Source organism: Propithecus coquereli, unplaced genomic scaffold (genome assembly GCF_000956105.1).
Source record: "Propithecus coquereli isolate 6110/MARCELLA unplaced genomic scaffold, Pcoq_1.0 Scaffold111, whole genome shotgun sequence".
Taxonomy (NCBI): domain Eukaryota; kingdom Metazoa; phylum Chordata; class Mammalia; order Primates; family Indriidae; genus Propithecus; species Propithecus coquereli.
The window spans coordinates 1056351-1125349 of record NW_012135081.1 but is presented as its reverse complement, the minus strand read 5'-3'; the positions used below and the strand labels follow the sequence as shown (position 1 = coordinate 1125349).

The following is a 68999-nucleotide window of genomic DNA, read 5'->3' as shown; positions in this document are numbered from 1 at the left end:
GCCAAATGCTGCTCATGGAATGACCTTTCTCTGGTATCATTTAAAACTGATTTCCATTAGAGAATGACCAAAACCCCTCCTCTCTGGTAAGACTGACTTGTCTCAGGGTGGGAAGTAGGAAGGCAGGTTAAAGAAAGGGTTGGACAGAGGATTTAGGATAATGGCTCCTTCTAAGAACTCAGAAGTTCCCCTTCCCCCATTATGAATTGAGATATACAGCATGGAGCCTTCATAAAAACGGGATAGGTTGAGGATGGAACTAGCAGTGGAGTATGCTTAGCTTTAATTTGGATTGATTAGATCTTAATAGTGTTAAGTGGCACAACCTTATAAATGTGATAGTACAGCTTGTATTTGTCTCTAATGGGCCATTGGCTAGATTTTGGGTTTGATTGCTGTCTAAACCAGTTTGTTCATCTAAAGTTGAATTCATTCTGATGCTTGACTTCCCCACCAACCTTGTCCAGTGGAGCCCTACTTTTAAAGGTCAGTATGTCTATTTGGCATCCCAACCAACAATTAAGAGTAGGCTATAAGGGAAGATTGTCAATATTTCATGTGGTAAGAAAAGCCACAGTCACTTTGTCTTTGCACTTTGGATGCTCAAATTTTCCCATGGAACATAGCCACATCTAGATAAATGTGAACTTTTCCTTCTATTAGAATTATTCTCAACTCTTACCCTTGTCTGTAAAACACATGTTTGGAATGATATTTGGAAAAAAGTAAATAGATGTTTCAAAATGAACACAAAGTTGGTTTTCTTGTCCTGGAAGGTAACCTTCAATGCTTTTTAGAAAATATTTTCCTTCAAAGTGTCTTGAGTCTGTTGTTCATCTCCATTTCCCATACTCTGGACACCCCTCTCAACCTTACCACCACTAGGAGTTTGTCTCTTCGTTTCTCATTCAGGGTCTTTCTTTGTCCAAACTGGAATCCTAGATTTTTCTTTTTCTTTTTCTTTTCTTTTTTTTTTTTTTTGAGACAAAGTCTCACTCTGTCACAGGGGCTAAGAGCTAGAGTGCAGTGGCATCAGCCTAGCTCACAGCAACCTCAAACTCCTGGGTTCAAGCAATCCTACTGCCTCAGCCTCCTGAGTAGCTGAGACTAGAGGGGCAGGCCACCACACCTGGCTAATTTTTTCTATTTTTAGTAGAGATGGGGTCTCTCTTTTGCTCAGGCTGGTCTCAAACTTCTGACCTCAAGCAATCCTCCCACCTTGGCCTCCCAGAGTGCTGGGATTACAACAGGCTTAACCCACCACGCCTGGCCAGGAATCCCTAGATTTATCCTGTGACTGTAATCTCGTTTGAAGAAACAGTCACATGTTGCTTAATGACAGGGATACATTCTGAGAAATACATTGTTAAGTGATTTCAACATGTGAACATCAGAGTGTATTTATATAAACCTAGATGATATAGCCTATTATCCACCTAGGCTGTAGCCTACTGCTCCTAGGCTACAGACCTGTATAGACTGTTACTGTACTGAGGACTGTAGTCAATTGTAACACCATGGTAAGTATTTGTGTATCTAAACATAGAAAAGGTACAGCAAAAATACAATATTATAATCTTACAGGACCACTGTTGTATATGGGATCCTTTGTTGACTGAAACATCATTTTGTGGTGCATAACTGTACTTTAAACAAAGAACAAACTTTTTAAACAAATCTCTAGGGACCACAATGGTACAGATTTAAAAAAAAAAAAGTTACCTCTGGTTGGCTGACTGCCTGGAACATCCTTCACTGCTGGAAGTGACTCTGGAGTGAGCTGGGATGATTAACTGAGGGCACCTGCATTTGGAACTAAAGCTGGTGAACAGAATGTATCTGAGATTGAACGTAAACAGTTGCAGGCTTAATATGTAACCGTGGAGAGAGGAGGCAGCCTACTGGCTTTTTTCCCAGGAGGGGGCAGCTCTCACAGCAGGGCCCATATGCCTCAGCAAATTGACAGAGGATGGGTCCCATACCCCACTTCACACACATGCCTGCTATGCTTTATTTTTCTAAACTCTGTCCTAGATGCTACCTCTTTTCTTATGCCTTTGCAAACCTAGTGTTGGCCTGGTTCCATATTTGCTGTTCTGTAGTATCTCCCCAAGGTGCCTTTTAAGTCACTAGTGTAGAGGAAGCAAATGGATTGTGTAACGTTAGTGAAAGCAAGACTACCCTATGCAGGAACTGATGGTCCATTAGCGAAAAAGGAAATGGTCCTTTGTGTCAAAAGTTGGCAGCCATTTGCTTAGTTTTTGGTCTAGGCCAAGAGACCTTAGCCATGAAAATAATTCCGATATTAGCAAAGGGAAATGTGTACCCACCTTCAACTTTAATCGTACTTCATGTGGTGGCTCACGCCTGTAATCCTAGCACTCTTGGAGGCCAAGGTGGGAAGATCGCTTGAGGTCAGGAGTTCTAGGCCAGCCTGAGCCAGAGTGAGACCCTGTCTCTAAAAGAAAGAAAAATGAGCTGCATGCCTATAGTCCCAGCTACTTGGGAGGCTGAGGCAGGAGGATTGCTTGAGCCCAGGAGTTTGAGGTTGCAGTGAGCTATGATGATGCTACTGCATTTTAGCTGGGGCAACAGAGTGAGACTGTGTCTCAAAAAAAAAAGAAAAAAAAATGTACTTCATGTGAAATAGCTAGACTTTCAATTATATTTCCTTGATGTGAGAACTATGGAAAGGGGTTCAGTGCTTTGGAGTGGCTGTCACCCCCATCTTTTACTCCTAACCCTTCTGACACTGCCTCTGCCTTTAATGCAGTTTACCTTTATTCCATTTGCGTAATAAATTGAATCTTCAGAATCTTTAAATTGTGGTGTTGACTTCCATTCTCCTCGATCTCTGTAAGAGCAACTATTTGGGTTTATTACTGGTGTGTAATTATTTCATCTTCCTTAAAAAGGTAAAAATTTTTTTTTTTGAGACTTGGGTAGAGTACCGTAGTGTCATCATAGCTCACTGCAGGCTCAAACTCCTGGGCTCAAGTGATCCTCTTGCCTCAGCCTCCCAAGTACCTGAGACTACAGGCATGTGCCACCACACCTGGCTAATATTTTCTATTTTTGGTAGAGACTGGGTCTTGCTCATGCTCAGGCTGGTCTCAAACTCCTGACCTCAAGCAATCCTTCTGCCTCGACCTCCCAGAGTGCTAGGAGTACGACAGGCTTGAGCCACCATGTCCGGCCAAGAAGGTGAATTCTTTGCTTGCAGAGATAGAAGGCAAGAATGCATCTGAGTTTCAGTTAGAGAACTTCTAGGGTACACAATTGAGTACCAGGAGAAAGAATAGTCATTTTTGCCTATGAACTGAACCTATAGCATTGAAAGGTGTCTTGTATTCTTAAATTCATGCTTAAATTTTTAGGCAGCACAAAATGACAAGGAAAGCTGAGTGAGTACAGGGAGTAAAGATATCAGGCTTGCTATTTTTGTTTCTTTATGGTAGGGCTTACCTGCCCACCTATCTAGCTTCAGATGGATAGATACATGCATATACATACACAGACTGCGCACATACATACATATACATACACATACTGTATGTGATTTTTTATTGGAAAAGGATTTGGGGACCCCACTGCTGTGCATGGCATGCCAGATGATTCTTTCAATCATGCATTACCTTTTCTTAGGCTCTCAGCGTGAGCAGGGAAAGAGCTGGTGTGGAAGCCCAGATTTGAGAAGTGAAAGTGGCTCAAGAGTTCGGTGTTCAGGTTGGCACAGCTCACACAGTAGGTTCTCAATCAGTGTGCTATGATGATAGTCTTGGTGATGATTCAGGTTTTTTCCACTGGTGTGAAAAGCTTTTAGCATGCAGAGCTGGGACATGTTAGCCATTGTGCTTTTAGTGTAAACAGGGTTTAGAGAACGGCCACTTAACCTAAGAACTTAGTAATTTTTTTTTAAATGTATTCCCTATGCCTGATATATTTTGTAAATAAGTGAAGATGCCAGGCCAAGAGGTCCCTAACTTGTTCAATTTATTAGACACTGGTTCTCAGAGCTGTTATTTGTTGATGGTTTCTATTCACGAAGTCAGGCAGAAGACAGCTTGACGTCACCAGGAATAACCTTGTAGTGTGTGGGAGCTTTGTCCTCAGCAGTCGTGTGGGTTGGGGAAGGAGGCCACTTTTGAGGGACTCATAGTTGGAAGCAGGAATTTTTCCTTTTGTCTACCTTCTCCCTCTGTAACTCTTGCCAGGCTTCATTTAGCTGCATTGTTTTTTATACAGCATTCCTCTCATATCTCACACAGTTGGGAACCATCTGTGTGCTAGGCTCCGACACATGTAATGGATATTTAGACTTCTAATAAAGCACTTGCCAGTTAATGTCTTCTCTGGTCATCACTGAAGATGGAATTAAGAACTGATTCCCCATAAAGCCTCTAGGAAATTTAATATGGTAATTTACCATATACAGCGTGCTTTCATTTATCATCTTACTTGATCTCACCTCACCCATGTGAGGTGGGTAGAAAAGGTGACGCCATCCCAATTGACAAATTCAAAAAGATGATTTGGCTCAAATTCCCACCAACTAATGTGTAGTTTTCCTGGGGTTAGAACTTTGGAATTACAGTTCTTAGTCTGGAGGTCAGCCATGGTGCTTGTTATTTCAGATTTCTTTAGCATTATAGGGCCTGTTAATGTGTTATTAGGTACCTAAATGCTAGTAAATGGCCTTTGCTTGAAGCCACTGTTATTGTATCCCATGCAAGGAAGTATCTTTTTCTTCTGCTAAGTGAGCAACTATAAAATAAGCAAAGCTGTAGAGAGAGATGATTGTTTATATTTCAGGAGTTCTCCCCATTATTGTACAAACTTTTGTAAGTCACATCCAGTCTAGAGCTGTATATTCCACTGAGGGTAGTACATATGTGGATGTAGTTATGCACTTTCAACAGATGACCCAGAAAGAGCAGGGAGGCCCAGACTCTGTGGAAGGCATTTGGGACAGAATTTCCTAGTGGTTGGGTTATTGTCTGGCAGAATGGAAGTTCTGGGCTTGTGATCCAGGGCTGGTTTCTGTGTGGAAGGAGGAAAATGAGTTGTGTGAGCGCTTCAGGTTGCTCCTAGTGGTAGTCTGTTCTCAGGCCACCCACCCATGTGCATTGTGTGTGCTCTGAAGCTCAAAGCCAAGGACAGGCAAGTCTCTGAGCCAAAGCCATCAGCCTGCTTCTAGAAATGTGTCAGCGGATTAACTTATTGGCTTTCCTCCTGAGTGGCATTAGCTCTCACCCTGTCTCATGTTCACCATCTGGCTTTTGAGTAAGAAGTCTTCAAGTGATCTCTCTTCAGCAGCCTGCTCAGTGCCAGGGCTTTCCGAGGGCTGTTCAGCTTTCTCCCTCATCAACCCTGGGGCACATTGCACTCCAGAAAGAGGTAGTCTGTGTGTTGTGTCCACATACAAGCATACCTGGGATCAGAATACTTTATACTTCAGAGGAAAAAAAACAGCTCAAAGGTGAATGCGTCTGAGTGGTTAGTGGCCTAAAGTCTTTTTGTTGTCAAAACTAACAAGCAGATCTGTCCTTAGGTTACTTGTTTTTTTTCCCCCTAGGGCTAGAATCACAAGGAACTTAGGTTAGTTTTTGAAATGGAATTGCTTATATCATAGAGAAAGCTCTTTCTGCCTGTGATAGTTTGTCCAGATTTTATTAGAGGGAGGGATTCAAAGGAGCTGAGATTTTTTTCCCACATTGGAAAGTAAAGCCTGGGGGTGGAGGTGTTTAAATGAACCACCTCCCTTCCTCCTAGGGAGCTAGCTGCTTTCTTCTCCTAGGTTAATATACATTGAATGGGGCTAAATGCCTGATGCTTCTGGACAGAGTCCAGCCCCTCAGCAGAGCAGCCGCACTGTGGAGATACAGCTGCTGGCATTAAAGGGCTAAGCCCTTTCCAGCTGCTTTGCTCTAAAGGGAACGGCCTGCAGTCGGCAGCTTAACGGAGCTGTCTTAGCCAGATTAGGAGGAAATGACTAATCTCTGCATCTTCTCATGACACTGCTCTGGAGGCTCTAGGGAAAATAACCCAGTGGGGTGGGAAGTAGTTGGATAATGGTGTTGGAGTGCTAGCTTATTATCTCCTCAAAATTGTGGTCCCAGCTTGGTGTGGTCTGTGTTTTCTTTTTCCTTCATGAAAAAAGTGGGCTTCTCTCCCCTGGCACTGAGGGAGAGGAGATATTCACTCTGTGGGGTGGCCTGATAGTTAAAATCTGGTGTAGCAATAGATGTGTGGAGTTGACAGCATATGAGAGCAATGGTATACATCCCCCTAAGAGGAAGGAGAGAAGACTTGAGACCCTCTCATATGGATCCTACTTTGGTCTTTCATTCCTCTTTTCATTAAAACTCAAAGGCCGGACACAGTGGCTCACACCTGTAATCCTAGCACTTTGGTAGGCCGAGGCGGGAGGATCTCTTGAGCTCAGGAGTTCGAGACCATCCTGAGCAGGAGTGAGGCCCTGTCTCTACAAAAAATTAGAAAAATTAGCCGGGCATGGTGGCATGCACCTGTAGTCCCACCTACTCAGGAGGCTGCGGCAGGAGGATCACTTGAGCCCTGGAGTTTGATGTTGCAGTGAGCTGTGATGATACCACTGCACTCTAGCCCAGGCAACAGAGTGAGACCCTGTCTCAGAAAACACAAAAAAATTTTAAAAAGTCAATTTAAAGAGCCAAGATTTAAAGGAGAAATGATTATTTCATTGATTATAACGTGCTTTAAAAATATATTATTAATATCTCTGAGAATTGGGACATCTTATAATCAATAGCATCTTACAAATATAGTGCAGTGTTTTTTCTTTCTTAGTGGCTCATAAAGTAGTGGTGCATCTCATAACCAATGTCTGGGTTGGAAGTGTTAACTGTTCGCAGGAGAGGCTGTTGGGTGGACTATGTGTGCAGGCCAGGGAACGTGCTACTTTGCTGTGGTCAAAGAGGTATTAAAACAGAGTTCCCTCGGGTCTGGAAGGAAGCTGAAGTATGGGAAAAGCAGAGAAAACAAGGCTCAGCCTAAGACACCTGGTATGAAGAAGCAGACAAGCAATGTGTAGGATAGGATCAAAATCTGTCCCAGTCATGACTCTCAGGAGCTATTACATGTAACTCCTGAATCAGGGGAGGAGGGAAAAAGCCGTTGTGAATCAGTGATGATATGACCAAAATAACAGTACATCTTGATGGATCGCTTTAACACTGTGATCCCCAACCCCTGGGCCATGTCTGTGGCCTCTAAGGAAATAGGCTGCGTATCACTGCCTGAGCTCCGAACTACACCCTCCTACCCACGACACCCCACCCTCCATCCCCAGTCTGTGGAAAAATTATCTTCCATGAAACCGGCCCCTGGTGCCAAAAAGGTTGGGGACCGTTGAGACACATGAAAGATTAGAGGTGTTAGATATTCTGTTTGGGCAGGGGGTTGGGAATATTTGTTGCAATCCTTTGTCCAATTTGCCCACCCAATCCAGAATATCCCTCCCCTTAAGGTAGAAGGCTGTGATTTGGGGACCAACCAAAAAAAGGAAGCCTATCTCACAGGACAGAGAATGAAGATAAGAAACCTACTGCCCTGAAAGGAAAAGTAGACTAAAAAAATATAGTTTTGTTTAAGAAGGTCTTCCTGTTCAGACAGGTGTTCAAATAACTGTGAAGTAATGTATTTGGTGCGAGGATCAAGGTGGGCACAGTGCTATGAGAGGAACTCAGGAGAGAGGGAGCTGAAGGCTTGGAGAGCCTCAGAGGTCATGACAAAACTGGAACTCAGGATAAGGCAGCTGGGGGGGACCAGAAGTATATTCCTAGGCAGAGGAAGCACCTCCAGCCTGTTGCTCCGAAACTGGACACCCCAACTGCTGGCCTGGCCTTTTCTCTGACCATGGGCTGGTCCTTGTTCCATCTGTCCATGGGGGGGGAGTGCTAGTTATTGGTCCCTGCCTCTGTCTCTGGCCTCCTCCACCTCAAGCTCCGGCTATATAGCTGTTCCTTTATCTGCCTTAATCAGAGCTCTGAAACATTGTTTTTCAGTTCCCCCTTTTCTGCTAATTAACCGCAGCCTATTAATTAGTGCCATTGGACTCCCCACTCCCATAAACCCCATTCACTAACCATGCCTCACCTCCCCAGCTTTTGCTAAATGTGTGAGTGTGCCTTAGTGTAGCCGCCTCTCCCTGAGAAGTGATTACAGATCTTGGCTGTAGTGACCCCCTGCCACAGCTGCCCAGAGTGGCCACTGCTTGGCCGGATGCTTCATCTTGATTAGCCCTTAACTTCTTCCCTCCCTTTCTCCCTCCCCGTCTTCCTCTTTGACATTGCTGGGGCCTGGCACAAAGCTGTATGCTAAAATCCCTCTTAATATCAAGCATCAAGCTCTTTTTTCCTTAGGCCTGTTCCTGCATTCCCTGGTGCTGCTTGGGTCATGGAGACACTGCTGTGGGGCCAGAGGGACTGAGGCAAACCCCTCCCCTGACCTAGTGGAGTCTCCCACCAAAACCCAGATCAGCTTGTTCCTGATCACTTGAGCTCATTATAGATCACAGTAATTTTGGTCTGTGCTACCCCTTTAACCCTCAGCTCTGATATTAGCTCCCTTTTTGTTTACTTAGTTTTCATGTGAAATTCCAAGTCCTCAAAACCCTGCTTCTGTTCACCCCTTTCCCACCCCACCCAGCCTTCTCACCCTCATTCCCTGAATCTCTCCAAACCAAGTCTCCCAGGCATGAACACTTCAGTGCTCCATTTCTCTGTTCTGAGGAGGCACTTATTTCTGTTCCTTGTGTTTTAATTCTTGATGACTCTTTCCTCTGGGAGTCTCCTCTTTCCCCAAACACACACACTCTCCCTTTAGCTCAAGCTAAGCCTGGGGTATGTGAAAGAAATGATCCCTTCTTTAGTAATAGCCCAGGCCTCTTTAGAAACTGCAGGGGAAGCAGCTGGGCTCATGGTAGACATAATACCTTCTACCTTGATGATGATAGTGGTAAAATTAGCTACCAGTGATTGAGATCTGACTATATGTCAGGCCTGCTGCTAAACACATCTCATGTAGCTCTTCCAGCACCCTTTTGACTGTACTCCATTTTCCAGATGAGGAAGGGGAGGCTCAGGATCCCTAAGTAACTTGCTCAAGTTCATACAGATAGTAAGTGCCTGACCTGTATTTAAACCCCTATTCTACGTTTATTTAGGTTTCTTTCTTTCTTTTTTTTAAACTTCAGTCCACAGAATCCATTGGGTCAAAGTGATTTTCTTTGGAAAGTGAAAGTCTCCGGATCATTGTGTTGCTCCTCCTCTTCCCAGGGTCCCAGGAGACCAATGTGTCTCAGAGCCTGGCCCCTTCCTGGGCTTTTCTCCCTTGCACAGTATGGTCCTGTATCAGGTCTGTCCTCTTTGTACCTGGAGGTAGCAGGTTAAAGATGAGCAGTGGGGGTGGGAAACGGGAAGCATCGCCTAGGCTCTGAGCGCAGCATCAGCTGCTCCTGCTAAGACAATCATCAACATAAAAGGCTAATTGTATTAATCACCAAGGCACCAGTCCCGAGTCCCCCTCCCTTTCGGAAGAATTATGAATTGCAATTGCAGATGGCTCCACTGATTGAAGGCAGTGCTCAGCAGGGAGAAGGGTCAGATCAGATTACACACCATTAATTAAAAACTTCCCCTGACAAACGGGACGAAGGGAATACACACCAAGAGCTGGCCTGGTTGGGTCTCTGTCCTCCCCATGCCCCCTGCCTTGCCACAAACCCAGGGGCTGTGATGATGAAGCCTGCTTCCCCCAGCTGGAACCACTGAGATTCAGCTCCCCAGAGGCCAGCCCTTCCCTCATCCAAACAGATGGCCTGCTGTCCTATTAAAGGGCTCCAGAGGAAGAAAAGCTAACCTTTGGTTACTTATTTCCACGTCTAACCTTCAATGCTCTGCAGGTTCTAACCTAATTCCTCACTTCTCAAGCTTATTTCCTCTTGCTCTATCCTGACAGAGAATAGCTTTAAAGAACTATTCATGAAAATGGCCCCCCAGCTTTCTTTTCAGGCAACCACCCTTACCCTTTTGGCCCGTAAGTTCGTGGGACAGACGTCACGGAGCCTGCTTTGGGATAGTGGATGGAGACTCAAATGTCTGGTGATGCACCTTCTTCCCGGCACCAGCTTGGAAGCATAGGCTTCTCAGCTGCTGTCATTTTGGCTTATTTGGAGTTGTAACTCCTGAATTTTCATCCTTGATCTATTACTGCCTCATCTCCCTCCCCAGCTGCACAGGCTCAGTCATTCATTCATCAAACTTTTATTGAGCACCCAGTGTGTGCTTGGCTCTGGGGATGCAGAGATAATTTGTTAAGGAGCTTAAGAGCCTACTGTATTAGTTCCACCAGCCCCTCCCTTCAGCCCTCTAGTTCCTGCTTCCTTCCTTTCTATGGCTGCAGCTTGTGTAAGCCCCCCTGGAGCTCTATTTTGGAAAATTCTAAGCTGGGAGCTGGGGAAACATTAAGGGTCCATGCTTTTGAGCTGGGTGACCTTTAGCAAGTCAACCATATCCTCTACACACACACACAGCTGTCCCTGCTCATAAAGGGCACAGGCAGCCCTGGGTTCAGAGATTGTGAAGATGGATGAGTGGGACCCATCTTGGAGAGATGTGAGTAGTATCTGCACTGATGATATTACAGAACGCTGAGCACAGCTGCTGGGGCCAGGGACTCAGCTACTGCACTGGTCACAGGCTAGGCCCATTACCCTGCCTTTGGAAGACTTTGGCAGCCTTTCCCCCATCCCTGGCCCCTTGGAAGACATCATGGAAAAAGGACCCATCTTTTATATGGATTTGGTTGCTGCATCTCAGGGTACCATGGTGATGAACACCATAGAAATGAGAACTGACTTTTATTGGTCTGTCACTTCATTCCAGGGTCCCTCCCCCTAACCCCCATACCCACAAAGCTCCCAGGTCAGCAGACCCAAGAGAGAAGGAGGCAGGGTCATGGGTAAGTAGATCCAATGAAATGAGAGAAAAGCCTACTCTCTCTTCCCTCCCTCTCGGTCATCTTCCTCTCTGCCCTCTTCCCTCCCATTACCAACAGCAATTGTATTTAAACCCAATAATTACAGTAATGGCAACAATAATCATCCTTTATTGAGGTTGTTTTTCTAGCATTTTCACTTCCAAGAGCGTTTTCCAATTTCTTGTTTTCACAGCGGTCCCTGGGGGAGAATTGTGTCCATTTTGTAGCTGGGAAGCTGAGAGCCAGACAGGACCCCAAGTCATGGGCAGCGTAGATATAGAACAGCCTTTAAATCTTAAACCAAGGACTTCAGTAGACCTTCAGAGGCACTGAACCTCAAATCTTGGTTTCCCGAGTCATTGTTGGGTTCCCACCATCGTTGGGACTTATTTGACTGCATTTTTTGGGATCCTGGTAATGCTGAGAAGGAAGCAGGAGATGGCTTCTTTGGCCCAGGTTAAGAACTGAGATTGGGGTGGGGGCTTCCCCTCTCAGGGTTGTTCCTGTGAATGGATGTAGGGTGGAAGTCAGGGCAGAAAACTGGGGAGAGCTTACCCTGGGAAAGGCCTTTCTGGCTCAAACCTCCCTTCCTATATTCTGCTCCTCTGCCAGCCTGAGGGAAGTTTCCTTTCTGTGTCAGCTCTTCCTAAGGGTGGGGTCTTCTCCTGAGCATTTGGAGAAGTCAGAAATAAAGATCTTTTGGGAGGTCGGTTTCTGTCCTCAGGAAGCCCCCAGTCTGAAAGGGGAGTCATAGCTCCCCAACTATACCTAAGGGTAGGGGAATCCCTCTCAGGAGCTCAGAGGCTGTTCTAGGACCTGATTCTTCCAGGAAGCCTGTCCACTCCTCCCCAAGGGTTTCCTGAGGTCCCTGTAGCCCTCAGTGTCTAAGCAAAATGGCTTTCTGGTCTCCAGTTTCCACTTTCCCAAAGACATAGGGATCTGGAGACTTAGGACTCCCACTAGGGTCTAGTTGGGTGAGGGAAGGGAGGGAAGGGCGATCATGAAGTCCCCTGTCCCCCTCTGCTGTCTCATTAAGAGATGGGGAAGGCCTAGGGGGAGGGGACTAGACAGATTTGCTTCCGGATTCTTTTTATCTAGAAATGTAATGCCAGGGAGAAGGGCTGGCACCCCCTGGCTCACCCTATTAGGACAAGGGGTCAAGCCTCCCCCTTTACACCCCTCCCAGGAAAACCTCAAGTTAGGCCATACAAGGCACATTGCCCACCTACAGGGCTCCTCTCTGAAGCCTGAGGTCTATGCTGTTTCACACACTCTCCATTTCCATGTCCCCTGAACTGGATTGGGATTCTTTCTTCTGGGGCTCCACCCCTACCACACTCTCTCCTTCTGCAGTGCCTGTGAGGATGGCCAGTCGCTGGGCCAGGGTCTTGGTGTCAGGGAACAGGATAAAGTTGTAGATCAGTGAAGCCAGGACAGCTCCTGTCAGGGGTCCCACCCAGAAGACCTGAGGAGAAGAAAGTAGACACCTCCCCATGAGCCATCAGGATCATAGGGTGACTTCGTGGCCTCTGCCTAATTCCCTAGGGCTGACATGGTCTCCCAAGTCTTCCTCAACTGTCTACAAGGTGGTAAACTTGAGAACCATGAGTCCTGCCTCCGGAGCACACAAGGTGAGGGGACCTTGCCTTCCACGGAGCTGGGCCCAGGCTATGCAGCCGTGGCTGGGGCCAGAGGGCCAGACTCCTCTCCCCTCATGCCTCTTTCCTCCTGCCTCCCCCATTTTAGGCATGAGTCCTAGCTATTGCTGTTTCTGTCTCCGCTGGCATGTCTGTTTCTGTTTGTCTTTTTCTTTATCCAAGTTTGAGAATTGATCCAGCTGGAGAAAGTGAATAAGGAAACAGCCAGGACTTAAAGCTTGGGCCAAAGCCGTAGCTTCTGTCCTGGCCCACTTCTTGCCAGTCCACTGGATCCCCTGGGGTGTTGAAGCTGGAAAGGAAGAAAGTACAAGCCGGGACACTCACTCTGGCTTTTTGAGCTTAGGGGACCTCCACTCCAGGGTCAAAATGGTCGGGGGTAGGCATCTCCCCAAGTCTCTGTGGACCCAATGCTGATAAAACCCAATGTCCTCTGTCCCTACTCAAGCCCTCTCCCTTCCCCATGGCTGCCAGCAGAGGGTCTCACCCAGTGGACTGTGAACTTCCCAATGATGACAGCAGGACCGAAGGAGCGGGCTGGGTTCATAGAGCAGCCAGTGAAGTAGATCTGGGGAGCAAGTGCAGGGTCAGGGTGTGAGGAGGCTTATGGCAGGTCTAGAAGGGGAGAGTCCCCTCTGCCCTGGCCCCAGGCTTGGCCTCAGGCAGCACCATATCCTGGCCTTGGCACCACCTTGGCCCCAAGGCATAAGGGGCTCAGTGAGGGATACTTCCTGGCCTTCAGGCCCTGCATGTTCCCCAGGGAGGGACCCAGTGTATCCATGTGCACGGTGTCCCCTTTGCCTCTTACCCCAATGAGGTGGCCCAATGCCACAGAGATCCCAATCATGGTGGCTGGGGAGCTCAATGTCTGACGGTTGTCGGTGGAAGCAAAGACACAGAGTACCAGCTGCAAGGTCAAAACCAGCTCCACTGCCACTGCCTGGCCAATCGAGACGCTGTTCTGGACCTGGGCAGAGGGGGTTATGCTGGAGCAGACGCAGGCTCTGCCCATGGGACGGTGAACCCCCGGGCTTGGTCTCAGCTGTAAGGGGGGGTGACATCTCACCACTGCTCAGCTCCAGGACTTGAGGAGATCTGTGCAGTGGAGCTCACATCAGCCCTGGACACTTGCTCCCTGCAGAAGTGAGTAGCACCCCTCCCACCCCACCAATTGGTTGGTTGGGGCCAGTGGTTCAGGAGGGGGAGGCAGGATCCCAGGACTGGTAGGGAAGGGAAGGCTTGAGAAGCTGGGGATACTTGTTTGAGAGGAGACTGGTGGTAGGAGTAGAAGGAGGAGATTTGGGGAAGTAGGTGGAACGTAGATGGTTAGGGGAATGGGGTGAGGGAGTAGGCGGGCCTCGAGGTGCTGGGGAGGGAGGAACTTGGGGAAACAGAGGAGCAGAAGACAGAGGGTAGAGCTTGGAAAATGAAATGCTTGCAGGATCCCCTTCTACCCACAGCCCCAGGCCTTCCTTGGCCACATCTACCCTTTAAATGCCTGGTCCTTCTCTGTCTCCTTCCCCTTTTTCCTTCAACATCTGTTCTTCACACCACAATCCCATTCTATTCTTCCTAGACTAAGGCCAAAATCTGATTCCTCTGGGACCCAGCGCCCAGCCCAGAGCAGGTGCGGAGCATATGGCTGAATTGTTTCTTCCTCTGTTCTCCACCTCTCCACCCCTACCACCTATGTGGACTCCCTCCTCCTGGCCCTGCCTTGTACCCTTCCCTGCACCTACCACATTAATCCCAATGGTCTCTCGGATGTCTCCTGGTGTGACCCCGTAAAGCAGAGCAGCCCCTACGGTGGCCCCTGCCAGCTGGGCAGCCACATAGGCCACAGCACGGGGCAGAGAGATGTGGGAGCCCACGAGGAAGGCCAGCGTCACAGCAGGGTTGACGTGGGCCCCACTGGCCTTCCAGGTGACCTGCACAACCATAGCTGTGACCAGGTTGAAGGTGATGGCAATCTGCAGCACAGAGGGAAGTGCCGAGGGCCACTGCAGAGCTGAGCCCACGCCAAAGAACACGTACAGCCCCGTGGCCAGGAACTCTGCAAATAGCGCCCTGATGATGGCTGTCCAAAGCTCGCATGACAATATCCTAGCCCAGCCGTGCCCCCCTGGCTCCACAGCATCCATGTCCTGGTGCCTAGTGCCTTGGCTGTCGCCTCCTTTGCTCCAAGGGCCTCTCTTCGGTCGTCGTGTCCCTAGTGTCTGGCTGACTCTGGCTTTCACTCTCTGTGGCGCCCCACCTGCAGTGCCTCTACCACGCTGCCGTCCCAAGGAATGTGCTGGTCAGACTGGCAGGGAGCAGGCAGATGGGGTTATGCACATGCCTGAGCTCACCTGACTGGGGCAGGGGGAGGAGGTGGGGAGGGCCGTCCCCAGGGTGCTGAGCCGGAACATCCTAGGAGGTTTTCCTGGGCTGGAAAGGTCTAACTTTTGCTGTAGGCAGAGGTCTAGCCTGAGGGCCGCAGGTGCAGAGCAGAGTGGTCATGTTATTAATGTCCTGTTGTCAGCTTCAATAGAGCAAGATCACTCAGATCCCCAAGTCCAAGGCCTGTTTCAGGGGGTCCTGTTCTCCTGGACCCGTCTGTCTCTAAGCTCTGCCTCCAGAGGGGCTGAAACTGCTGTGCTCCTTAAACCCAGATATGATATCAAGTGCTCTCCTCTATTCCCACTTAAAACCCCTCTCACAGAATGCAGATGTGAATAGAGTTGACTTTGCCAGGACTTGGGCCTGTGGGGCAGGGAGGGGCAGATGGAGAAGGGGTTTATTCTACAAATAATCAAGCAGCATCAGGTCACACATGGCAGGGGCACCACTGCTGTCCACCAGTGGGAATTTCCACTGGCCCTTCACTCATTCCTTCCTGCCTCTCTGCCCTCCCTTCTCAGCCCCATCCCTCTCCGGGGCCAAACAGATTCCTCTCCTTTCTCATGCAGGGCAGCTTAGCTATTTTTGTGGCTATGTTGGCCCTAAGGTCACCCATGCCCTAGGCTCTCCCCTTTTACCCCCAGCAGCATATCAAGTATTTTTCTCAAGCAAAAGTGTTCCCTCCCTAAGAAGAATCTGCCAAGCTGTTGAAATAATAATCTTCACCTCTTAACCACATCTGGGTGCCCTGACCTCATCCCTGGCCAATCTACTGGCCCACAGACTCCCCTGGTTGTTCTCAGGGTCCTCTAATGCAATCTTTCTCAAAATGACATCCTCATCTCTATCCCCAATGTACTCCTCTTGTTTCTTCCAGCTCAGTTAGTGGCACCTGGGAAGCATCCTTGAGCCTTCTCTCCCTCCTTCCCCCATAATAAAATAAAAATAAAACCATCAAGTCCTGCTGATTTTGAATCCTAAATATCTCCTGACTGTGACCTCTTTTGCCACCCCTGCTGCCCTGCAGCCTTTAACCAGTCTCTGTCTGCTCCCTTGCTCTGCTCCAATCAATTCTCCACAGCCCCAGAGTGCTAAAATGCAAATCCGATCATGCCGCTCCCCTGCCAAAATCCCTTCAAAGCCTCCCCTCCTCTGGAAGCTCTGTGCCTGCCTTCAGGGACTCTGCTCCTCCTACCTCTCTGTCTCCACTGCTTACCACGTCTTTTACCCTCTGGCCCCACCAGAAGAACACCCCTGCTGGTCTCTCTGGAGGATGCTCTCTCTTCTGAGCCCTTGCCACTCCCTTTGCTTGGGCAACTCCTAACCCATCCTAAGGCTCAGGTTTGAGGTCACTCGCTCCATTCCTGGGTGAAGGCCCCTCTGTGTGCTCCCACTACACCTGGGCATTTTTGTATGCTACAGTCACCACTGGATGTTGTCATGGTGTTAGTGTGTTTCCCCCATGAGGCAAGGCGGTGAGCCCCTAGAGGATGGGAACCAAGTTTTGTTCATCCCTACATACAGTGTCTTGCACAGAGATTGCCATAATAAGTGCTCAATAAATATTTGTTGAATGAGTGAATGAATAAAAACTTCTTGACCTCCTAGGGCAGATGACCTCTATGTCTGCTTCATTTCGGTCTTATACCTGTCCCCACCTGGGACTGAGCCCTTTGATATCTTCAAGTGAAATAGACCAACTCTGGACCACAGGCTCTGTCCACCCTCCCTCCCCTGTCTGAGTCCCAGTAAAACCCCTCGCCCATCCCTGTCTGTTCTTCCTGCTGTCTTGGCTTCACCTGACCCTCTCCAGGGGACCCCTGGGCATCTCACCTCTAGCGCACTCTTGCCAGTGCCCCACTGTCCTGGCTCCCTGTCCTCTCGATCCCATCCCCGCTGCATGTCTCCATACTCATTCTCCTCCATGCCTCTCTGCCCCCCATCTGCGCTGAGGAGCACTGCTGGAGAAACTCGCCCAGCCGTGCAGACTGCTGCCGTGACAAGTCCACGGTCTGGCCTCAGCAGGGTGGCAGCTCTGCGCAACAATCCTTCCACAGCTGTCCCCTCATTCTTTAAATCTTCCCCCCTCTTCAAGTACCCTACTCACTCTGGCTTTCTCTCAGCAGAGGACTGCCCTGTGCCTCCCATCCCACTTGCAAAGCCAAGCAACCTACCAGGCAAGACTTCTTCCCTCCCTTGCTCCCCAGCCACAGCCTCACCGGCAGCTGCCCCAGCCCCTGCCAGTGCCCTGTGGCCTTGAAGAAGAGGCAGCCCTTCTCTGCGCAAGCTGTGAGGGGGCTGGAGGGAGATCCTTTGTACTCTTGGTTCCCTTTGAGCAACTGGGGCCCTCTCTTGGCAATTCCCAGTCTCGTCTGTGGCTTTCACTCCTCCCTCTTTCCTGGCTTCTTCCCTTTAAATGTGCCTGGGTAATCTCAGAGCAATGAAAAATTGTAGTTTGAAGCCAAGGTTCCAGTCACCCACTCACTGCACTAGAGCCTCTGGTCCCCCCTGTTCTGGCAAAGGCCACCATGACTTCTCCAGCCCTCCTCTCCCGTGGCCTGCTGTAGCACATGCACTGCTGGCCGTCTCCCTCCTGAAGCCTCTTTTGTCCTGGCCTACGTGGCACAGTCATCTCCTGGCTCTCCTCCCACCTCTCTGAGGGTGTCTCCTTGGCCTCCATTGCTGGCTCCTCTTCTGCTGACCTTTAGACTCAGGCCCTGTCTGCTCCTGACCCACTGCTCTTCTCACTCCTGCAGAGACTGTGCCTGGGTAGCCCCGTTGACGTCTGTGGCCTCCATCTCCTCCACAGACTGTTGACTCACAACGCTGCCTCCAGACCTCTCTCCTGAACTCCAGACCCACACGGCCTCCCCACTGGACCCTCCAGCCTGTGTCTTCTTGTCCCTCTCCCATTGGGTTGCTCCAGGTCAGAGCCCCAGAATCATCCAGATACCTCACCTTCCTGCAGCCCACACCAACAGGTGGCCAGGTTCCTGGTAATTCTTTGTCACATCTGACACCTCTTGCCATTCTCATTTGTCACTGGCCCAGTTCAGCCCTTATTGTCTCTCTGTGGATTACTGCATTAATCTCCTTACTGGACTCTCTGACTCCACTACATCCATGCCCTTCCTCACCACTCTGCTCTCCACTGCCAGAGAGATCGTTCCAAAATGCAAAGCTGATCACATTACTCCTCTGCTCAAAAACCTTCAATGGCTCCCCATTGCCTCAGGATCAAGTCTGAATATCCATGACTACATGGATATTCAGGCTTCCTCCCACTGTCCATGCTACACCCTAGACCCCAGCTAGGCTAAACATTTATACTTCCCCAAAATGAGCTTCGGAGCCCTCTGTATGCTGATTTTGGAATGCCTTTCCTCCTTGTCCCTCTTCCAAGACTTTGCACAAGTTCAGTTCCTCTAGGAAGCCTGCCCTGACTTCCCTCCCCAGCAGAGTCAGGGCAAGCAAGCTTCATAGAGAAGAAGGGTGTGAGCAAAGCCAGGGGCTAGTTGTGGCCTCTGCCTCCTCAATGCCTCCACTGTTCCAGTGTAGACTGCCATCCCTGCCTGGCATAGAGGATTCATTCAATAAATGCTCAAGGGAGGATGGATCGTGGCTGTGGGAGTAGCGTGGGTGCTGTTCCTCCCTGGCACGGTGGGTTCCCTGCCTGGGAACTTTCCAAAGTACCTAAGGGCACCTCTCTCCGTCCCTCCCCTCAGACAGGGCCAGTAGTGGGCTTGGTGAACAGATGCTTACCAGTCCCCGAATCTGACCTTGCTTCGGTTTCTGCACTTGTAAAACCGGCACCAAATGGCAGCAATATTTATCTGTTGAGAGCTTTTGAAAAGACAAGTGAGAGCATTTTGAATATAGCCATGTATATTGTACCTCTAACCAGTTGCTTAACTTCCGTGACCTCAGTATCCCCATTTATAAAATGGGGATGATAATGCCCACCTCCCTGTGTGTTGTTAGGAGCAAATGTGCTGACATCCAGCAGAGTGCCTCCGAGTCAGAAAGTGTTGGTTGTTAGGATTGCAACTCCCTCCCCTCTCCAGAGAGACAGCTGTGGGGACTGGACAGGGCTGGCAGCCCCTGCTCTTGACCCTGGAGCCTGAGAGCAGCTTTGTCCCCAGCTAGCCTAAAGCAGAGCCTCCTCAAGCCCTGCCTGGCCCAGGACAAAGTCCTTCACCCACTGGACCCAGGTGGGTATTGCGCAGGGCCTGCCCCAGCCAGCACCTTCCCAGCCCCAGCCAGTTCTGGGCTCTAATGCCAAGCTTAGAGCTCACTCATGCTCAGAGACCTTTTGCCAAGCCCCACACCTGGCTGCCTAGGCTGCCTGTCAATGCGAGCTCTGACTGAGGTCCTCTCAGGGCTTGGGGAAGATAAGGGGGAGCAAGAGGGAGGGGAAGGAGAGAGGTGCTGGGCAAGAAGAGAAGGGAGAATGAAAAACTGACAAAGGGAAGGGATTCAAGGTGGCTTCCAGTGCCTCATCTCACTGATCCCCCAAAAACGTGGAAAGGTCAGGAGGTCTGATATCCACATCCACGGGTGAAGGCAGAGGAAGCTGAGGCTGAAAGGAGCCCAGAGATCTGATTCCCCCAGCAATGCCTCCTCCGGTCCACCCATCTAAATAGATAGCCCTCTGTGCATTCTCCACCTCTACATCCAGTCCTCCTGCATCTCTCCGTCGCAGCACCATGTCCACCATCCACCTGGGAAAAACTGGCAGCCCCTGGGGAGGTGAAGGGGCGAGGAAGGAGAGGAGCCTCCTACAGGAGATCCAAGGCTCTTCCTGGGGTCCGTCTTCAGGTGGGGCAAAGGGTCGGAGAGGTGACTGGGCACGTGTGTGCTTGGATCTATGTGTACGCATGTGCCTCTCTCAGAGCAAGTGGGGCCAACCTCCAGGTCCAGCTGAGCCGCCCTGTGACAGTGAACGGGGCGGGGGGGAGGGGACATGCGGCTCGGTGTGCAGACACAGCCCCTTGGGTACAACTGAAGGTCTGTGTGACTCTGAGCCTGAGACGTGTGGAGTTTGTGTGTGCGTGCTCGCGGGGCACGAGTCTTTGTGAGCCCGCAGACCGGGCGGCTCCGCGGAGGTCCGGCTCAAGGAGCGCTGGCAGCGCCCCCTGCTGGCCAGACAGGCCCAACCTCTGCAACTCGTCAGCCCAAAGCCCCGGGGCCGGCCGGACGCCACCTGCAGGAAGCGCAAGGCCCGCAACTCGCTCTGACTGGGTGCCCCCTCACCCCGACCGTCTGTCTCCCAAGGGTCCACCGTTCACCCTGGCACACTCCCCCTTGGGGCCCGTCAGAGAAGGGAATGTAAATTGTTGGGCTGGAGGGAGAGGCCAGCCTCCCATTCATAGTCTGTACCTGAGTCTTCTAGAGACTGGCGCCGGGGGCGGGGGGGGTTTGGGGGGCAAGGGCGCTCCTCTCTTCTGCACCCCCACCCGGATAGTTGGATGGGGGTGGACTTGGGGTAGGCTGCTTCCTGGTGGCCTCAGGAGACCCAAGCCTGAGAGACTCCCTGTGTCCTCCATCCCCACCCCCCCATCTGGCTAGAGCCCAGACCCAGGGCTGGTGGATGAGGAGGTCGAGCGGCTGTGGATTCGGTGGACGAGGTCGCCCCCTGCTGGCAGGAGCTGCCACGTGCAGCCCGGCTGGCCCCAGCCTGGGCGGGTTGGAGGAGGTGGGAAGGTGAGCCTAGGGACGATGCTGAAGGCTGCTCCTCCGCTGGGGCCGAGGTTCACACACACACTCAGCCACGCTGTGTTCTCTTTGAGCCCACGAGGCGGGCAGGAGCGGCTGCAGCCCCTGGGACTGACCCTTGCCAGCTAGGGTATACAGCTTGTCCCGCCCCTTCTCGGGCCATCTCCCGCCCTGCTGCCCACCCCCACCCCGCCCCCCAGCCCTTTCAGAGGCAAGACGAAGAACAAGGGCAGAGGATGCGATGCCAGAGAAGCAGGCGCTCTGGTCAGTCACTCCGGCGGGCTGTTCCAGGGAGGCGCACATGTGCACGTGTGCGCTGGTTTCAATTCGCACCACCTTACCGAGTGCGCCGGCAGCTTCCCTCCGCCCATTGTCTCATCTTCTCCTCACAACAACGCATGAGGTAGGTAAAAGTATCCCTGTTTTAGATGAGGTAATTAAAGCTCAGAGAGCTTATGTTGGTCCAAAGTTGCGCAGCAAGATTTGCCGTGGCTTAGTCGGCTCCGGCTGGCCTGCTCAGCTGCCCTCCAGCTGCTCGCTGTGACTCCCGCCTCCCTCCCAGAAAGCCCCCCACCCAGGCCTCTCCGCCCTCTCCCATCCAGTCCCAGCTGCCCTGTGAGCAAAGCAATTTTTATCCTCATTTTACAGATTAAGAGATAGAGGCCCAGATAGTTTATAGAGGTTTCCTAAGGAGTGTCAGTGGGGACACATGGGCAGAGGCAGGAGAGGAGACCTGGGAAAGGGCTGGGCCGCATGTGGCTTCTGTGGGGGGGCCGGGGCGGGGCGGGGTGGGGGGGAGCTGCTCTGGCTGAGCACAGGCTCTCAACACGGCACCTTTTTGAAAAATCAAGCTTCGGAGAAAGGAGCCGAGGGCTGTGCCTCCTCCTGGTGACAGAGCCTGGTTGGTCACCCCTTGGCATCTCGAGGGGCTGCAGTTGGTTCACTCCCCCTCTGCCCTGCCTGGCATACCCTGGCACTGCCCTCCTCAAGTGCCAGCCAGGCCTCCTCAAGTGGCAGGGACTTGACATAGCTGAGACCCCTCCTTCCTGGCCTCCAGGTCCATTTCCGTATTTGGTCCTCTCTCTCCCGTCTCTCCACGCCCCTCCCCCAGCTCTGATTGTCTAGGCCTCGCCTGGCCTCAGCTGCCCTTTCTTTCCACAGAGAACTTGTCCTGAGTCCCCTTGTGCCCACTGTGGAGATCGCTGTGGAAGATGTGGGAAGACAAGGGGAGACGTGACGGGCCAGACTGTCCCAAGGAGAGGCTTGTGGGTAGAGGCAGAGGTGGAACTTGAATATCAGTGGTTTATTGGGAAGCTCCCACTCCAAACCCCAGCAGCCCTGCTTCATGCATCCTTGACTGGAAATAAATAAGGTGGCACTCAGTGAGCCAGTCCATCTTCCTCCTAAGGAGCTCTGGGGGAGGGTCTGCCTCTGCCCACCTAGGGGCTGGGGTCCCTCTGGCTCTTGGGGAGGGGTTGAGGAGGGTGGGGGATACAGACTGCAGACCACCCCTTTCTGGCCTGGCCCTGGGGCAGCCTGTGAGCCTGGTGCTGCATTCATGATCTCCGAGGTCTGATCTCATGGCGCACAGTCTGCCCTGTCCCAGAGAGACTCCTCCCCACCAGACCCCAGCCCCTGGCCCCCACCCCAAGAGTCCCATCATGGGTTTCTGCTCCCATCTCCAGCCGTGCAGCCTGGGGAGCCAGTGCCTCCTCCTCAGCCAAGAGGATCAGCTGTGGGGAAGGAAGCTTTGCTGTCATATTTTTTTCTTTTTTCCCCCTGTGGTTCAGGGGATGAGGGCCTGGCCCCTGCCTGACACTGGTCAGCGGGCTGTCAGCTCCATGGTCTTCTTCCGCTCCTCCCGCTGCTCCTCCCAGTCCTCTTCAGGCTCATACGTGCCCTTGATGATGGCCACACGCTCACTCAGGCTCAGGGAATTAGGGAAGAGCAAGTAGAAGTAGAGGATGGCAGCCAGGGCAGCCCCCAGGATGGGCCCCACCCAAAAGACCTGTGGAGATAGGGCCAGTGGTCAGGGGGCTGAGCGCCAAGCCTGGGAGTCCACACCTCCCCCTACCAGAGGACAGAAGCTTGAACCCTGAGAGGAGACAGGCATACAGACTTCCAGACCTCCAGAGAGAAAGCCTTCCTCCCACTTCCGGACAGATACACACCCCACTCTCCAGTGACAGAGACATGGACCACAGACACTCAGATCCTCAAAGGAGGCAGACAGATTCCCAAAGGGCCAGGCTCCCTCCAACTGCACCCTAACGAGAATCAAATGAACCTTTAAAGGTGACATATGGATCATCAGAGAGACAGATGAACAGGACTCTTCATCCCTCAACATAGAAATAGAAACACAGACCCTGGAGAGTGACCATGAGCTCTCAAAGGAAGTGACAGAAAGATTGTCCAGAGGAACAGACCCATAGGAAGATTCCACCAACCCTCTCAACAGGGGCAGATCAATAAAACATCAGAGAGGATGGACACATAGACGCCCAGAGGGACAGACACAAGATCCTCAGAGCAGATCAACACAATTCTCCTCTGTTACCTCCAGGAAGGTACAGATCCCCCTCCCTAGGGAGACAGACACTCATACCCCCTGTCCCCAGGGGCTCAGACTATACAAACTCACCCTGCCCTTCTGGCCAAATCCCAAGTCCCTTTTTCTCTCCGGCCACCACTCCCCGGCCCACTCCCAAGCTCTGGGCCCACAGCATCGAGAAAGTCCCTTCAGCTCCCAGCTGCCACTGCTGGGTCTCCAGGCCCTCATGGCCAGGGAGCCAGGGGAGGGCCCAGACTCACCCAGTGCGAGGGGCTAAACCGATTCATGACCACTGCAGGGCCGAAAGAGCGAGCTGGGTTCATGGAGCAGCCGGTGAAGTAGATCTGGAGAGACAGAGCGGTGGTGAGGAGGGCAATGTTCTTGTCCACTCCCACAGAACCTGGACTCTCTTAAGGTCACATAACAGTCCAGGGACTCAGCCAGGTCTCAAACTCATGTCTCCTGATTCCTAGGTTGGCAACCTCTCCCTGCAGGATCCCAGCTGCCCAGTTAACCACAGCCAACTCTCTTCTCTGTCCTGAGCTTGGGCTTGATTCCCTGCCCCTATCCCAGCTCCTACTTACTCCTCTCTTTCATCAGCCCAGAGAAGGTTTTGGGGAGGGGGGTCAAGTCTGGGGCCCAGTAGTGCCAGAGTCTAGCAGCCCTAAATCCAGGCCTTAAATTCTGCTGGACTCATTAGTCTGGTGGGGGTCTACTCTGGGGCTCCATTATTTGCCTGGAGTGTCTGCCCCCAACCCAGCCCCAGCTGAGTGTCAGCACTGCTCACCCCCACAAGGTGACCCAATGTGACAGATAGGCCAATGGACAGGGCCGGGGAGCCCACAGGGCTGGTGCGGCGGGAGTCAGTAGAGGCGAAGACGCAGAGCCCCAGCTGGAAGGTCAGAATCAGCTCCACCACCATGGCCTGGCCCTGTGTCGTGTTGTTGTTGAGCTGCAAGGGGAGGGCGGGTTAGGAGCTCTGCATCTTCTGGCTCTATAACCCGGGGCTTGGAGAGAGGGGCTTTAGGTCTCCAAGGACACCTAGAGCACCCCGGCATCTGGAAGCCAAGCCCTGTGCATGTCACCTCAAAGAAACCATTTGTGGAAGCTTGAAGTTCCCGCCTGTGGCCAAGGGCAGATATCCTGGACACAGGCCTGTCAACGGCTCTGCCCAACCCCCAACTCCCACAAGCTGGCACTTACCCCCTCCTGTGGGCAGCTGTCCAGTTTGCCTACTGCACCCCCAACCGGCCTCCTGCCCATGCCTGACCTGATACCGGTGCCAACCTCAAACCCGTCTCTCCAGTGCGGCTGACTCACGGCTTGACAATGGCCGAGAAAATCCTCCTCTGTGTTTGATTAATGAACCCAGTTTGCATGGGAGGGGGGCTACTGAATCTGCGGCTACAGGAGTGGGGAGGCAGCAGTGGGCAGGAGCAGGGGGTGGGGAAAGGAGGAATCAATGTTCAACAGAGCCCAGTATGCACTGGCATGTTAGGGGGTTCATGTCCATGACACCTGCTGTGGTAGGTGTGACCGTCCCCATGTAATGGATGAGAGAAATGAAGGACAGAGAGGCTAGGGTCACCCGAGCCAGGATGACAACCCACTTCTCTCCGAGGGTTCCATGAAACCACACCACCGATGAGCAGGCAGGGGAGATGAGGGACCCAAGAGGAAAGTAGAGCTCAAAGGCAAGACAGGAGCAAAGGCAGAAATTTTGGGCAAGAAAGGAGGGGCAGCAGGCACCTGGAGAGAGGCCACGTTGGGCCAGCATGAGGAGGGGCCAGAGGAGGTGGATATGGGCGAGGGAGAGGGGGCACACATAGGCCTGAAGATTCATGGTCTTGGCCTTAGGAGGCTCTCACCTTCCCGGCAAGGGCATGGGCTGTCCCACTCTGTGGCACCCATTCTCGAGATGGGGCATGGAGGCCTGATCCTGAGCCCACCCAGGGTCCCTGCCCCACGCCCAGCCTGGTGGGCACTCACCGCGTTGACTGCCAGATTGCCCCGGGCATTGAGTGGTGCCAGCCAATAGAGGGTGCCCGCCCCAGCAATGGCACCCACCAGCTGGGCGACCACGTAGAAGACAGCCCTGAGCAGCGAGATCTGGTTGCCCACTAGAAGGGCCAGGGTGATGGCGGGGTTGATGTGGCCGCCGCTCACGGGCCCCAGGGCCTGGGCCATGGTGCCTATGGCCAGGCCAAAGGCCAGCGAGATCTGCAGAATGGAGGGCAGCGCCGAGGGCCACTTGAGGGCTGAGCCGAGGCCAAAGAAGACGAAGATGAGAGTGGCTAAGAACTCCGCGAACACAGCCTTGAGGAAGGCCACAGAGCACACCTCCTTCTTCATGGTGGCCGTCGGGGCCGGGCGGTGGTGGCAGCGGCGGCTGGGGGCGCCCGTCGGGGCAGCGGCGGTGGCGGCGACGGCGGTGGCGGTGGGGGCAGAGGGCTGGCTGCGGGGCGCTGGGCGCTGTCCCGCACCCACTCCGCAGCTGGCGGCCTGGCGCGGGCCCGGCAGGGGCGCGCTATATAGAGGGCGGGCGGCCGCGAGCGGGGCGAGCGCGGGGGGGCAGTGGGCGGCTCCAGCCCTCGGGGCCCGGCGCGGCGCGCGGGCAGGAGAGTTGGCGGCCGCCACCGGCTCGTAGCTGCCCGCGGCCCCGCGCGCCCCCGGCCCGGCGCCCGCCCCCCTGCCCGGCCAGCGGCCGACCCGCCCGGGCCACGTGACCCAGGCGGCGGTGTAGACGGGACCCGCGGCCGGGGACCGGCGCATGGTGCGCTCCGGGCGGCTCCCGCGCTCTTCTTAGTGCTGCGCGTCCCGGGCTCCCTGGAAGACTTGGTTCCGTCCCGGCTCCCCGGTGAGACAGACCTCCGAGTGTCTACCTCCGCCGGGCCTTTACCTCGGTCCGTGGTCTTCCCCTTTTCTTCTCCTCGGGCCCTTGGTCCAGCTCCTCCTTTTCCTCCTGCGACCGGAGCATCCTGACCCGGCCTCACCCCTGGCTGGGCCTGAGTGATGTTATTCCCCGAGGACAGCGCCACTCAGCTCCCTGTCCGCCAGGGGCGGGCCGGCCGGCCGGGCTGGGCCGTGCGGGGCGGTGTGGCCGTCGTGGGCCGCTCCCGGGCCGGGCCGGGCTGGCTTCTAGGCTAGGAGCGGGGGCGTTTGAGGAAAAGCGGGCTCAGTGCCAGCCTACCTCGATGCCTCATCGCGGGGCAATACCTGGACTAGGCAGCAGCCCCCGGGAGGCGCCCTCTCAGGGCAGTCATCCCAGCCCCTCGGGCATAGCCCTCCTGGGGCCGAGTCGAGTCCGCAGAAGGTGAGGCTGGGAGTTCCCTTTGTCAGTAGGACCGGTGGGGGCACGTCTCTTCCTCTCTGCCTCTCTTTCTCAGTCTGTTTCTCAATCTCTCTCGTTTCAGTCTCAGTCTGTCTCTTAAGTTCTGTGCCTCTCCCTCTCAGTCTCTCTCACACTTTCTCATTTTCTGTTTTTCCTTCCTGCCTTTTACTGTCTTAATCTGTCTCTATTCATCTCTCATCTCAGTTTCTGTCTCCTCTCTATTTTCACCTTCCCTCTGCCTCTCTTACTTGCTGTGCCTGTCTTTGTTTCTGTCGGTCTCTATTTCATTTTCCACGTCCCTCTCTCTTACATGTGGTCTTTTTCAGTCCCCTCAAAGTCAAGTCCTTCTACCCCTGGGCTGGGCCACACTTTCTGCCACCCTTCCCCCCAACCTGGTCCTTTCCTGTCCCTCTGAGCAAGCCCCTCTCTGACCTGCGGCCTCTGCACCCCTCCCTCCTCCCATCCCCAGGTTTGGCATGTGGGGAATGAGCCTGGAGGGCTCTCGGGGGCTTGGAGGAAGGGCAGGGACCCACCCCCAGGATTCTGCCCTAAAGACCTCCACCCTGTGGGTGCTTGAGAAGCACTTAGCACAGTGCCTGGCATAGCATCAGTCTCAGTAAAGTCTCCTGATGTTGTGACTATTAATTTTAAAAGCCCCCTGAGGGTATGGTGTGTAGCTAAGCTGGAGGGAAGGCACCCAGCCCAAGAGTGCAGCAAGGAGGCGAGAACAGGTGCCTCCTCTGTCCTATGTCAGGCAGGGGCTGAGGGGAGAAGCCTGCAGGAAAGCAGGACCTGGAGAAGTGAACTGGGCTGGGCTCTGTGGCAGCTAAGAGGCCAAAGAAAACAGGGGCCAAAGAAACCCCGCTATTGTTCCCACTCTGCTCTGGCATTTCCTGCTGTGGCAACTCCTCCCCCAAGTCTCTCCTCTTACAGGCAGGTCTGTCCTTTCTTCCATGGGTCTCAAGGCTCTGCCCCCAGCCCAGCATGCCAGCTGTATACAGGATTTTTTTCTGGGCCTGGGGCTCAGACTGGACAATGACCCTGATGACCCCAGAGGCCCTTGGGGTCCAGACTCCTTCCCTGCTGAACTTGCCTCCAGTCTGTCCCCTTCTACCTTCTTTCTCATCCTCTGTCCCCAGGCACTGTCTTCATGAACCCACAGGTCTCAAACTCCAGCGTCTTGAAGTAGAAGGACACAGAAATGCTCATAGGAGGCTGGGCCACCAAGGGAAGCTCCTACCTGAGGATTTGAGCTTAGTGCTTTGCAGCTTACCACAGACTATGAAGGCCAAGACCTCATTCTTGCCATTTTATAGATTCAGAATATCATCTATAAAATTATAGATTATAATTAGCCCATTGTATGATTTTAATTCTAACCTACCTGTGGGGAGACCCAGACTCAGAGGTTATTTGCCCAAAGTAGCACAGTGACCTGAGATGGGAACCACAGGTTGCCACACAGATTGGTCACCTAGTGTGGAACTGGTAAGGCCAAAGAAGGAGACTTGATCTGTCAAGGTTACTCACAAGGGGCAGCTGATTCTGTTTCCTAGGCCTGTGCCTGAGCCCTTCTGTCTCTCTAACCATCAGGGTTACTCTCTCCCCAGGTTGTCACAAGAAACTACTGGAGGTATTCCGTCCTGGAATTGTCTTTGCCTTGAGCACTCAGGCCCTGCCCTGCCAGCTCCAGGGGAATGCTTCCCTGGGACCTTTCCAGGCTGGCATATGGGTCTCCCCATTTGTGGCAGGGGGAATTAGAATCTCTCAGGGAGAGCCCCATCCTCTCTTTCCCTGATATAGGGACCTCTGGATTCCTGGGAAGAAGCTGGGGGCTGGAGGTAGAGTGGTAGGGAGCTCAATCTATCTTCTGGTACCTTGGACTATAATGACCATTTCCAAGTTGTGGAAGAAACAGCACGTGTTGGCAAATGAGCATTTATTGAGTGCTTACTATATGCAGAGCACTGTGCTAGACAAGACAGATGAGGGAAGGTAAATGGGAGAATGTCATTCAAGAACTGGAAGGAGCCCTGCCCCCACAGGGCTTACAATCTAGCTAGGAGACATTGTATATATATACACAAAATCACAACTTAAAGATACAAAACGACATCGAAGCAACATTTGTAGGTACGAAGTCGTTTGGCGCAAAGTGGGAATGTGGGAATGGCTGCTTCTGAGACCCAGTGGTCAGCCACCTCCTCTTCTCAGCTCAGAGCCTTCTCTGTCCCCAGCTTGGGGACCTAGAGCTCTGTCCACCTGCCTCCATGCTGCCCTGCCTCTGTCTGGTTTGGGGTGTGTCTGACCTTCACCCTCCTCCAGACTAGGTGCTCTTCAGGAGCAGAAACCAGCTCCACGTTCCATGTCATGTCTTCCCTACCCTGCCACTGCACTCTCCAAGGCCCTGTATTCCCCACAAGACAGTGGGCTAGGCTGGACAGGCCCAGTGTGTCTTCTCGTTTCTGCCAGGGGCTCCCAGGAGGAGTCTAGGACTTGACTCAGTGGAAAGATCATGGGATTTTGCATAAGAAGACCTGAGTTCACGTCTTGGCTCCTATATATTAATACAATCTGTGTGACTTTAGACTTGTTTCTTAGCCTCGATTTCTGAATGTGTAAAATGGGAAGAACAGCCTTTGCTCTGCCTATCCCACAGGGTTGGGAGATAATCATAGAGGATGATAAGGGAGAGATTTGGAAATAGTAAAACCCTTCATGGTTGCTAGCCTTTGTCCTTCCCTACCCTGTCTGAAATTTTAGGAGGATCAGCTGGGCTAATGCATGTAAGGCACCCAGCATGGCAGCTGGTACACAAGAGATGCTCCTTCCAACCCATCACTTGGAATCCTGCTTTGACCTCTGACCCCAATTTGGGCAATAGGGGCTGGAAGTGGTGGGGATCTCACATTTAGTTTTTGGGGAGATGCAATCCAGGAAGTGGAATAGACCTAGAGAGAAATTCTTGGCACCTTCTAGAGGGGTTTGTTGCGGTGAGACAGGGTAGGGATGAGGGGCCTGAGACACATCCAGGCTGGGCTCCCAGCTTAGTGCCTTTCTGCCTTTTAACTTCTAGACCAAGGACACTCAGCTACCAGGAGAACAGCCCCAGAGATCACTGTGGTTTCTGGCTCTAGCTCTCCCCCAGCAGTGAGGCCAGGTGGCTGTCACTAGCTGTCGGGGGTTTGAGAGAGTGCTCTCCATAGCACCTATGGCCCACAGAAGCCTTTTTCTCACTCTGAAGGAAGACAGACCCGAGCCTAGATGAGAGAAGGCACAATTACAGAGATATTCCTATGCACAGTCCATTTCTGACGGGGGTAGAAGGGAGGAAGGGGCTAGACACAGTGCTCGGTGCACAGGGGAAGGGGGTACAATGTGGGATAGACACAGACAGAAGCCTTGAAAGCACAGGGGCCACGGAGAACATGGAGAGGGGAGCTCTAGGTGTGACCCTTAGGTTAGTTATGCAGCAGCCTGGAGGGGGAGGGAGAGAATGGACGGGGCTGGGCAGTGGGAGGAAGGAAGGGGGAGAACAGCCAGGGTGCACTCTGGGTAAGGAGAGGTTAAGAGGCTGGGCCAGGATGGGGCCAACCCCAAACCCATCTCCTTCCGCCTGGACCTTGGCGTTCCCAGGACTCTCCTTTGCTTTGACCACCGACTAAAGGAGATAAAGGAGGCAGAGGGTCAGGCCTCTTCTGCATTCTTTCCCCAGGAAGCAGAAATAATGAAATGATCCTAGTAATGCGTGATAATGGTATTAAGAATTACAGTTCACACAGCCTCTTTACATGTATCATCTCACTTAATCCCAGTTAATCTCATTTGAGAACCTTTGCACTGGCCTAGAAATTTAGAAGCCTGGATTCTAGACTCAGGCTTGGCTCTGCCTGGACAAGTCATTTCCCTTCTCTGGTGCTGAGCAGCAGGCTGCTCTGTCCACAGTAACTGTCCAGGGCTGGGAGCCAGAAAGGGGTGAGCATGGGATGAGGGGAGGAAGGCTGGGAAGGAACAGGGGTTCCTGGGTAGGAGGAGCTGCTGCCTGGGGGCAGGGTTGGGGGTGCCGAGAGTCGGAACCTGCAATGGAGGGGCGTTGCCTGGTGCTGGTGGTTGCATGCCTAAGCGCCTTGCCCAGCCAGCCATAGGTGTGTGCTGGGTGAGAGGCTCACTTGCGAAACTGAGTGTCTCCTTTCAAGAAGTGTCTAGTTGCAAATCTCCCCCTCTCCCAAGACAAAGGCTAGGGGCCCACAAAGGGCTTTTGTTTTCTCTGCTGAAGTGGGAGGCTAATCTCTGGGTTAGGGCCCCCCAGGAGATGAGGATCCTCTGCACACACAGCATACACACACACACACATGTATGTGCACACACATATGCCTGCTTCCCCCTTTGGAGAGGTCCTTCCTCAGGGCAAAAAGGAAATCCTTAACCACCCAGCCCTCTTTTTTCCAGAGGCCATTTCTAGGGGAGCTGCTCTCTGGTTGACACCTCTCTGCTTTCAGCAATGGGTCCAGGCAAGTCTTGGGACCCAGTGCTGCAGCTGGGGAGGGGACAGGAAGGGAAAGGTAAGGGTTGGAAGTCAGGACTCTCCCTTTGCCCCTCTCAAAGTGGCCTTCAGATCCTCTCCTCCCCTTCTGCTGGTGATGATTGGCATCTAGGGCTCACCCACTTACAGAGGAAGTGGATTTATTGCAGATTGGGGAGGAAGGGATCCTAGGGGGAGTGAGAAGTCTCCAGCTGTGCACACTTGCACCACCACAGGCACTCGGGGACACGCACGACCCTGCACTTGAGAGCAGAGAGGCACGGCGGTTGCACACACACTTGCACACTAGCAAAATTGGATGCACCATTCCCAGACCCTCCGATGCCAGGGTCTGTACACTCCCCAGTCAGTACCTGGGTTCAGGCTCTTAAGAACTTTCCTCTTCCCGCCTACGTGTGAATCCTCCCTCTCCAGCTCGGCCCCCAGATCCCCAGTTCCCTGCAAGGGGCCAGGGGGTCACCCACGTGCGGCCCACAGCCTGGGGCAGGGGATCTGCCAGGCTCACCGCAACCGCACAGCCCCCTCCCCTCCCGCCCGCTACGGCGCAGCCCCCGGGTCCTGCACGTCTTGCAAGTAGCTGCTCTGCTCTGGGGGCCAGCTTCGGACCTGGGGGAGAGGAGAGACGGGGTGGGCCCGCTGTGGCCCCACGAGCGTCCGTCGGGGGCCGGGGCGTCGAGGCGGGCGGCGCGCTCAGGCCTTGCTGCCCCGCGGCAGGCTCTGCGGCGAGTGCAGCTCCACCGACTGCCGCCGCCGCACCTCCCGCTCCTCCCAGTCGGTGTCGGGCTCCAGGCCCTTCAGCACCGCCAGGCGCTCAGACAGGCTCTTGGCCGAGGGGAACAGCACGTAGTTGTAGAGCAGGGAGCCCAGGACGGCGCCAACCAGGGGTCCGATCCAGAAGACCTGGAGGCGAGCAGAGAGGGAGGCTCGCACCCACGCCATGCACAGCCTGGGGGCCGCACCCCTGGTCCCTGTGCCAGTCCTCACCTCACTTCGTGTGGGAAAGGGGTCTCATGCGCCATTAATATAGTAAAATGCTTACTCAGGTAATATAGTAAAATGCTTTCTCACGTAATATAGTAAAATGTTTACTCACGTAATTAGCAACGGCAGGAGCTGTTGGGGAAGACTGGTTAGCAAGGGCGTTAAAGGTGCAAATTCCCAAGCAATTGCTTAGGTGTGAATCCTGATTGCACCACTTACTTGCTGTATGAACTTTAAGAAGGTACTTACCCTCTCTGTGCCTTAGTTTCCTTTCATTATAATAATGCCTAACTCCTAGGGCTGTTGTGAAAACTACATGAGTTTATATTTGCAAAGCATTTAGAACTAAGTTCTAAGAACTCTTAGAACTATAAGCACTAGATAAATGCTAAATAATAACAATATGTAAGTGTTAGGTAGTATAAACATTACCATTTGCTGAGCTCTAAGTGCCAGGCACTGTGTTATCTGTTTTACATGGGTAACCCCACTTAATATTCCCAAGAAGCCAATGAGGTAAGAACCGTTGTTATCCTCATTTACAGATGTGCAAACTGAACCTCTGGCATCAGACCTGAGAGTGGAACCCAAGGCTCTCCAGGGCCCAGGAGAAGGAGTGTGGAGGGTTTGGGACTCCACACAATTGCTGAGGCCCCCACCCTACTCTATTCCAGCCCTTGTTCTCCCTCTGAAATGGGTTTCTAGGGAAGGGGAAGGCAGGGGGGTTTCAGCCATTACCCAGTGGTCATCAAACTTGCCAGTGACGACAGCTGGAGCCAGGGAGCGGGCAGGATTCATGGAGCAGCCAGTGTAGTGGATCTACAAAGGGAGGTGGGGGGCAAGAGGGAAAGGAGGTGAGGACAGGGCAGGGAGTCTTTGTCCCCTCTCCAATGCTGACCCTCAACCTGAAGGGAATTTATGCAAGGGACAGTTAACTTCGTGTTTTAGTTACTGGACTCTGCATTCATTCGGGGCTGGAGTGATATCCGTCCTTATGGGGCATCTGGGAGTCAAGTCCTCCAGGGTATCTGTCCCTCTGAGAGTCTTGTGTCTGTCACTTTTGGGGGTTCTATGTATCTGTCTCTAGAATGGTCTGTGTGTCTGTTTCTTTGGGGAAGGTCTATGTGTCTGTCCCTCTAGGGAGGCTGGAACCTGTGGCCATGACCTACCCCAAAGAGGTGGCCCAGGGCCACGGAGAAGCCGATAGAGAGGGCAGGGGTGCCCAGGTTGTCTCCACGGCGTTCGTCGGTGGAGGCAAAGATGCAGAGCACCAGCTGCAGGGTCAGGAAGAGCTCCACAGTCACCGCCTGGCCAGCTGTCGTGTTGTTGCTGAGCTGGGGACAGAGAGGAGGTAGGTGGGAGCACTGAGCACACACCCTGCTCTGGTTCTGTCTTCCTGCCCATCTGCAGTTGAGGCACCACAGAGGCCGCTGGGCTGGGAGTCGGAATACCTGGGCTTGCCAGACACCTTAGCTGGAACTACTGACACCTTCTTCCCGTGCCGTGGCCCAAAGGCAGGGAGGGGTTGGACTCCCCAGGGCCTCCCAGCCAGAGGTAGGAAAACTGACTCCATGGCCCATTAGATTTGGGGGCTGAGGTTGTGTGCCTGCAGCGTGAGAGGAAAAGGATGCTGAGATCCAGAAATTCTGTCTCCTGAAGAGCAAAAAGGGAAGAAGTTTAAGCTGTAGTAGGGAGCTTTGGGCCTGCTGACAGGAAGGCCTTCCCCTCTCTGGGCCCTGAGACACTGGAGTGATGCGAGGCCTGTGGCCTTTCTTCCTGTGGTCAAATGGCTTCTGGAGACAGGCTCTAGGGACTTGGGTCTGTGGGATGGTCCTAGTGTGCCCTCTCCTCCCACGAGTGTCTGTTCCCATTGTGTTTCAAGCCTCTGTTTTGTCCTGTGGATTTGCTTCCCGTACAGCCTGTGAAGATTGGGGTTGGGGCACAGGAGCTCTGTACTGCAACGCCTCCACACCCATGTGGGGTGGCCGTGGTCCCAGCAGACCCTGCCTTGAGTAAGGAGAGAACTTGGGGCTGAGCAAAGAGGCTATTTTATAACTGGGCCGCACCTAGCACTGGATTTGTCCCTGGGTTTTGTCATCCTGTACCCTACGCCCTGCCCTCTGGGGCTGGGCACTGCACCGGGTGGAGCTCTGACAGCTCTCAGCTCCCACGCTCCTCCAGGGTCTGAACTCCCACCCCTGGATCCTAGCCATCATGCTGGTACCCTTGGGTCTCTCTGGGGTCTAACCTTAATCCCTCCTGTTGTCTAATGTCAGAGCCTCTGGGGAACAGTGAAAAGAGCTTTGGAAGCAGACACTACGGAGGCCTCTGACTTGCTGTTGGACCCTGGCCTCAGTTTCTCCTTCTGTAAAATAGGGACGATAAAATGGATTCCAGAGGACTGTGCGAGGACTAGAAATGACTTACAGGTTCTGTGATTTGGGTCAATTTACCACTTGGGAGGGGGACCACAGAATTTACCCCACAGTGTTGGATCAAGGATGAGATGATGTCTGGCTTGACATGGCGCAGGGGCACATCAGTGGTTACTTCCCGGTGGCCAGGTTGGTTCTTAATGTCCACAGAAGACACCTGGGACAGACTTGATGCTCATCTGGCTCTCCCTAGCCACAGGGAGACTGCTGCCCCATTGCAGCCAGGCAGGGTTCTCCCCAGATCCTCAAGAAGGTAAATGCTGAGCAATAGCTTGGAGGAGCCTTCCCAGACCCTTCTGAGGGCCCCGGTTGGCTGTAACATGAGTAAGGAGGACAACTGAGTGGTCTCCATGGCTTCTTAGTGTTTCCAAAGCCCCATCATTAAAGAAGGACTTTCTTGGTCATGCTCTCAGGAAGTTCCTCTCTCAGTTTGCACCTCTTCTTGTGCAAACGGAACTCATTTCATTCTCAATAGAGACGGGCACATTCCTCAGTCTGTCCACCACTTTGGCCACTCTAGCCTTTTCTTGGCCCTGGGCCCCCAGCGTCATTATATTTTCCATTTGGAAGAACAGAGAAATTCCACAATTGGGATACCTCTGCCCCTCGCATGAGGAAGAGCCACCTGTGCAGAGGAGGGGATGGCCATGGAGACCTTACAGGACTTTTCAAGGACATCAAGACTCTTATCCAGTAGCCCAGGGATGGAGCAGACCAAGAAATGCTGGAGACTGGGGCACGAAAGAGGCACTTGTTGTCCTGGCTTGGGATGGGGGGATGGAGCGAGAGTTGTTCTGAGGAGGGCACAGGTCCCCACCCATGCCCCTTGGATTTCCTGGCCCTACACAGACCCAGGAAAGGGGAAGGGGGTGAGATGTGGCAGGGAGGGGCCGCAGCATCACCCTCAGCTCCCAAAGTGCCCAAGATGCCCAGTTAGCCACTGGGTCACGTAATCAGCAGCTAGCTTACAGGCTCTGGGGACCTTCTCCAGGGTTTGGAGAAGTGAGCATGTCCAGCCCTACTCCCAGGGCTGTGGTGAGGCATCGATGCCTGGCTTGAAAGCAGCACCCACCACGGGCCTGCAGCAGGAGATGCTGAAGACAGAACTCTAAGGGTTCGCCCAGCTCAGAAAGCACGTTTGCTTTGGGACCCTGTCCCCTGCTGAGGTCTAGCCCAGTTCTTACTGTAATGAAGCATCAAGTGCAACAGAAACCTGATGCTACTCTTCCGTCGCGGGGCTTGGGCAGACGGTACCAGTAGACATTTGTATCCTGCCTCTGCTGACATTGCTCCTACTACCCTATTCTATGGCCGCTGTGTCCTGGCTCCAGCCTCTCTCTGTCTCTGTCACTGTCTCTCTTTTTTCCCAGACCCTTACCCAGCGCCAGGCCCTCCCAGCTCATCCTTTGCTAGGGATTCCCTGGGATCTGCCCTTGTGGGAGGACCGAAGTTCTGGCTACTCACAGCGTTGACAGCCAGGTCCCCGCGGATGTCCACTGGCGTGATCTCATGGAGCAGAGCAGCCCCTGCCACAGCCCCCAGCAGCTGGGCGGCCACATAGAAGGCAGCTCGGAGGAAGGAGACGTGGCAGCCCACCAGGCAGGCCACGGTCACAGCAGGGTTGATGTGGGCCCCACTGATGTGGCCCAGAGCCTGCACCAGGGTGCCGATGCCTAGGCCGAAGGCCATGGCGATCTGCAGCACAGAGGGCAGGGCCTGTGGCCAGTTGAGGGCCGAGCCAAGGCCAAAGAAGACGAAGAGGAGCGTGGCCAGGAATTCTGCTAACACGGCCCTGGAGAAGGCTATGGACCGCAGCTCCCACATGCTGCGGAACCTTCTGGGGACGGCCCGGCGGTCTGAGGGCCAGGAGGCTTGTGGCGCTGTCTCTCGATCTCTCTTTCTCAAGGCCTCTGGGGAGGCTGGGCCACGGGCATTTATAGGGGCCCTCCATCCTGGGTCTGGGCACGTGGGCTGGAGGTGGAGTCATTCAGGCCAGTACCTCTTCTCCCCTGTGGCCACCCCTGCCCACCCGCATGCCTATCACCCCATCTTGGCCTTCACAGCTGACTAATGTTCCCCATTAAGGAGCTCCAGATAAGGACTGACGTCCCCTGCTTTTCCGTGTTTGTACCCTTGGTTACCCCCGGCTGCTGCCCCAGGGCCTCCCCCACCCCTACGGGCTTCTGTGAATGGGAACCTTGGTGGGGGACGTGTCCAATGCCCCCCTCTCTGACTGAACTGTTGGCCAAGGCACGGGCAGCACCTCACCCAAGACTGACTATGAGAGAACGTCAACACCACCTCTTCTAGTGATCAGAAGTTCCTCCCACTGTCCAACCTCCGATTATTCCTTCTCGAAGGGGATGGAAAACAACTGGTTGACTTGTGACCAATTTTCAAGACATGAAGGTTTTGTGTCTCTTCTGTGCTTGCTTTCTTGTAGTTAATCACCCATAAGTCACTAAGCTTCACCTTCTCCCTGCAAGCCCAGCCAAACGGCAGCTCCCGTAGCCTGGAGGCAGGGGGTGGTTTCAATGGCATTGGGACCCTGGCCCTGGGTGATGGAGTCAACTTGGGGTTGAAGGAGGAAGTTGAGGGCTTCCACTCCACCTCTTCCATCACCCTGTTCCATCTCTGACCTAACCTTTCTTGTCTTTCTCTGTAAAATCAGGATAATAAGACTGACCTCATGGGGTTGGGGTTTGGATAAATGAAACACTGAATGTAAAGTGCTCAGAGCAGCGCCTGGCCCACAGTAAGTAGTCAATTAATACCAGCCATTACTTGTACTATTATTTATACTCTGAGGAGAGCAGTTGTCCCCAAATTCACATGTCAGGGTCCCAGAAGATGTGACAGGCCCTAGGAACCCCGTGGAGCTCGGCACCTCCCCCCTCCAGCCACAGGAAGAAGACATTTCTGTGGGGCAGTGAGCTGTGTGGGCTCAGGGAGGCTGTGATGCCTGGTAAGCGGCTCTCTGGCCTTAGTGTCCACTCAGCCCAGGATCTGGGCAATGCCACCTCCTGCTATCAATGCTGCTGTGGCCACTGGGGTCCTAGAGATGTTCAGGTCTCCACTCACTGGCTCTTCCCTAATCCCTCCAGCTCTGCTCCCCCTCCTGGGGATCCACAGGCGGGGCTGAGCTCAGAGTGGGGTCAGGAGGAAGGACGGCTCTGGACCCTGCTCTACCTCTTGTCCTACAGCTCCCTGGGCAAGTCACAGTCCCACGAATGGAAACCTGGGGGAAATCGGAGACTTTTGAGTGAGACCTTTGTGTTGTATCACAGGGAAACTGATGCCCAAGGAGGGCGAATGACTTGTCCAGGGTGGTCCAGCAAGTCGGTGGCTGCGCGGGGACTGGAACCTGGTCTGGAGAGCTCTCCACTACATGGGGCACTGGTGAGCCTCACTGTAGCCGAGCCTCAGCTTCCTTGTCTGGACAACAGGAGTAATGATGCCTGCTCCCCAAAGTCGTTTTGAGAATGTGGTGAGATAATGAATCGGCACTTTGGGAGCCAAGGTGAGAGGATCGTTTGAGGTCAGGAGTTCAAGACCAGCCTGGGCAACATAGCGAGAACCCATCTCTAAAAAAAAAAAAAAAATTAGCTGGGTGGGGTGGCGCATGATGCTTGTAATCCCAGCCACTCGGGAGGCTGAGGCAGGGAGATGGCTTGAACCCAGGAGTTGAGGCTGCAGTGAGCTATGATCAGGCCACTGTACTCCAGCCTGGGCAATAGAGTGTCTCTTGAAAAAAAAAACGTAATGAATGGGAAAGTGTTTTGCAACTGAGAACGTATCATACACATATATATCAGGACTTGTGACTCCTATTGAGGAGGAGGAGGAAGAGGAAGAGGATGAGGAGGGGGAGGAAGAAAGAAAAAAAATGGCCCAAATAGCAGGTAGCTCTGAAAGAGCAGGGATGCTTATGGGTTTTGTTCTCTAATGTATTTCCAGAGCCTAGAACAGTGCCTGACACATAGGTACCTGGCACCCTGGCATCTATCCTCAGCCATCCCTCCCAACCTCAAGCATTCTGAATGCTCTAGGAAGAGATTCAGAGGAAGCAGGGGGGGCCCCCAACCCTGTGTTATGAAGGGTATCTGGGGCCCACCTCCAAACTGAGCACATAGGAAGAGACAAGGATCCTGAGGGAGTCTGGCTTGGCTGTGCCTCTGACCCCACCCAGGGGATGCCTTCTGCACTCCTTCCTTTTGTGGTTTCGTGTACCACTTCTGACCCTCGCCATACTGTCTACCTCAACTGGCCAAGTTCAGGCCTGAGCCTGGAAAACCTTCCCCTCAGGACTCATATGAGCTGGAGTTATGACAATGGTTCCCAAATCCACCTCCAACCACTGAGTTGCTGTGTGCCCTTGGATGGGCCACGCACCCTTTCTGGTCTCTCCTCTTTGGCCAAGGTGTTCATTATCTTGAGAGAGTGGCTCACTGGCCCTTGATTCTGGGAAGTACTGCTCCTAACCCAGTTGGGTAAAAATCTCCTACCTCCTGGCAAACCCAGAATAGGTGTCATGTCTTCTCTTTGTCCCAACCCAAAGCCCCAACCCAAATTTGTATGTGTTTGTGGTGCCTGTGTCTGGTCATTCAGTCACATAATCATAAATTTAGAACCCGATAGGATCATAGAGATCATCTAACCTGTGGATCTTATTTTACATGATTAGAACATCAAGTCCGAGCCAGATGTGGTGGTGCGCACCTGTTGTCCCAGCTACTCAGGAAGCTGAGTCGGGAGGATTGCTTGAGCCCAGGAGTTCAAGTCCAACCTGGGCAACATAGCAAGACCTGACCTCAAAAGAAAAACAAACAGATAAACAAACAAACAGACAAAACCAAAAACCCTTTCTTCTCCAGGTTGGGATACTTAAAAAAAAAAAAAGAAGAACATGAAGTCCAGAGAGATTGTGACTTGTAGGTCACACAGTTTACAGCAGTAGGCAGGACATTCTGATCTGGCCCCAAGTCTGGGAGGAGGGGAAGGGCCCAATGATGACTGAGCTCCTGCTCATGCCCGTATTTGCACTTGACTTTCCCTTCATGCCAGAGAGGAACAAGGTGTTCCTGGCAAAGCCAGCGGGGCCCTTGCTGTGGTTCTGGAAGGGCAGCTGTGCTCCCATGAGAGGACGGCGGCATTTTGTCTACAACAACCACTACGCTATGTCTCAGGAAACCTATGCATCTATGTCGCGCTACTAGTTAGAATATGACAAAAATGCTTTCTTGGAGATGGTTGCACAACAACGTGAATGCACTTAATGCCGCTGAACTGTGCACTTAAAAATGGTTAAGATGGTTAGTTTTATGTTATGTGTATTTTGCTATGGTTAAAAATAATATATATATATTTTTAAGTCAGAGAAAGAAAATAATCAAAACATGCTTTCTTACCACTAGGCAATTTTTATTATACTTATTAAGATAAGTCTTTTAGATTTATTTAGATATCAGTTTTTAAAGCCAAAATTACTCTTGTGCATGCATAAAAAAGGAAATTATAAGCAAAACAAATTGGCTAAAATAATCCTAAATTTCTTCACCTTCAGAGTCCAAGTTTCCTGAATTCCTCTTTGACTCAGAGTCCTTGATGTTTTTCTACACATCATCACCTTCTGTGCCATCAGGAGTGTGCATGATGCACCATTGTTTAAACAATTGTCCACTATTGTTTACAGAATTTCTTTCCAAGCCTCAGATACTCATTCTGTAAGCTTCACGGCAGGTGTTTTCTTGCTTCACACGTGACCAGTAATAGCAGCACAATGCAGTTTTATCTGTTTGGGGCTCTTCCTTTCTTAGGTCTTATAAAACACTTGACTGTTTTGTGAGAAAATATGGAATTATGGTCACTCTTCAATGATAACTACTTCAGTAATATCAAATTCTTGCTACGCTTCTCTGTTTCGTGGCCTTTCTGTTTACACAATAACTTTGTTTAAATGCTAAACCACAGTGTAACCTTTTCGAAGACGTTTTAAACAGCAATTAGGTGGGGCACGCCTGTAATCCCAGCACTTTGGGAGGCTGAGCCAGAGGATCACTTGAGCCCAGGAGTTGGAGGGTGCAGTGAGCTGTGATTGTGCCACCGCGCTCCAGCCTGGGCAGCAGAGTGAGACCCTGTCTCCAAAAACAAACAAATAAACAAACAAACCAACAATTGAATTGAACATATGCAGGAAAGAGAAGGCGCAGAATTCACCTGACCAAATTTAGGTATGCCCAGGCGATGACAACCACTCCCAGCTGTCGCACGCACAATTGTAAAAGACCTTACAGTGAGAAAACAAGATACTTAGAACTGATGAAATATGGCAGTTATAAGATTAAATCCACATTTAGCGCCCACTCTGTCATATGCTGTTCTAGACAATCTTGCATATATTTGCACTGTTAAATCCTCATAGCAATCCTATGAGCTAAATATTATCATCCCGTTTTTTAAAGAGGAGGAAAATGAGACAGAGAGGTTAAGTGACTTTCCTGAGGTCACACAGCTAGTAAGTGGGAAGGCAGAATTAGAACTCCAGTAGTCTGGCTTCAAGAGGACTTTTTTGATTGTAAAAGTGAATCCCTACCTCACTCCCTGAAATAACCAAGATGGGAGAGAAGTGAGAACCAGCGCTAAAGTCTTTGAATCATAAAGAAATGGATTAGGGTGCTGTTTACTGGTGGCTTGAAAGAGGGGGCTGGGACCATGCACAAGTGGGGGTGGGGTGGGGGCGGGCAGGCCTGCGTGGAGCAGGGCCAGTGAGGACGCCCCCTGCTGGAGCACAGTGACAGTTGCTGTGACGTGTGTCTCCTGCTGCGAGCTGAGCTACAAATGCCCTCCATTCTCCCCACAGGGTCAGTACAAGTGGGTCACGCACCAAGCCTGTGAGGCTGGTACTTTGGGACTGAGGGAGAAGCGACAGGACAGATTCACAGTCGGGGCAAAGCGGGACTGAGAGAAGAGGACAGCCCCCGGCGGAGCTGGCAGGAGAGGGGCAGAGCGCGCGTCCCGGGGAAGCCTCGGCAGAATCAGAGGGTGTGGGATCCACGCAGGGCGGCGCCAGAGCGACAGCCATGTGAAATACGGGCCATCCAGGCAAATCTGAATTTCACCTATTTTGTTAGTATAAGCAAGTTCCAAGAAATATTTGGGACGTACTTATACAAAAAAAAAAATCCTTCGTTTTACTGAAGGCTGGAGACAGGTGGGTTACAAACTAAATCCTCACGAGAACTTTTGCAGATGAATCTTATTAGCCCCACTTTACACAGGAGGAAACTGAGGCACAGAGAGACTATAAAAGTCGCCCAAGATTACAAGGCTGGTAAGTGGCGAAGAGGAGCTGTGACTATGGGAAGTCAGGCTTTCTCCCAGTGAGACTTGCTCCTCCAAACCGCACCACAAGGGCCAGGTGGTCCCGACAGCCGAGGCCCAGGCGGAGGCAGGGAGGGTCGCGGGTCCAGGCTCCTGGGGAGACACAGAGACAGCTTCCTGCAGTCTCCCTCCTGCCCATGGGGTGGGGCCCAGGCATGAAGAAGATGGGATCTCACCTAACCCCCCACGGCTCCCCAGTGCCCGCAAGACAAGGCCAGACCTTGGACTTGTGTGTCCCTTTGTATCCCCTTCATCTCTGAGCTCTGATACATGTTGTTCCTTCTCCCCGGGACATGTGTCATCGCTGTTCTCGTGGCTAACTCTCCCTCCAACTCTAGGCCAGTGGCTTTCAAACCTTTTTAACTGAGATCTGCAGTGGTAAGTACGTTGGATATCCTGACTCATGAACATTCTCTCTCAGACAGACAGATAACTGAAACCGACAGTTCACTACCCAGTGCTCCGTAAGTGGGATGTTTTAAATTTTACTTTATTTCACTAAAAAGTAATGCAGGTCACAAGTACTAAATTGATTATATGACCCACTAATGTGTTGCCACTCACAGTCTGAAGAACACAGCTCGAGATCATGGCTGAAACATCGCTTTCTCCCTGGGAGAGGCTTCCCGTAGCCCCAGGAACACACAGTCCCAGGGCACTCCACCCACGGGTTCGTCTTGACTGCTGTGTTGCTCAGAGACTCGTGATTGTCTGTTCAGGGTCTGGCTTCTCCGGGCTGTGAACTCCTAGAGGACGGGACTGCATCTGGGTTTGCTCACCATTGCACCCCCAGTGCCTACCGTGGGGCCCAGCACATTAGAGGTGCTCGGTAATTGTCAAGTGGACGAATAAGCCAACCACCAGCCCTCGTCCCCCAAGCCCACCTGCACCCTGCTCTGCACCCTGTATGTTGCAGCCACAGGGTGGTCCTCAGGAACCTGATTCAGGGGAGAAGCTGATTCTTAGAGTGTGGATGGAGAGAGGGAGTGTGTGCATTTGTGCATTGGTGGGATAAGGTGGAATCAGGAACAAGTTTGCTCACGTTTGACAAGGATTAGAGGGAGTAAGGGGCTAGGGGCATGGAGAGCTTTCTAATAACCCTGCTTTGTGAAATAATGAGTTCCTAGTTGCTTGGAGGGGTCCAAACAGGATGAGCAAATGCTAGAGAAGCTCGGCAGGAGTTTGTGCACTAGGGGGAGGATTGAACAAGCTGACTAATGGGGTCCCAAATAGCTCTGCAGCAATGGAGGAGCACCGGCTGCAGGCTAATAAAGCTGCCTTACAGGAGGGCAGCTGGGACCCATTGTGGGCGCTAGCAGGAGGGGAGACCCACTGGGAGGAAGAGGCTGCAGGAGGGCATATCTCCTGGGCTCCTCCCTCGACTGCTCTGAACTCTCCCTAGTCCCTGGCTTTCTCTCCTACTACATCTAGGGGAGGCCAGGCTGGAGGCCCCAGAGCTGATGGTGCCGTGGTGGCCTCATGGCTCCCTGGGCTTCCATGCACCCAGGGGCTGGGGGGTCCTCCTCTCAGGGATGAAGGGCAGGGGAAAGGTATTTGCCGGCTGGCCTAGGAGAGCGGGCGTCTCCACCCTATAGAGAGAGAGAGGAGCTGTGAATGCCAGGCCACATAGGGTCATTACCTGAGAAGAGGGTGGTAATGAGTGACACCCCATGACCTCACTCGCAAAGGTCACCTAAACCTGCTTGACTGCCCACTCAGAACAGCTGCAGCTGAACCGCCCTAGCTCGCTGGTGCCTGCCTCTAGCATCCACGGGCTCACGTGACTGGGTGACCTGCAGGACCTTGTTCCGACTCTGCCCAGGGCCCCTCTGTCCCCCACCCTGCACCACACCCCCTCCTGCCCCTCCTTAGCCTCAGCTTCTGACAGCCTCATGCCTCTCCCAAGGCCTGCCTGCTCTTCCTCTCAACTGTGTGGCGAAATGGCTACAAATCCCATTGCATGGATTAGGACAGGGAGGCTCAAGGACATTAAGCTGACCACCACTTCCTCTGCCCCCGCCCCACAGCCACATTCCACCTCCATCACAGCATGGACCATGCTGCTGGATGATTCGTTTCAGCTCTGAGGACGGGAGCTGTATCTAATTTGTGTTAGTTGTCCCAATAGACATTAAAAAAAATGTTGGCAGGATGCACAAAATGTTTGCCCGAGGTGAAACAGCTAGGAAGCAGCCAAGCCATAATTTAAACCCAGATCTTCCTGTATCCCAGCCTGGCCCCACACCCTTCACCCTCCTCCAGGAAGCCTTCCCTGACTGAGTCAAGGCAGTTTCCCCTTCCCTACCCCCAGAATCCTGGGGGATTGGGTGTGCTTCTATCTCTGTCGCCCCTGCATTCCCTGAAGGCAGGGATTGGTATGAGATCTCAGCCTGGCTTGGATCACCCCATCTCTGCCCCCAAGAGCCCAGGAGGAGCTCTGAATGCAGATGCCCAGGCCTCAGCCGTATCAATGATGTCTTCCTGCTTGCGGGCCCACCCACCCTGCCTCATTGCCCCTGCTCATTGTGCCATGATTCCACCTGGTACTGGGCCTGCCAGCTTCTCCCAAGGGCTGGCCCAGGCCTTGGTATTCTCTTGGGGTGGGTCTAGGTGGGGCACCTAATCCTCTGCTCATTCTGCTGCAATTCAATATCGGCCTCCAATGTGCACGCTCTGCTGCCCTCCTCCCTTCCTCCTTCTGCTTCTACCAGAGGCAAGGGGGACTGTGTCTTCTCCACAGCTCTTCTGAGGGCCCCTTGGGCTGCCCTCACCCCCAGGCCTGCCCTGGAATGAGCACTGGCCTTGGGATGGAGGGACCACTGCCGAGGGAGCAAGGCTGGGTGACCAGCAGCCTGGAGACTCTCGTTCCCCCTTCTAGGCTGCCCGGCTGTGGAATCCAAAGCCACTCAGGCTCTCTGAGCTTCCGTGTAAACATAAGTAAAAGCACCTGCACATGGCAGGTGTTATAGAACAAGAGCTGAGGCTGCCCCAAGGGCTGAGGGCGCTGTGGCTCTGGGAAGTCCTTTACCATATCTAACCACCCACCTTCTGGCTGCAATGTTGGCTCATTCTCTTTGAGTCTAGGTGATGGATGTCTGCTTTCTTGGGGTTTTAGGGCACTTGAAATAGTTCATTGTATTTATTTATTCATGCAACAGATATTTATTGAGCACCAACCATGCGCCAAGCACGGGTCTAAACTTTTGAGATATGTCAGGGATCAAAACTGACAGATCCCCAGCCTGGTGGGGGCTGTGGTATGGAGTAGTCTAACCAGTCTGTGGGGCGGTTTATAAGATGGCCCCTCGCAGCCTGTTTCCTCCACTTTAAACAACCCGAGCAAAAAGAGATGAAATTGCAAATATTGAAAAATGACAATAAGGTACTCTCAGATGTCATCTTCACCCCGTCTTACCACCACTGTGTGAATTTAAGTAATGCAATTAAAAGTGTGTGCTGTTGCTTAAAAAGTCAAACACAGAGTTAACATATGACCCCACAATTTTACTCCTAGACTTGAAATCAAATGCTCAAACCATCAGTTGTACACTCATGTTCATAGCAACGTTAGTCACAAGGTAGCCAAAAGGTAGGAAAAAAACAAATGCCCACCAATAGATGACCAGATAAACAAATTGTCCTCCATCCACACGGCGAAATATTACTCGGCCATAATGAGGAATGACGTGCTGATACACAGTACAATGTTGATGAACCTTGAAAACGTTACACTAAGTGAAAGAAGCCAGACACAAAAGGCCACATTCTGTGTGATTCCTTTTAGACGAAATGTCCAAAATAGGCAAATCCACAGAGACAGAAAATAGATGAGTGGTCAGGGCTGGGGGAAGGAGGAGTGGGGAGGGAGTGCCTCATGGGCACAGGGTTTGGTTTTGGGATGACACTGTCCAAAATAGGTAGTGGTGATGGTTGTAAAACATTGTGAATTTACTAAATGCCACTGAGCTGTACGCTGTGAGAGGGTTGAAATGGTAAGTTTCATGTTATGTTACTTTATGATTTAAATAAAGTGTGTGCAGCATGGTCCTTGGCCACACTGGATTTCCTGTCCTGTGTATTGCCCCTGCTTCCCCACAGGGCCTTTGCACATGCTGCTCCTGGGGTACAGGACCCGTCTCTCCTCTCTTAGTTGATACATCTTTGTCCTTCAGATCTCAGCTTAACCATCACTTCCTCAGAGAGGACCAAGTCCCTCAGTTACATGCTCAGAGTGTCAGGTTCCACCCTGGTGGAGCACTTGTCTTGGTCATAATTATGACATTTATATGGTGAATGTCTCCCTTGCTGAACTGTAAGCTCCGGGAGGAACCTGTGTATATTTTTGTTCGTTGAGCCTAGCTCAGTGCCTGGCACCTTGTAGGTGCTCAATAAATATTTATTGAGTGCATAAACTAATAAATGTCCCTAAGGGAATTGCAACAGAGTCACTCTCCCCACCAGCCCCATCTCAAACATTTCCCCATCACTACTGCGGTCGCACCCTCATAACTGCACTGACCAACCCCACTGACAGGCCGGGCTGGGGCCGACGGAAGCCGAGATGGCAACACAGAGGAGCAGCAAACTCACGGGCAGGTGGGAGGCAAGACAAAGTCGAAGGGTGAAGTCTAGTGGATGGCTGTGTTAGGATGGGAGACATCAAGTGTCAAGGGGAGCAATTATCCAAGTTGGAATCGCGAACGTGAGTCATGTTGATGCCGCATGGTGGGCTCTCCAGGAAATGCTTGTTGAGTGAATACATGAGCGGATAACATGCCAGAACTTGCAGGGTAAGTGCCTGGCCCACAGCAGAAGCAGAACGATGGATTCTGGGCATAGGAGGCCTTGAGGGGGCTCAAGCTTGGGGGGTAGGGGAGCACAGAATGACTCCAGGTGTGCAGCTGGGCCCTGCTGCCCTCTGCTGAGACAGGGAGCACTGCAGCAGGAGCAGGCTGGGGAGAAATGGTAGGACGAGCTCTGGATGTTCTAGTGTTGAGGTGCTTCTGGGACAGGCTAGAGAAGGCTCCGGGAAGCTGCAGAAGCCAGAAGGTGGTGGGTGGGAAGGAAGGGGAGGGAGGCAGAAGGGGAGGGTGGGGGTTCCCGTGATTACGGGTGGGCTGAGGAAGGCAAGGGTGGAGAGGGAGGCAAGAGGAGGATAACAGATGGGGCCCAGGGAGGAGGGAGGGGCTGGGCTGCACACCACAGGCTCAGCCCAGCCAGGAGGAGGAGGGCCGTGCTCCAGGAGGAAGGAGGGAAAGCGGGCGTGTGTGATGCTGAGATGTAAAGGGGGCGGCAGGCAGCTGAGGGAATTCCCGTCTTGGGCTTCTGCCTTCTTTGTGAATGAGGAGGAGGGTCAGCTGCTGGGAGGATTGGGGTCGGGGCTGGAGGGATGAAGCGGGGCGCTTGCAATGGCCGCAGTGGAGGACAGAGAGGGCAGGCAGGGGCAGTGGCAACAGCCCGTTTGTGGACAGATGCCAGGACCTGCAGGTGGCTCGCTGTTCTCCAGGGGCCCATGGCCCAGGGTGCAGCTGGGCAGCCGTGCCCTCGGCCTGAGGGTGCCGGGTGGGTGCGACGGCAACTGGGCCAGGGTGGCAGATGGCGGGGGTTATTGGCAGACGGGGAAGGGAGTGAAAGGGGTGAAGGCCTGAGGGGCTTGGGGGGGGGGGGGTGTTGGGGGGAGAAGGCGGGGGGCCTGGAGGCTGAGGTGAGGCAGATTCCGGACCGGTTGGAGGGAATGAGCAAGCAGAGGCACAGAGGGATGTGGCCGGAGAGCCGAGTGTTAATTTGAGCTTTGAGACGTGCAGGCATTTTAGGAAAGACGAGCTCCAGGATGTGGCAGAGGCAGGACCTGACTGAGATGGGGCAGGGGCGGCCTTTGGAGCTGAGAAGGTGAAGGAACAGAGCGGAGCTGGGCTCGAGGGCGGCCAGGAGGTAGAGGGGCTTTGAGGACGGTGCTGAAGCTGCCCAGGGACTCTGCAAAGAGTGTAGAGTGACAGAGGGAAGAGGACGCAGGCAGAGGAAGGAGAGCAGGGAAAGGCTAGATGGCCGCACAGACCCACGCCTTGGATGGTGTAGCTGGACTCAGAAGTTTCCAGAACAATCCCCACAGCAGGCCCTGGTGCCTGGGGACGCAGCCCTCTCGAGGGGGTCGGCCGCAGCGGGTTGTGTTTCTGAGGAATCCAGCCCTGGTCTCTGGCCCCAGGGATGCTCTTTTCGTTCAGGCCTTCAGCATCTCTTGCTAAGATCCCCAGAGCAGCCACCCATCCATCCCCTGATGGCAGGGCCCTCTCCCCAGCCTGGTGTGTTCCCCAGGTTGCAGCAGGAGTAAGGGCAGCGCCCCAGCCCCCCTCAGATAAACCCCAGCCCCCTGGTCTCTCAGCCTCCTCTGCACACAGGCCACACCTGGATTCCTCGCCTCACCTGCTTCCTGTGCCCTCCCGCCTGCAGGCTGTGCACAGCTGGCTCCTACTTCCTGAAAGGCCTTCTCCACCCTCCTGGCCGGCTCCTGGCCCCCACCTACTCTTCCTCCAGGAAGCCTTCCTCGATGAACCAAGACTGCCCCTCCCGAGTGTTCCTAGAGTACTCTTGGCTTCCTTATCACAGAGGTGTCACGGCACTGTGATCATCTCCACCCTGGCTGCCTTCCCCACCATGGGTACAGAGCTGGGTCTTGGGTCTCCAATGCCTGGCCCACGTGGATGCTCAATAAAAACGTGCTGAATGGGCGAGGTGGGGTGGCTCATGCTTGTAATCCCAGCACTTTGGGAGGCCGAGGTGGGAGGATCGCTTGAGGTCCTCAGTTTGAGGTTGCAGTGAGCTATGATCACACCCCTGCACTCTAGCCCAGGTGACAGAGCGAGACCCTGCCCCTGCCAACACATTCAATAAAAAATGTGTTGAATGAATAGGCCAGTTTGTTGAATTGGGCTGGGCTGAGCTGCAGGGGGTCTATTTAGTTGAGAGGAACTTTTCTTCAACATCTTCCTGGACAGTTGCTCTGGAGCAGAAAGGCAAAGCGTCAGGGATGGATCAGAATTTCCTGGAGGGCTTTTGGCCATATGACTGTCCACCTCCGTGGAGGCCACACTGTCTCAAGTAGGGGTGGGAGTGTGGAGGGGGCACACACTCTGAGAAAGCTCCCTGGGTGACACTGACCCTGCCCTCCCCCCGAGGCCCCCAGGGGGTTCCCACTATTGGAGGCTGAGCTCCTGGCTGCCCTCGTGATAACGACCATCCCTGGGATGCAAACCAAGGACTTCTGGACTCTGCAGCCCCCACACCTCACCACCCCCGCCGTGCTGTCCCCGCTGCCTGCCACAACCACCACTGCCAGCCCCACCTTCATGACTCAGACCACCACTGCCTACCATCGCGGGTGTCCCACCACCATCACCCTCCTCACAGGGCCTTTTACTCCACGGCCACCAGGGCCACGCACGGTCAGAACCCGTTCCTGCTGAAGCCCACCCCCTCTCCCACCAGGGGCTGGCCAGCCGTGCTTTCGCCTCCACCAGCCATGCTGCTGCCCAGGGGGAGGCCGTGCCCTGCCTGGGCTCTTGTCCTGGGGATTCGCCTTTGCCCCAGAGATCAATGTCCAGCCTCATGGCTGCTCTTGAGGGCCTCAGGGCCTTTTTTTGGGATCCCACTCTAAGGACCACAGAGTGTGTGTGTGTGTGTGTGTGTGTGTTTCTGAGAAAGGATCCATAACTGTCACAAGGTTCTCCCAGGAACATTGAGCCTCTGAGCATGTGCCCACTTCACCCCTCAGAGAACTCCTACTTATCCATCAAAACACAATTCCCACAATTCCCACACAGCTGACTTAGACACTTTCCCACGCCTCCTCCCACCCCCGGCACAGCCTTTCTCAAGCGCTTTATCTTTACTGTGCTGAGGTTTCCATCATCCGCCTTCTCTTCTAGAATGTCAGCCCCCTGAGGACAGGGGCACAACCACTCACCCTGTTTTCTAGAGCTGTGCTGGCCCGTAGCACATGCTGAAAACCTGTTTTCTATAACCAAACATCTGTCTCATCTGTCACATTGTTCCAGAAATTGCTCCTCTTTCAAGAAGCCCACCCAGGTGAGTGAGCAGGCAAGCATTTCTTCATCCCAGGGTGACAGGCTGGGGGCCTCACCCCTCAATGCCCTTCACACCTCACTGTATGAAGGCCCCTCGCTGTGCCTTGACAGCAGTGAAAATGGACCAGATGCTGGACTGATGGGCCTTCTTCATCCACATCAGTTATCTGCCCCAGGCACATCTACACATCCGGCCAAGGCTTCTCGGTGTTTTGATGTCAAGTTCCAAAGTCTCACTGGGTGCGGTGGCTCACGCCTGTAATCCTAGCACTCTGGGAGGCTGAGGCGGGAGGATCACTCGAGCTCAGGAATTCGAGACCAGCCTGAGCAAGAGTGAGATCCCATCTCTACTGTTTCTTTTAAAAAAATAAAACAAGTTCCAAAGTCTCATCAGACTCATACTACCCCTCACCCCAGACAACTGCATCCCTCTCCCTTCCCGCCTCATCCCCTAGGGAATTTCTGGCTACTTCATTCCTCCAGAGGAGATCACTTCGGTCCCCTGCACACTTCATACTGCCCAGAATACTGCATGGAAACTGTCCAAGTGGCATCGCCCTCTCCTGGGACACCCTGGTTCCATAGAGCTCCGTCCCCTCCTCCTTCCACATCCGTGTGTGAGTCGCCTTTTCTAAGAAGCTCTCCTTGACCAAGTCCTTCTCCTCCCCGAAGCTGTCCCCCTCCCTGCCCTGGCTCTAGACCAGTTCTGACTTATTCTCAATGTGGTTCTGGCCCCCCATCAGGGGTACAATTCCTGTCCTTAAGCAGACTTCACCCCATCCTAGGATCATGGACAGAAATGGGGATAGGGCTAGAAAGCAGTGAGCTCTTGGGGTGCACCGAAGGGAGTGAGGTAATGGAGCTGAGCTGTGGGCAGCCAGGACTGCCAGAGGAGGCAGTCCCTGGGGGCCAGGCCACATTCCTGAAGAGTCCCCCAAGGTTCTGTCTCTGGTGGTGGAGTTGCCTGGAGCTGTAGAGAGCAATTATCACAGCGTTTTAGGAAATAAATTTCCATTGGAATTTTCCAAATAGTCTTCTGGAGCGACATGAGATAGCCCCGGGCACTGGGGACTCCAGCACCGGGCTGGGCAGGGGGCCTATTGGGGTACAGGGCACAGGGTTGGGGGAGACTGAGGTCAGAGGAGGGAGTCTACACCCCACAACTCTGAAGTCAATTCCAGGGAGAGCCGGGAGACCCCCAGACCCTTGGCTTATCAGAGCTGCAAGGAAAGTGAGTGATTGTCTCATCTGTGGTTCCTGGACCCAGCTGCACAAAGGCTGGGATGAGTGTTTTCAAACTATCTGCTATATTTCATGGGGTCCACCAGGCTTTGAATTTTTCCGACACGAGGCTGTAGTCAAGTAACTCAGCCATAACCAGCCTGTGCTTTCAGCTGGAATCTATCAACCCAGGGTGGCACTGCTTGCTGTCTGCTGCAGATCTGCGTCTGCTTCATGTGTCTTCCAGTGAACAAGAGATGGGGAAACAAATCAATCATCGCTTACACGCAGTCTGCCCAGTCAGCGACATTTTTCCAAGTGTGACATTCATGGCAGCAGTGGGGGCAGGGATAGGTAACAGAGGTGGCTTTGGTGGTGAAAAGGTAGGAAATTATTATCTGCCCCAACCCTGCAGAGGATGTAACAGAGGTCCAGAGAGGGTAAGAAATTTTCTCAAAGTTGCACGCAAACTGTGGGTAGATATCAAATTTGAACACAAGTCCCTGACTCCTGGACCAGAGCACTTTCCACCAGGCTGCCTGCCCTCTCCACACTCCCAGGGGCCACAGACACGCACACACACATGATTCACTCCATTTTACATTTGCAGGTCCCTGGTCCTCATGAGAGCCAGTCTTTCAAACACCATCTCACTTTCCCTCTTCAAAGTCTTTGACCAACCTATTTGTTCAAGAGTAAGTGCCAAGAGAGTCCATACTGTACGATTCCATTTCTATAAAGTACAAACCCAGGTGAAACTGATCTCCGCTGTTACAAGCCAGGACAGTGGTTACCCTCGGGGGAGGTGGTAACTGGAAGGGGAACAAGAGTCTGGGGTGCTGGCCATGCCCTGTTTCTCGATCTGGGTTCTGGTTACACAGGTATGTTCAGTCGGTGAAAATGCATCAGGTTGCACTCTAATGCTATGTGCATTTTAGCGTATGTTTGTCTACTTCATTTGAAAATTTTTAAAATTTAAGTGTTCAATAAATACTTGTCTTGATTTAAGAAGAAAGCTCATGAGGACTGTTTCTAGGCAATGCATTAAACATCAGACAGAGTTACACCACGGTCAGCCGTCTGCAGGGCCGAGGAGGCCCTCCCTGCCCCCACAGCTTGGCTGGTCAGCCAAAGGCCCCAGCAGGGGCAGGTGGAAAATTCTGTATCTTGCAACACCCAAGCTTCACCAGGGCCAATAACCTCTGGCTCAGTTCACGCAGAGCCTCCTGGGACTTGAGCCACAGGTGCAGTGAGTAAGGACCCTGCAGGGAATGACCAGCCTGGTGACCGGGAGAGTGCCTGTGCCAATGGTAAGGCGGGCCGGGGGCAGCAGCCTTTAAATGCCTTCCGAGGAAAGGACAGCTGCACCCCAGGGCCTGGGGGTCCTTCAAGCTTGGGCTGACTCAGGTGGACACAGTGACATCTTTCAGGCAGTTTCTGACTGGCCCAGTTCTTGGGAGAAGAGTGCACTTGAGCTAGTGAGCACGTATCGGTACAGGCACGTGCTTGTGAACATGCCTCTGCTCTGCCCTTTCCTTCTGCCTGGAGCACCTTGCCCACTGCCCCAGACCCTCCAGCCCTTGTCTGCACCTGGCCGAATCCTAGGTTCAAATGTGTGAACGAATCCTCCTTCCTCCTCTGGACCCACCATGCGACCTGGCACTCGCCCCAGTGACTCAAAAGAGCAGTGTGTTCTGTCCCCACTTCTGGACTGTGCACTCCTCGAGGGCAGGGGCTTTGCGACCCCAGCTCTCCACTCGGGATTGTTTAAGGGACGAGTAAGTACGTAAAGCTCTGGGAGCATACATTAGAACTGAATAGGACTAATCCCTCTCAACAAAGAAAATCATTAGAAGGTTAATTAAGAGTTCTACTTGGAGAGCTAATTCAAAGGCTAATAATCTTTTAGTTTAAGCAAGATCCGATGCTTTGATAAGACCTGTCATCGTATTACCGTATTGATTGAGGCTGGGCCCTGGCTGTGGAATGCCTCAGTACGCACCTCACACATAATACCTCAAGTAATTCAGGGAACATTTTTCTCTTATTGACAAGCATTATAATGACTGTAATAAACTAAGTAAACCTCCAGTGAAACAACACATGACTACGCTTGTCAATAGAGGTGTAACCATGAATTTAACGACTGCGTTTCCTAAGCACTTCTTTGTTGAGAATGTTTGTTCCAGTTTTGATCAGAATATGGACTGTGCGAATGACTCAACAGCATTCATTTATTTCTCCACTCATTCATTCATCTAGCATATCCTCAGCCCCACCATAGTCCCGGGCTCTGTGCCAGGGCCACGGGAAATACTGTCAAGTCAAAAGACATTACCCCTGCCCTCAATGAGCTCATCTTCCAGAAAGATTTGTGATCCCAGCAACCTCGCCGGAATATAGACGTTACAAGAGAAGCACTAACAAAATGCCCGGAGGAAGGCAGACCCTGAGTGGTGAGTCTGGGGGAAGTTCCCTAGAGGAGATAGCATTTGTGTTGGAATGAGTTGAATATGTAGAATTTTGTTAATAGTAATGATTTTTTTCCTTCAATGAAAATAATTCATGCTTCAAAATGACCAAAACGATCTTGAGTTAAAAGAACAAGTTGTAGAAGTCGTGCTTCCTAATTTTAAAACTTACTACAAAGCTACAGTGGTGCTCTGTATTGAGTATCAAGACTGTGTGGTACTGGCTTAAGGATAGATGTAACAGATCAACGGAATAGAATTGATAGTTCAGAAATAAACCCATATATTTATGGGCAACTGATACTCCACAAAGGTGCCAGGGCAATGGAGAAATAGGAAAATAATAGACTTTTCAACAAAGGATGCTGGGAAAACTGGATATCTACATGAGAAAGAATGAAGCTGGATCTCTAAATGAAAATTAACTAGACCAGACACAGTGGCTCATGTCTGTAGTCCTAGCACTTTGGGAGGCCAAGGCGGGAGGATGGCTTGAGGCCAGGAGTTCAAGACCAGCCTGAGCAAGGCAAGACGCTGTCTCTACAAAAGGATAGAAGAATTAGCCGGGCTTGGTGGCTTGCACCTGTAATCGCAGCTACTCAGGAGGCTGAGGCAGGAGGCTCCTTTGAGCCTGGGAGTTTGAGGTTGCAGTGAGCTGTGATGCTGCATTCCAGCCTAGGTGACAGAGCGAGACTCTGTCTCAAAAACAAACAAAAAAAGGGTGAATTTTTAAGTGGTGTGAATTATATATCAATAAAAAGAGATAACTCATGCTTATCATGGTAAATTTGGAAACAAGAATTTTAAAAAAGAAAAGAAAGCAATCCGCACACTGTCACTGGAGGGTGTTCCAGGCAGGAGGATGCCACCAGCAAAGGAGGGGAGAGGATGGGATGCCTGCAGCCACTGGCCAGGGGAGGCTGGTGCCGACACGCAGAGGGCCTGAATGCTGGTTTGGAACACAGGCAGGACGAGGAGGAGCCATGAAGGGCTCTGGGGCCATCAGGCTGGCCCTGAGCAGGAGGCCATTATTGAAAGAATCCGGGCAGGAGATAGTCCTCGCCCTTGCCAAGCCAGGAGTTGATTTATAACAAATCTATCTAAAAGTGAAATTGCCGGCCTAGTAGTGTAAATAATAGTTAACATTTGTCGAATGCTATGTGTCATGTGTTAAGTGCTTTACCTACGTTATCCTGTTGAATCCTCTGAACAGCCCTAGGAGGTAGGTACCAATGTTATTCCTCCCTTAGGCAGGTTAACAACTTGCCTAGGTTTCTAGCTTCCACCTAGGAGAAGAGACTTCCAAGCTGACATTATGACGTGCCTGCCTTTGTCAGCACAGCCATGAGGCACACGCTGGCCTCGGCCTCTGGACTGGGCTCCTAGACACAGGGTGGCTAGGGCAGGGCTGCCCTCCAGCAGTGCACAGAACCGAGGTGGGAAGTATAGGTGGTTGTTATTCTCTTTGCACAAAAGAGAAAACCGAAGCTTTGAGAAGTGAAGAGGCGTTTCTGAATTCTACATGAGATTAAGGCTTAGAACAGTGCCCAACGACATCATAGCAATGCTCAACAAACGGCAGCCGTTGTTATTATTTCCAAGGCCACGCAGCTGGTCCGTAGCAAAGCTGGGGCTCAAATCCAGCTCTTCTGGCTCAAAATTCTATGTTCCTTCAAGAGAAGTGCGACAGGGAAGAGCCCCACTGTGCAGAGGTGGAACCAGGTTGTGTGGCTCCCTGGTTCCACACAGGGAGCTTATACAATTTGGGGTGAGCTCTTTAAAAAAAAGATAAAAATTACAAAATTTACGGAAATATGTGCGCATGTGAATGCATTGCTGGGACTCTCCCAAGGTCCTAAAAGGGCCCTGAAGCTCAAGCATCATCGGCTTTGTGGCAAGTCCTCCTCCGCCACCACACATTGGGGATTTGCTGCCTGGGTGGTGGGCCAGCCGGCCACCATGGTCCCTTCTCAGACCAAGATCTGGTGATTCTGTGTCCTAAAGTCTGTGCAGGTGTAACAGAGTAGTCGCCCCTCCTCCCACAGACATGGAAGCGTAACATTGAGAGTGCGGAACATGTAACAGAGGGAATGGCCTGAAAAATCGGCAAAAATATTTTCTGTCTCTTTAAAACTTCCCCCCTCCCCCGTCCCGCCCCGTCCCCTTTTGAGCACCGTGGCCTGGCCGGCATCCCTGAGGCAGGAAGAAGACTTTTTGTTCTTTGTGTTACAGGAGAGAGCTCAGCCATCCCAGGTGGGCCCAGGTGGGGCTTGTCTTCGGCAGAGATGGGATGATTAGAATCACTAACACCGTAGCGCGGAACTGAGGGCCCTCCCTTTAAAAGCTCAGCATTTCTGCTTATGTTCAGGAAATATGGATTTTGAGATGACAAGGTCTACCATTGTTCCTCCTTTGCCAGTAAAGTAATAAACTTCTTTTTCCTTCTCCTCAAACCACTTGTTCTCGTTCTTCTGATGCAGCCTCGAGGACAAGTGCTGAGCTTCTGGTGACGCAGGAGCACTGCACGTAGGCCGGCCGGGCGGCTCCCGCTCGGGCCCAGTGCTTGAGCGGGCTCTGTCCTGCCACGTAGAGCCACAGAGTAGACTTGTTAAGGACCTCTGACTCTCAGGACGCAGCATGGCCTGGTGCCTAAGCGTCCACTCCCGTGACCGACGCTGGCGGGCCCCCGGGAGATGCTCCTCTACGTCTCCTAACGTGCGTCCCTGAAGCCCAGATCTACGGAATCCTGACGCTGGGAGGCCTGCGGGTTGTGCTGCCGCCACGTGGGAGATGGATGCTGCTTTCAGGGCAGAGCACAGGAAGGATTGGGAGAAGTGATTTTAATAAAAAGACTAATTAGGCTGGGCGTGGTGGCTCACACCTGTAATCCCAGTCTCTTAAACAACAACAACAACAACAACAAAAAGCCTGATCAACTCATCCAAACCTTCTCAGCTCCAGTGAATGTAACAGACTCCTGCCTCACAAAGTATCATTTCCTAGAAATGCCAAGTGTCCATATTCTTGCTTCTCTCCATGTTCCAATTCTTGGTCTGGATATACTCATGAATTAGTGCAGTATTCACAAAAGTTGCATGTGGCAGTTGAAGGATGTTTTGTAAGACTGATTCTTTTTCTTTCTTTTTTTTTTTTTTGGTGAGGGGATAGGGTCTCACTCTGTTGCTCAGGCATGAGGGCGGTGGCGTGATCATAGCTCAAATCACTGCAACCTCAAACTCCTGGGCTCAAGCGATCCTCCTACCTCAGCCTCCCAAAGTGCTAGGATTACAAGCATGAGCCACCGTGCCAGACCCTCAATAACTTTTAAGAGTGGAAAGGAGTTTTGACCTCAAAAGGTTGGAGAATTGCTGGTCTATAGATCTAGATATTACTTTAAAAAAATTTCATGATGTATAGGATAGCAGTTTATATAATGAAATAAAAACATTTTTGTAATCTTTTTTATGACAGCTATAATTTATCATAGGCCATCCTGTTATTTCGTTTGTACATGATACATAAAATTCATGGTTTTGTCCTGCATCCAAGAATTGCTCTGAGAATTACATTGATAATTTCCAGCCTTGGCAGAGTAAAGTTTCTCCAATTTGAAATTAATAAAAAATTATCTGAGAACTATGATGACCCAAGAAAGATTGTCCAATTTGGCATGACTTTCAACAGAACATAACTTATATAAAAATCTTGATCATAACTGTATAATTGGTGTTTTTGCTATGACAAAGGCAAGAAAAATAAATTTTATTGACTAAACATGTAATAATTTATAAAGTGTGTATATATTACTCAACCAAACATTGCTAGTCCATCGTGTGCAATAATGATTAAATTTAGTCTTTTGATGTTTTGTCAACTCTCAGCTATATAGAAACCGTAGTTTTACACATTTTTTAAGTTTTGTCATTATGAAAGTATATTGTCAAGGTAGGCAGACAATATATTTTGTTTAACACTTTGTTAGCTTGATCGATACCTTTTCAATATTAATTGAACTATTATGAGAACTTGCCTGGGTCCTACAAAAGTTAAGGGCGGGCCTGGTACTACAAATTGGGCCATTGTTTCTCACAGAAGTGGGCAAGAGTCTCCAGAATGTTCAGATCCTGTGTCAGGCATGTCTTAATCTGGTAGTCCTGCCACCAAGAGAGAGGAGGGCCAATCCACAGTGATCAGTTTGAATCGTGGTGCTCACTGCCTTTCCCATGGCCCTGGAATGGGCCACCCTCTGTACACACGGGAACCTCTTGGAGCATGCTGTGTAAGGCAAACACTTGACACATGCCGAGACCAGGACAGGGAGACCACACTGAGACCACTCACTCCTCCCGTCTGACAGCATCACCACGTGATTGCAAAGGTGGGTATGAAGTCCTGGGTGAGAAGGAAGGGCAGAGCATCTCACTTGGACAGCATTGTCCTTGGGGGTGGCTGACCCTACTCCTCGCAGGAGGCTGAGGTCTTGGCTGTGACTGACTCAGGGAGCTCCAGGCCTGAAGTTCCCTGCGGCTTGGCTGGTGTGTCCAATGAAGCTTGGCTTGCCCAGTCAAATTTCTCAACACAGATTGCCTGTTAGGCCAGGAAATCTGGGTCAAATGGCCTTGCCCAGACCTCAGCAATTTTCTCTAGGCTGCTCAGAAGAGCCAGGTGGAGAGGTGTGGGCAGAGGATGTGGGGGTGGCAGCCAATGGGAAGCCAGCTCCGTGCCTGGCATGGTAGGAGGAAGCGTAGCAGAGGCAAACCGTCTCTGTCACCTTGCCTGTATGGTCCAGCTCAACTTCCCTGTTTGTCTCCTTCTCTCCCAGTACAGAAGAAAGGACAGGAAGAGTGACTCCACCAACCTCTGCTCTCCCCTCTGTCCAACCAGGAATGTGGGGACACACATCAGTTGGGGGTTACAAGGACAGAGAGAGCCATGACTGTGGGTTCCCCTCCTCTTCCTCATCACCAGTTACCACTAATAAGCAGCCCAAACTGGGTGCTGCACAGGGTTCAAAAGGTGATGCCATGCCCTACCCTGCAGGCATCTCAGGGCCAGGAGACTTGGAGGACACGGATGCCAGTCTTCACCTAGGGTGAAACTCAAAAATATTTGGAAACTAATTGGACTAGGCAAGAGCACCAAGGTGGAAGGGTGTAGACAAAGGCAGAGCGAGGGTGTAAGGCAGACTGATTGCACTGGGCCGGGCCCTGAGAGTCCTGGATGATGGAGGTGCTAGGGTGTGGTGGGGCAAGGCCAGAGGCTGAGGCCATGCCCTGTTGCCAATCAAGTTCTCATGAGCACCTACTATGTGCCAGACATTATTCCATGCAAAAGGGTCCCTTTCTTCACAGCACTTACAATATTTTCAACCAATATGTATTTGTTGAACATCTGCCATGTACCTGGTTCAAAGCTGGCCTCCAGTGTCTCAGAGACAAATATAATTCTAAGGAGCTTATAACAGAGTAGGAGTCACGTGTGCACACAGATAGGTACTAATTAACAGATTGGAGTAAGTTATTTAATTTCTAGAGGACTTGAGTTTTCTCATCTATAAAATAAGGGAGCTTGACTACCTATTTATAATTTATATCCCACCTACTTCCAAAAGATTTTGAGATAGCTTCCAAAAAACATACATTGACAATAATTTTGTTAAACTAGAATTAGAAAACTAAAAATCAAGTGGAAGGAGAGAAACCAATTGAACGGGAGTAGGGTGGGGGGAAAAAAGGAAAAAAGAGAGCTAAGATTAGGAGTCAGGTGCCAACCATTCTAGTTATGTTGTTACTATAGTGAACCACAAAATATGCCTTTGAGCTTCCTGGCAGCCAAGGAGAAAAGAGAAACAGAGTGGTTTATGTAATTACCATTATGTGATAAAATGAAATATATCAGGTGTTCAGGAGAGAGAAAATTTTTCCTGGTAGTAAATACTAATTTACTGTGTGGGTCCTTTTCTTTACGTAAGTAACATAGATTACCATAGTAGACAGTGCCTTTAGTAGTAGATTTTCCAGGACAAAAAAAATGCAGTTTTTCATGTGATCATTTCTTCTGCCAACCAACAGACACCAACGGTGTAACATTAAAATCGAACTTGGCTGAAAGCATTTTTGCCTGGGCAGCTAAGCTAACATGGTTCAAATGTATAGTTTTCTGGTGACATAACCGATACCAGGATAAAACTCAGACTATGCAGAGGAACAGTTATACTAACTAGGTTGTTTCCACACACTATCACCAGCCCTGGGTATTGGCAAATGTTTTCCTTTTTGCTAATCATAGAGGTGGAAAAGTGATGTCTAAATTCAATTAATAGCTTCAGGTGGGCACAGTGGCTCACACCTGCAATCCCAGCATTTTGGAGGCTGAGACAAGAGGATTGCTTCAGCCCAGGAGTTTGAGACCAGCCTGGGCAACATGGTGAAACCCCATCTTTACAAAAATTAACAAAATTAGCTGGGTTGGTCCTGGCGTGGTGGCTCACGCTTGTAATCCTAGCACTTGGGAGGCCAAGGTGAGAGGATTGCTTGAGCTCAAGAGTTCGAGACCAGCCTGAGCAAGAGTGAGACCACGTTTTTTAAAAAAAATAAAAAATTAGCCGGCTGTGGTGGCACGTGCCTGTAGTTCCAGGTAGTCGGGAGGCTGAGGCAGGAGGATCACTTGAGCCCAGGAGTTCGAGGTTGCAGTGAGCTATGATTGTGCCACTGCACTCCAGCCTAGGCAACAAAGGAAGACCCTGTCTCTAAAAAATAAATAAATAAATAAATTCTAGCTTTACTTTGAATTTCTTGAATTATGAGTGATATCAAATATCTTTCTATATGTTTATTGGCCATTGATATGTTTTTTCTTCAATCTATTTGCGTATATTATTTGACTATTTTTTAAAAAACTGCCTCAGTGTACTCATCTATAAAATGGAGATGATAATAATGGCACCTACCTCATAGGGTTACTTACTATGAGAATTACATAATCTATGTACTTAAAATAGTATCAAGCACATAGTAAATGATCATTAAGTATTAGCAATTAAAATGATTAGACTTATTTTTTCTTATTCATTAGTTTGAGTTTCTTTGTAAATTAAGGAAATATCCTTTTGTCATCTGTTTTCTCAGTTACTAGAAACATATTTTTATGGTAGTTATGGTAGTTTTATGGTACTTCCACAGAGAAGTTTTTATTTGTTTATTTTTATTTTATTTTATTTTATTTATTTATTTTGAGAACCACAAAGAAGTTTTTAAAATAATCATTATGTAGTGGAATGCATCAATCTTTTCCTTTATGACTCCTGGGTTTTCCATCCTGATTAGAAAATCTTTCCCATTCCAAAATATAAATCAACTTACCCATACTTCCTTACATAACTTATATGGTTTTATTGCACTTAAATCTGTGATCCACGCTTGAGCTTAGGAATCTGAGGTTGCAGTGAGCTGCGTGCACTTTAGGCTGGGCAACAGAACAAGACTCTGTTTAAAAAAAAAAAACAAATTTTGTTCCAAATGGGGTTTGTTTGGGCTCCATCTTAATGATCCCCATTCTAACAATAATTCAGGCATCATGGCACCATGTGTTGACCACTCTCTTTTCCCCATGGAGTTGAATGGAGATGATTGAATCTTCCACTGACGTTCTTCAGCCCCTTCCCTAACTTAAGATTCCTGTGGCTGCAACACGTCAGGGTGGATGCCAACCCACTGGCAGAGGGAGGCATGGATATGGAGTAGTGGAAGGAGCTGGGCCAGGAAGCAGAGGTTCTGAACCACTGTGCCATCAGCTTGATGAGTGATCTTTATAAGTCATTTCTGCTTTCTAGATCGTCGTTTCTCTCTCTGTAGAATGAGGAAAGAAGATGAGATGTTTTCTAAGGCCCCTTCTAGCTTTAATACTGTTTGAGTCTAGAGATTACAGAGAGCGCACGTGCAGGAGCGAGTGAGCAGGGACGGAAGAGCAAGGCTTCCGTGATGTTGGTCAGTCCCTTCCTGGCCGTGTCTCCTCCAACATCCATGCACCCCCCAAAAGCTTGGGAGCCAATCGCCTACCGTCTCAAGAGACCTTGACCCTGGCAGAGGAGGGAAGGCCCAGGAGAAGCTGCTGATTGAGGGACAGTGGGCAGACGGCATAGATCCCTGCGGAAGCCAGCCCTGTGTGAGCACCACCAGAATCTGACCTCCAAGGCCCCAGGCCCATCCCGACAGAGGAAAGCCTGGATAGGACTTGCCTGGGAGAACGAACACACACACACACACACACACACACACACACACTCACACGTCATCCCATGATGCATACACACAAAGGAGGGCAAAATTACTTAGGCTTTGAGGTGAGACAGACCTGGGTTCAAATCCCTGCTCCACCACTTAATCTGTGTGACCTTGACAAGGTATTTAACCTCCAGAGTCTCCTAGAGAATGAACTTTGCAAGATTTTTATGACAATTCAATGAGTTCTAACACAGTGCCTGGGACACAGTAGGAGGCCACTTCAGGATATCTCATGTCCACTCCTGCTCCCTCCCTCTCTGTCCAGGAGGCTTGAGTCTTGGAACAGGCCATAGCATTTTGCAGTAGAACGAGATCTTGGCTTTGGGGCCAGACCAACCCGCGTTCGAATCCCACCCATGCAGCCGTGTGAGCTCACGTCCATAGAGCATCCGGAATGGCGCCTGGCCCACAGTGGGCACATGACAAGGGGTATAAATACTGCCACTCAGTACAACCCCAGTGAGCCTGGGAGCTCACGCAGGGCAGCATCCAGGCAGGTGCTGGGGGACAGCATGTTCTGACCTGGAGGGAAGAAGGCCCGAGTCTGAGGGATTCACTAACAAAGGCTTAAGATGATCGTGTAGTAACCATCCCACAGTCCCACTGGGACTCTTGACACTGACTCATCCTCATGTTCTATTCAGTTCTAGACAGCCTGCGCAGAGCCGTTTCCTGGCCCCCACAACCTTATCATCCCCAGCCAATCAATGAGCTGCCACCAACAAGGTTGCCAGATAAAAAGTAGGGCATAGTTAAATTTGAATTTCAGATAAACACTGAATAACTTTTTATTGTATAGGGAATACCTATGCTAAAAAAGTCTGCTGCTTATCTGAAATTCAAATTTAAATGTGTCCTGTATTTCGTTTGCTAAAGTTGGCAACACTAGCCATTGATCGCCTGTCACAATTAAAGCAACGACTTACATTTGTGGAACACTTAAGTGACCATTACATCAGCTGTGTGTTGCCCTTTGCAGTCAAGGTCACATCCACTAGCTGGAATAATCCTCCTTTCAGCAGGGACGACCTGGTTGGTGGCACATTTGACCCTGTAGTGAGGGGATGCGCGAGCACTGCTGAGGAGGGGTGGGGGCAGGCTCATTGCAAGCAGACAGGAGCCCTCAGTCAAAAATATTATCAGCCAGGCGGGGTGGCTCACGCCTATAATCCTAGCACTCTTGGAGGACAAGGAGGGAGGATCACTTGAGGTCAGGAGTTTGAGACCAGCCTGAGCAAGAATGAGCCTCCGTCTCTACTAAAAATAGAAAAAATTAGCTGGTCACAGTGACATGCACCTATAGTCCCAGCTACTGGGGAGGCTGAGGCAGGAGGATCGCTTGAGCTTAGGAGCTTGAGCTTGCTGTGAGCTAGGCTAATGCCATGGCACTCTAGCCCAAGCAACAAAGGGAGACTGTCTTAAAGAAAAGAGAGAGAGAGAGAGAGAGAGAGAGAGAGAGAAAGAGAGAGAGAGAGAGAGAGAGATCATTATCACCTCCATTTAACACACAAAGAAGCTGAAGTGCATTCATTTAACAAGTACATATTGAGCCCGAAGCTCTCCAGGCCTGAGAGGAGAGGTTAAATGATTTGCACAGGGTCCCCAAGCCAGTAGGTAGATCATGACCAGCTGAACTCTACAACCCTGGGTGGTCATGTACTTCTCCCTCTTCACAATGCTGATGAGAATCCCAAACCATGCATTGTACATTCGAGAATCTTCTGGTTATGTGCTTGTCTTCTTCCCTACCCAGGTCCACTCATCTTACCTCCCCCCAGGCTGGGAGCCCCAGGGGACAAGGACAGTCCTGTCCTTGTTGAGATTCGCACTGAGAAGCTGAGTGAGTGCTCAATGTCAGGGAAAGTTACTGACAAGGGTCCCCTCCTTCCTGGATGCTACACGCCAAGCCCCTGCTTCCCTGGCACCATGGGGATGACGCTGACCACCTGCTCTCCAGCTGTCCCACTTCCCTTCCTCCAGGTCACAAATACCTAAGGCCCCTGGAAGAAGTCAGGAAAGGAAGAGGAGATACTTGGGTGGGACGGAAGATAGGAGAGGTTGAAGACACTTAGGATTAAGGTATACAAAATGCATACCTATCCAAATACAATTGTCAGTGGCTCTGGCATTTACTGTGCTAGGTGGTCCCTGAAATTAAAGTTGAGTGGAAGGGGATCAGGGCAGAGACAGGCGCAGGATCCAGATCAGGTCAAGATACTCAGGGCAGTGCTGAATGTGTCTTAGAACGCTGGCATGTAGGAGCAGCATCTCATGGCTGTCTCTTTCCCCAGCCCAGCCCAGCTCTTGGCCACTCGGCTCCAGCCGCACTGCCCGCCTCGCATGCGTGCTCCCCCATTGGTGCCCATAACAATGAGGCCATCCCTGCCCGTTCTACCGAGTCCTATAACTGCCCCATCCCTGCCCTCCTCATCGCCTTGCCTGGCACCACTTTCCTCTTTCCACAGCACCTCTAACTACTAGAAACTTTATTTGCCGTGTTCTTTTGCTCACTCACGTGCTCCAAACCTGCAAAATGGTACCTGGCATGGCGGGTGCTCAATAAACAGGTTGCATTGAACTTGTCGAACTGAATTGGAAGGACCTGGATAATCTAGCTATTTCTAGTCAGGTGTGCTTTCAGAGTGTTCTGCAGAACTTGTTAAAACGCCCAGCCGGAGTCCCTTCCCTAGACCTCCTGAGTCAGCTTGAGAAGCTCAGGCTTTGAAATTAAAACCCCCTTGTCTGCTGTGGCCCCCCACTTGGCAACAGGCTTGCCGAGGCCCCCAGAGGCCTGCTCTGTCCAAGGTCACAGCATGGCGGGGGCTCAGCCGGCAGTCCCGAGATCCCTGGAGCGCTCTCTCGCTCTTCAGGCAGATCTGGGGCCATCTCCTGGTCCAGCTTGGGGGACCCTCAGTCCAGAATGTTAGTTATCAGAGAGGGTGCCTGGTGTCATCGCTTTGTGTCTAGTTTTCTCCTAGCCCAGTGCCTAACGCATAGTTGGAACTCAGTGAATGTTCATTCTCACTATTTTCTGTCGCATTCTCGGTGGGCCCAGGCCCAGTGGTCTTCATGTCACCGCTCTCCAGTGCGCCTGAGCAGGAGCAGGGCTGAAGTCAGGAACTGAAGGACACCCCTGCCGCTTTCACTGGCCCTGAGCATGGAAACACTGTCCTGTGGTGGTTAGAGCACGGGCTTGGGGCCAGCAGTGTGGCCTGTGCAAGGCTCACAGCCATTCTGTGTCTGTTTCCTAGCCTGTAACATGGGGCTGACTCCCAGGGTGGACATGAGGACTCCACCTGATAACGTACCCCAGGAAGCTCACCATACGGAACCACCTTACCTCTGTCATCAGCCCTCTTGCTTAATGCCGCCTGTGGTTAGTCCCCCCACCAAAGGACAAAGTTCAGCTCCTCACCTGGAACCCAAAGTTCTTCCACCTGGGCCCCAGCCCCCAGCCCCTCCCTCCTGTCCTGCCACTGCTCCCTACACACCTTCACTCCGGCCACAGTTAGTCACCGCCCTGAACAGGCCACACCGTTTCACACCTCCACACCTTTGCACAAACCGTTCCCTCTGCCAGGAATGCCCCCTCCCTTTGCAACCCAGAGTCCCGGCATCACCTGCCTCCGCAATACCCCACTTCCTCGTCTGCCTGTTTCTGACGTGCAGCTGGGCAGCCTGGGGTAGACTCCTGGCTCTGCTATCTCACAGCTGAGTGACCTCGGGCAAAGTTGCTCCACCTCTCAGCCTCAGTTTCTTCATCTGCAAAATGGAGATAATAGCAAGACCCACCTCGCGTAGCGAGGATAAACTGAGATAATGTAGGGCCTGGCACATGAGAGGTGCTCAGAAAATGACAGCTATTATTGCTGCCCTCAGTGTTCCCATCAGCGTCTTATCCCCGGAATCTCTGCCCTCTAAGACTGCCAAGGGCCACCCAGGCCAGCTGATTCGGGGGAAGCAGAAGGAACTTGCCTGCAATCAGCCCTTTCTGATTAATGAAGCAATTAGGAGGAGAACCATGCAGGCAATGGAAATTGAACTCACCAGGAACAGCCGTGTTCTCAGGCAAGGTCTGGGTCATGGCAGGTGAGAGAGGAAGCTGGGGAGGGGCAGACACTGCAGCTGCAATAGGGGTTTGCCCGCCATGTGCCAGGCCTGGATGTGTTCCACTTCTGAGGGGAAGCCACAAGGACGGCCCTGCTCGAACTCTGGGCCCTGGTCTTCTCATCTGCCAGGGCCTGCAATAGGCACACACGATGAATGATCACCATTGTCCTCTCACAGCTTCGCAATAACCACTGGAGGACAGTTGGCTTTGGAGTCAGACAGCCCTGAGTTCAAGTCCTGCTCCATCACTCTCCAGGTGTGTGACCTTGGGCAAATTGCTCAACCACTCTGTGCTTCGGTTTCGTCCGCATCTCTAACATGGGATGAGAATAGCAGCTGCTGCCTCACTGAGCTGATGTGAGGATTAAATGCCATCACGCCTTTAAGACACTGAGCACAGTGCTCGGAAGAGGGTAAGGACTCAGTAAATACTAGTTATTATTACTCATTTCCTTATTTGGGGGCTGAGGAAATAGAAGGAAAGAGAAGTTAAGTAACTTGACCAAAGTCACCCAGTTTGTAAGTGGTGGATCTGGAATTCCACCCCTGGATTGTTTGACTCCAAAGTCAGAATTCTCTCAACTTTTCCACGTTGCCCCTTATTTTTATTGCTCTTGTTCCCTAAATCGAAGCCAGAAAAACAATTCTTAAAAAAATACCCTAACTATAATGGCAATGAGTTGAAACATTTTAAATATAGTTAAATCCATGAGTTCATGATAAAAAACAAATCATCGATCACTTTTAAAGATGCTAGGGAACTAGCTCGTTATTTTGAAAACTGTAAATAAAAGGAAAGAAGCGCTGATTCTGCTTTTTCTGCATAGCTGGTAAAAGTTAACTCACATTAACCAAATGGTGGAGAGAGGGAAGTTTCTCTCAGTAAAATTACATGCAGAAAGAGTGGTGGACTATCACTGTTTGCAGCCCCCAATGAAATAGTGGAGCCAGGCATTGATCCCAACAGCTGCTTTCATTACGTGTCACCCATGGAAGAACACAAACCACCGGTAAAGTCGTCGTCCCAAATGTTGACCCTAAATCCCATCAAGCCTCTGGTAAAGGGATGCCATCAAATGCTAGGCTGTGGGACACTCTACAGGAAAAATGAGTTGGTTTCTTCAACAAATAAATTATAAGGGGGAAAAAAGAGACAAAAGGAAAACCTATAATTTAAAAGAGACCTAACAGGGCCGGGCCCGGTGGCTCATGCCTGTAATCCTAGCACTCTGGGAGGCCGAAGCGGGTGGATCATTTGAGCTCAGGAGTTTGAGACCAGCCTGAGCAAGAGCGAGACCCCATCTCTACTAAAAATAGAAAGAAATTAGCTGGACAACTAAAAACATATAGAAAAAATTAGCCGGACATGGTGATGCGTGCCTGTAGTCCCAGCTACTCAGGAGGCTGAGGCAGGAGGATCGCTTGAGCCCAGGAGTTTGAGGTTGCTGTGAGCTAGGCTGATGCCATGGCACTCTAGTCCGGGTAACAGAGCGAGACTCTGTCTCAAAAAAAAAAAAAAAAAAAGACGTAACAGACATCAAACATTTGCAATGCAGTATATGGACTTTATATAGACTCTGATTTCAACAAATTATTTTATAAATGAGAAAATTGGAGAATTGGAACAGAAACTGGGTATTTGAATTAAATAATTGTTAGTTTTTCAGGTACAATAATGGAAGTGTGTATTTTTTTTTTTTTTTTAAGAAGTCCTCTTCTCTTAGAGATACATCTGAAATATTTACAGATGAGATGGTACAGTGCCCGAGATTTGCTTTAAAAGAACCCAGGGTCATGCCAGGGTTACAGATGAAACTCAACTGGCCACTGAAGTGGGGTGATGAGTACATGGGGGTTATCATATCGTCCTCGCCACTTCTGTATATGTTTGAAATTTTCCATAATAAAAAGTAAAAGAAAAAACTGAGTGACATAAAACCATTTTGTCTTTAAAACTGCATCTAGATGTTGTGCCTCTTTGAGCCTCATTTCCCCAACTGCAAGTGGAGCTAAACTGTCCACCAACACTGAGTGCTCACTATGCACCAGGGACTGTTCTAAGCTCTTGATTTGTTTTCAGTCATTGAATCTCTGAACCACCCTATGGGCAGGGGCCTTTTTTACCCAATTTAGAGATGAGAAAACTAAGGTCTAAAGAAGTAGTTAACTTGCCCAAGGTCATACACCACAGTGGCAGATCTGAGATTTAAACTGAGGTGTCCTGGCTCCAGAGCCCAGGTGCTTATGCTCTACGATAGGCTGCCTCTCAATATGAGGGCCCACCGTCCATCCATCTGAGCCGCTCTAGCATCGGCTCTCCCCAATCCTGCCACATCGATACCTTGCCCACTGCTGGACAAGAAGAGGCTTGCTGAGGGTGGTGCCTCTGGGAACTTGTCAATGGGACCCCACCTCGAGAGTCAAGGTGTGTGAAGAAGGTGCTCCTGAGAGTCGCTGACCCATGACTTAAGTAAGGGTAGGGCCCAGGCTTGAAGCAGGTGCAGGCTGTGCCAGGCGGAGGCGGCTCAACGTTTCCTCCTTCCTGGGGCTACATGCGTGGCCTTTACCAGCCTGGCCTGAGTGTGGGGAGACCGCCTGGACTTCCTCCCACATGTGTGTGCTTATGGGGAAGGAGCAGTCTGGAGCTCCTAGGATGACTGCAGGCATGGGAGGAATCTGCTTCTGTGTAGGGGACAGAGAGGCAGGAGGCTAGATGCAACGACCCCGGGTGTCCTCACTGCCTGTTCCCAGTTATCTCCAGCTACCGAGAAGTGCACATGTGGTGTATAGAATTTGGCTTTCCTGCTCTCTGGGGAATTGTAATTTAAAGGATTTAAGGATT

General features: G+C 51.6%; 4 protein-coding genes across 5 annotated transcripts in view; 1 reads left to right on the top strand and 3 right to left on the bottom strand.

The window, feature by feature from the left end:
* RACGAP1 (Rac GTPase activating protein 1) overlaps positions 1-748 on the top strand; it is a 30379-nt gene extending 29631 nt beyond the window's left edge. For both annotated transcript variants that reach the window (XM_012654136.1, XM_012654145.1), the window contains exon 17: positions 1-748. This exon is cut by the window's left edge and continues 391 nt beyond it. The gene's annotated coding sequence lies outside the window, so the exon portion shown is untranslated.
* An 11535-nt stretch (positions 749-12283) lies between these two features.
* Positions 12284-14815, bottom strand: AQP6 (aquaporin 6, kidney specific). Its single transcript, XM_012651125.1, has 4 exons — positions 14414-14815; positions 13483-13641; positions 13162-13242; positions 12284-12484 (listed from the first exon to the last, which is right to left on the bottom strand). The coding sequence occupies exons 1-4, from the start codon at positions 14813-14815 to the stop codon at positions 12284-12286; spliced, it is 843 nt and encodes a 280-aa protein (XP_012506579.1).
* Positions 14816-22056: 7241 nt separating this feature from the next.
* On the bottom strand, positions 22057-25842 carry AQP5 (aquaporin 5). The gene is made up of 4 exons (XM_012651135.1): positions 25312-25842; positions 24110-24274; positions 23583-23666; positions 22057-22776 (listed from the first exon to the last, which is right to left on the bottom strand). Exons 1-4 carry the CDS (start codon positions 25672-25674, stop codon positions 22591-22593), a joined length of 798 nt encoding a protein of 265 aa, XP_012506589.1. The 5' UTR covers positions 25675-25842; the 3' UTR covers positions 22057-22590.
* A 5943-nt stretch (positions 25843-31785) lies between these two features.
* Positions 31786-36515, bottom strand: AQP2 (aquaporin 2 (collecting duct)). The gene is made up of 4 exons (XM_012651371.1): positions 36077-36515; positions 33347-33511; positions 32916-32996; positions 31786-32096 (listed from the first exon to the last, which is right to left on the bottom strand). Exons 1-4 carry the CDS (start codon positions 36434-36436, stop codon positions 31887-31889), a joined length of 816 nt encoding a protein of 271 aa, XP_012506825.1. The 5' UTR covers positions 36437-36515; the 3' UTR covers positions 31786-31886.
* Between the last annotated feature and the right edge of the window lie 32484 nt (positions 36516-68999).

What these genes read in the sequence shown, in the direction of transcription:
- AQP6 (XM_012651125.1), bottom strand. Translation starts at nt 14,815, where the DNA reads ATGGATGCTGTGGAGCCAGGGGGGCACGGCTGGGCTAGGATATTGTCA. An exon ending in CATTGGGCCACCTCATTGGG is followed by an intron (nt 13,243 to 13,482) that starts GTAAGAGGCAAA and finishes CTTGCTCCCCAG; the next exon opens with ATCTACTTCACTGGCTGCTC. An exon ending in GGAAGTTCACAGTCCACTGG is followed by an intron (nt 12,485 to 13,161) that starts GTGAGACCCTCT and finishes TCTTCTCCTCAG; the next exon opens with GTCTTCTGGGTGGGACCCCT.
- AQP2 (XM_012651371.1), bottom strand. Translation starts at nt 36,436, where the DNA reads ATGTGGGAGCTGCGGTCCATAGCCTTCTCCAGGGCCGTGTTAGCAGAA. An exon ending in CCCTGGGCCACCTCTTTGGG is followed by an intron (nt 32,997 to 33,346) that starts GTAGGTCATGGC and finishes CTCCCTTTGTAG; the next exon opens with ATCCACTACACTGGCTGCTC. An exon ending in GCAAGTTTGATGACCACTGG is followed by an intron (nt 32,097 to 32,915) that starts GTAATGGCTGAA and finishes GCTCGCCTCCAG; the next exon opens with GTCTTCTGGATCGGACCCCT.
- AQP5 (XM_012651135.1), bottom strand. Translation starts at nt 25,674, where the DNA reads ATGAAGAAGGAGGTGTGCTCTGTGGCCTTCCTCAAGGCTGTGTTCGCG. An exon ending in GCAATCTGGCAGTCAACGCG is followed by an intron (nt 24,275 to 25,311) that starts GTGAGTGCCCAC and finishes CTCCCCTTGCAG; the next exon opens with CTCAACAACAACACGACACA. An exon ending in GGTTTAGCCCCTCGCACTGG is followed by an intron (nt 22,777 to 23,582) that starts GTGAGTCTGGGC and finishes CTATCTCCACAG; the next exon opens with GTCTTTTGGGTGGGGCCCAT.